General features: G+C 47.1%; 2 protein-coding genes and 1 long non-coding RNA gene across 4 annotated transcripts; 2 read left to right on the top strand and 1 right to left on the bottom strand.

Annotated features, from left to right (window-relative positions):
* The first annotated feature begins 14,659 nt into the window (after nucleotides 1–14,659).
* On the top strand, nucleotides 14,660–28,704 carry CIAO3 (cytosolic iron-sulfur assembly component 3). Its single transcript, XM_066640607.1, has 11 exons — nucleotides 14,660–14,749; nucleotides 16,997–17,092; nucleotides 17,559–17,702; nucleotides 18,674–18,806; nucleotides 20,686–20,820; nucleotides 21,891–22,009; nucleotides 23,058–23,187; nucleotides 25,766–25,838; nucleotides 26,851–26,988; nucleotides 27,406–27,563; nucleotides 28,329–28,704. Exons 1-11 carry the CDS (start codon nucleotides 14,675–14,677, stop codon nucleotides 28,565–28,567), a joined length of 1,440 nt encoding a protein of 479 aa, XP_066496704.1. The 5' UTR covers nucleotides 14,660–14,674; the 3' UTR covers nucleotides 28,568–28,704.
* Nucleotides 28,705–29,682: 978 nt separating this feature from the next.
* Nucleotides 29,683–31,063, bottom strand: LOC136633682 (uncharacterized). The gene is made up of 2 exons (XR_010793281.1): nucleotides 31,005–31,063; nucleotides 29,683–30,096 (listed from the first exon to the last, which is right to left on the bottom strand). It is a non-coding gene; the product is annotated as an uncharacterized lncRNA (long non-coding RNA).
* A 97-nt stretch (nucleotides 31,064–31,160) lies between these two features.
* On the top strand, nucleotides 31,161–47,683 carry LOC136663583 (zinc finger protein 850-like). Of its 2 annotated transcripts, XM_066640366.1 has the most exons (6): nucleotides 31,161–31,309; nucleotides 31,546–31,676; nucleotides 32,593–32,718; nucleotides 34,179–36,647; nucleotides 39,741–39,744; nucleotides 44,435–47,683. In XM_066640366.1, exons 2-6 carry the CDS (start codon nucleotides 31,643–31,645, stop codon nucleotides 45,453–45,455), a joined length of 3,654 nt encoding a protein of 1,217 aa, XP_066496463.1. In that variant the 5' UTR covers nucleotides 31,161–31,309; nucleotides 31,546–31,642; the 3' UTR covers nucleotides 45,456–47,683. The 2 variants fall into 2 exon arrangements, with proteins under 2 accessions (XP_066496463.1, XP_066496462.1); XM_066640365.1 differs by lacking the exons at nucleotides 39,741–39,744; nucleotides 44,435–47,683 and having other exon boundaries at nucleotides 34,182–37,382.
* Nucleotides 47,684–70,607: the final 22,924 nt, after the last annotated feature.

Consider the following 70,607-nt stretch of genomic DNA (forward strand, 5'->3'; position numbering starts at 1 on the left):
AACCTGGATGACCTCGCCTGTTGCAGACTTCAGAGGGGCAATTTTCTTCTGTGTTGGACCTAGGGCCTGCTTGATACCATCATACATCCCCTTGATGTTGCCCGTGTCAGCTGCTATCTGTATCTCGGAACAGAGCTGGAGCCAGTAGTCATTAGCACATCTCCTGGCAGCCTGCTGGACTTTGCTGCGAGCAGCTCGGAGGACCTGCAGGTTGCACTCACTGGGACAGGCCTTGTATGCTGCTTGAGCTCTCCTCTTTTCCTCAATGACTGGTGTCAACTCCTCAGAGTGGGCTTCATACCAGTCTGCCGTCTTGTTGGTCCTCTTGCCAAATATGGACAAGGCGGTGTTGTAAACGGTATTCTTGAAATGTTCCCATCTGTTGGATGCGTTTGCATCGGCCGGGCCTGGAAGAGATTCCTCAAGTGCTTGTGCAAATTCCTCCACTTTTCTCTGATCCCGGATCTTGCTGGTATCAATGCGAGGTCTTCCTTCCTTTTTCGTGTGGTACAGTTGCTTTGCTTGCAGTTTCACTCTGCTGCACACCAGGGAGTGGTCAGTGTTGCAGGCAGCACCGTGATAACTGCGTGTGATCTTGATGCTGGGAAGGCTGGAGCGTCTGGTGAGAATCAGGTCAAGCTGGTGCCAGTGCTTTGATCTTGGGTGTCTCCAAGAGACTCTATGTTAGGGCTTCGTATTGAAGAATGTGTTGCTGACACAGAGACCGTGATGACAGCAAAACTCTAGCAGGCGTTGGCCATTTTCGTTCATCTTCCCAGTGCCGAACTGACCTAAGCAAGTGGGCCACGAACTGTTATCAGCACCAACTCTAGCATTGAAATCGCCGAGGATGAACAATAGCTCTTTTACAGGGATCTTCTTGATAGTGGTGGCCAGGTCATCGTAGAATTTGTCTTTGGCTTCTGCTGGAGACGACAGAGTCTCCACACTCCATAAGCATAAGTGCATAAGCACTGATGAGTGTGACAGGTCCTGCTGATGACTGGAGCTGCAGGGACAAAATTCTTTCAGTTCCCACAGTAGGTGGGATGATGGATTCCAGCAGAGGATTTCTGACCGCAAAGCCAACACCATGTTCCCTGGTTTCGTTTGGTGGTTTTCCCTGCCAGAAAAATGAGAAATTTCTCTCCTTGACAGATCCAGAATCTGGCAGCCTTGTCTCTTGAAGGGTGACAATGCCCATCTGCAGTCTGCTCAGCTCCATGTCGATGACAGCTGTTTTGCGTGCATCGTCTATTTCTTGCAGGTCATCAGAGAAGCCAGTTGTCATTGTCCTTACGTTCCAGGTGCCCAGTTTTAGGGCAGGAGTTTTCTGTTGCATGGTGCAGAGTTGTCGATCCGCTTGTCGGTTTTCACCCTAAACCCCATGCACCCCATGAGGTTAACGGACCGTGGCGAGGCAACACCTTACTGGCTGGGGACTGCCCAGCTTAAGGCGGGCGGTAGCTGCCCAATGAGATGCAATGATCTCTCCCATTGTCGGAAGCAGCCCCTGGCGTCACGCTCTACGCCAGTCGAGCGAAGACTTATAACCGGTAAACTGCTGCTTCCCATGTTGTGCCGATGCCGTATGGCGAAGTTGGAGTGTCCTCTCCAGTGCGCGAAGCCTGGGTAAAGAAGGTATGGAGGATATGCTGTTACCCATGCAGCAAATCCCCCCTCCCCATGTCGCTGGAAAGGTCCAATGGAAAGGCAGAAGCCAATACGGTTGGTTCCAGCGGCGTCGCAGGAGTTGCCAGAACATGACTGTGTTCAGCCATGAACTGCCTCAGGGACTCTAGCTCCTGATTTTGCCTCGAGGTTGAATCCTGAAGCCTTTTCCATAATTGGATGCAATTGCAATCTTCCATCTGCATCCATCCAACTGCAATCCTCCATCAGCCCCACCCCTGCTCCCTCTCTCTGCAATCGTCCATTAGGCCCACCCCTGCTTCCTCTCTCTCTGCAATCCTCCATCAGCCCCACCTCTGCTTCCTCTCTCTCTGCAATCCTCCATCAGCCCCACCCCTGCTTCCTCTCTCTGCAATCCTCCATTAGGCCCTCCCCTGCTTCCTCTCTCTCTGCAATCCTCCATCAGCCCCACCTCTGCTTCCTCTCTCTCTGCAATCCTCCATTAGGCCCTCCCCTGCTTCCTCTCTCTCTGCAATCCTCCATTAGGCCCTCCCCTGCTTCCTCTCTCTCTGCAATCCTCCATTAGGCCCTCCCCTGCTTCCTCTCTCTCTGCAATCCTCCATCAGCCCCACCTCTGCTTCCTCTCTCTCTGCAATCCTCCATTAGGCCCTCCCCTGCTTCCTCTCTCTCTGCAATCCTCCATCAGCCCCACCCCTGCTTCCTCTCTCTGCAATCGTCCATTAGGCCCACCCCTGCTTCCTCTCTCTCTGCAATCCTCCATTAGGCCCTCCCCTGCTTCCTCTCTCTCTGCAATCCTCCATCAGCCCCACCCCTGCTTCCTCTCTCTGCAATCGTCCATTAGGCCCACCCCTGCTTCCTCTCTCTCTGCAATCCTCCATTAGGCCCTCCCCTGCTTCCTCTCTCTCTGCAATCCTCCATCAGCCCCACCCCTGCTTCCTCTCTCTCTGCAATCCTCCATTAGGCCCTCCCCTGCTTCCTCTCTCTCTGCAATCCTCCATCAGCCCCACCCCTGCTTCCTCTCTCTGCAATCGTCCATTAGGCCCACCCCTGCTTCCTCTCTCTCTGCAATCCTCCATTAGGCCCTCCCCTGCTTCCTCTCTCTCTGCAATCCTCCATCAGCCCCACCCCTGCTTCCTCTCTCTGCAATCGTCCATTAGGCCCACCCCTGCTTCCTCTCTCTCTGCAATCCTCCATTAGGCCCACCCCTGCTTCCTCTCTCTCTGCAATCCTCCATCAGCCCCACCCCTGCTTCCTCTCTCTCTGCAATCCTCCATCAGCCCCACCTCTGCTTCCTCTCTCTCTGCAATCCTCCATTAGGCCCTCCCCTGCTTCCTCTCTCTCTGCAATCCTCCATCAGCCCCACCCCTGCTTCCTCTCTCTGCAATCGTCCATTAGGCCCACCCCTGCTTCCTCTCTCTCTGCAATCCTCCATCAGCCCCACCCCTGCTTCTTCTCTCTCTGCAATCCTCCATCAGCCCCACCCCTGCTCCCTCTCTCTGCAATTGTCCATTAGGTCCACCCCTGCTTCCTCTCTCTCTGCAATCCTCCATCAGCCCCACCTCTGCTTCCTCTCTCTCTGCAATCCTCCATTAGCCCCACCTCTGAGGCCCAATCTTATACATACATCATATGCAATTCACAGACCCCCAGCAGTCAGCAAATGACACTGCACTTTCAATTTCACTCAAAAGTGACCTCACCTCATAACCATCGTATGACTTACTATTGGCCTTCGAAATGCAACATACTTGCTGCTGAAGAGAAAATGCTATCTTATGCATTTTCTCTGGGAACTTGACTACGTAAGATTCCAATAAATTTCTGCATCCCCACCTTTGGCTCCTCAGTCCCCTTTTCATCCTGGGCCAAATTACTGCCTGTATCCCCCTCTCATTGACCCAGGTGCAATATTCAAACTTTTGAATATTTTGTTGTAGGGTTTGCTTTTTTCCATATCTGCTGGGTGGGAATGCATCCCTCTGGATACAGGTGAGGGAGGAATGCCTGTATTTTTACTTACAGGATTATACATTTATTAACGCCTTTTAATCAGTACATATAAAGACAAGCAAGTGTTACACTACACAAAACCTGAACCTGAGCCCCACAGGTTGGCACCTGTTTCTGTTTCTTACCTCCATGCTGATGTCATCAAGAGCAGCCTTCAGGGTGTCTGTGCCAACCCTTGCAAAGAGGAGCAAGAAAGATTGGAATCTTACGTAGTTTTGTTTGTTTTATATAAAGGATTTTTATTTCTTTTAAAATCCTTTATATAAAACAAACTACGTAAGATTCCAATAAACTTCTGCATCCTCACCTTTGGCTCCTCATTCCCCTTTTCATCCTGGGCCAAATTACTGCCTGTATCCCCCTCTCATTGACGCAGGGAGCTGCAATATTCAAACTTTTGAATATTTTGTTGTAGGGTACAATAAAACAAATACATGATTTGTACATCATCAGAATAAAATATTAAAATAATACCATTAAAACTATAAAAATTTTTTTTTAATGGCAGATAAAAATGTATAGCAGCATAAAAGCGGTTCCTAGGTATTACCTCCCTCCCCAAAGGCCAGGTGTAACAGATAGGTTACCGCACCAGAAACCATAGACCAAAAAAGTTGCTCTCAGAAATTCTGGCAGCTGATTCCATAGATATTCCAGTTGCTGGTTGCTGATTCCAGGGCCACAACTGAGACGGCCCTAAACTTTGCTGCCATGCCATTGCTTCAGATGGTATTCTGAGGAGGGCCCTCTCTGATGACCACAAAGACTATTCAGGAAATTATGCAGGAGGAATGTCCTTGCAGTATCCTGGTCCTATGCTTTATAGGGCCATATAGATGCAAACTCACCTTGACTTGCTGCCCACATGGAATACTAAAATGGACGTTCTATGTCAGCTGCTGATGCAAGCTAGGCTGTAGAATCCATACATGATACTCTTTGGCACAGCATCACATCTGGGAGGAAATTGGCCTACTACAGTATCTTGTTGGTTAGTGAAGCTGCTAACTATGGAGGAGTGTATCTGGGTTCTAAAGCTTTTTCCAGCTTGTCACCCTCTCTCTGTTTTTCCTCATCCCTTCCCTAAAGGCAGCAAAGGGTCCCAAATAAACTTTGTACCACCCAATAACTTTTTACCTCTCTGTCATCCCCCCATCACACCAATTAATCTGCTAATGTTTGAAGTCTTCCTGGGTCTCATGGGCTCTTTGCTGGCTACAAAATGGAAGGAGGAAGCACTCACAGCAAGCAGGGCAGAAGCCTGAGAAGAATGCGATGGTAAGCTCTGAACTCTATGATATGCACCAAATTCTTTTTTGTCTTGCTTCCTGTCAGTGTCTGAGAGTGTTTTGTAGTCAGCAAAGCACCAGCGAGACCAAGGAAGGCTGTAAACACCGGCAGATGTGTTTGAATGAATTTGAATGATGGAAGGGCATTTTTGAACCATGGATACTTGAAACCACAGATCCATATTGGATCCACAGATATGGCAGGGGGTTAGTTAAAAGTAAAACAAAAAAATCATCAAACATCACTATTTCCTCAGTACAACAGATTTCCAACCAGGGCAGCAGAGAACATGGGCGCCAGCTAGTATTTAGCTAACCTGGGCTATGTGTTTCTGAAAAACTACAGAACTTTGGCGCTAGGAAAACATAGAAGAGTCAGCACCTGACAAATCTTTCCTGAAAAGAGCACTTTACAAAGAGTTATGTGGTTAGCAGCACCAGACTGCTAACCACATAACCTTCCCAGGGAAGAGCCTCCAATGACAATCTTACCTGCAAGATGAGGTACTCTATTAGCTAGCCCATGGCTTGGTGGTGCAATACCTGCTTTGTCTACAGAAGGTTCTAGGTTCAGTCCCTGGATCTTCTAGTTACACCTGGAAAAGGTCTTCCTCATGATTGGAAGTGTGTTTGACACAGGAACATGGGCACAATTGCTAATAATGGTTTACCTACTATATTTGCAAAAACCACATATCATATCACAATAACATACATATCACAAACATGCTGTTCATGAGAAATGAAGACAGAGGTCCATTCTGGGTATGTTCTTAGCCATGAATTGTGAATGGCCCCTTTAGCTGTGTCTTTTTTTTTTTTAAGATTCCCATAACCCAGTTCACACTGCTAGCCAGAGCTTTTCTTGCTGAACGCAGAATGTGAGGCTGAGGACAGTCTCGCAAGGACAGTCTCGCACAGGGTACCTTGCTTCCCAGGAGTCCCTGCATTCCTACCTGATGGCCATCAACACCAACATCCTGGACTGCGCAACCGAACTTCTCATCACTTGTGATGGTTTCATTACAACAATGTATGTGTACCCACTATTCAACAAGCTAGAATGCAAAAACGAGCAAGTTAGTTTTAGATCCCGTGCAGATGCAGAAGACCATGGTTTTAAATTACAACAGCTGTGAGCCTCATGCTCGCACACCACACTCCCTCCTTCATGCACAGTGGCATTGCTAGAGGGGGCAAGGGATGTGTGGGCCACACTGGCCGCACAGGGGGAAGACTCCACTTGTGGCCAAATTTTTTTAAAATTTTGGTATTTTTGAATAATATCATTATGTTTATGTGATACGATGCTTATTTTCATTCAGAATGCAATGAAAAAAACTGCGTTGAAATAACTCAATTCTATCAAATTTTATAGCCAAAAAAACCAGTGAGGGCTGCAGTCTGAAGCCTTTTTTTTTAAAGCTAATTGTAGTTTTTTTTAAAGTTCCTTGTGTAACAGGAAATGGATTTATCACATGTTAAAAGTGGAAGTTTTAAGATGTGAAGGCAAGGCTGAAATTCAGAGTGGAGGGTCTGAACCTCATGTTCTTGTAACATGCAAATGGTTTTTCCAATTATTTCTGAAGATGCTCACAATCTTTTATTTCACCCCTCCCTTAACAAATTTTCTGTGTTCTCTGATAATTTGGTTCATGGGGACAGAAAGTGATTTGAGATTGTTAATACAAAAATGGCTTTTTGCAGAATAGATAAGCTCAGGTGATTTATCTCTGTTTAAAATAGGTGAGGGCTCTAATACTTGGTTTTCATGGTGGTTGCATGTGAAGAGTATTTGGTACATCTGAGGAAATTAGAAAAGGGAAAGGTTGTAGGGAAGGATTTTAGGGGTCCATGGTCTGCCAAACCCCAGCTGCTAACTAAAGATGGGGAGATAAGGGGAGATAAGGGGGGGAAGAAGGGAAAGAGTTCCTGTAGAGCAGTTGGATGGGGGGGGAGAGTCCTGTGAAGAGGACCCTCTGACACAACACAGATGTGTTGGTCCTTGAAGAGAGCACCAGAAAGAGTGTGAGGGGAAGCTCTCACATAAAAGGGGTTTTCAGAGAGAGCTGAGCTGGATGGTAGCTTGCTTACCATCTTGGTAACACAGCAGGGTGTTTGGTGTGTGTAAAACATTGAAAGGATCAGGATGTCAGTTATCAGCAAAATTCAATGGGGTCTATGGCTGGCTTCCTAGCTGGGGGACCTTAAACAATGCTCAGCATTGTTGCTTAAACTCAGCAACACAAGAAGGCAGTTCAAGTTTGCATAAACAGTGATTGGGTTAGGAGACACTTTTGCATACAGTTCTTAAACAGTGATGGGGTTAAAACAATACAATGACTACAGTAATGTAGGAGACACAAACAATGATTTACGATGCCAGACTTCCTCCCATAATGTGTGACCATAGGGAGGTGATGGTTGTGTAACCATGAGCCTGCGATTTGACCAGAGTTTTGGAAATGTGGCCTGTGTGAGAAGTTTAGCCTGCATGATATTTTAGTCCATAGTAACATAACCAGATATAGAGAGAAAAATCACAACTAAAAGGAAAAAGGGGATTTTCATGTAACAGGGGCAGAAGTGCAGCATCCCAAGCTCTTAGGATTTATTCCAGATCTGGCCAATCAGGAAGCTTCACCCCATCCACCAACACTTGGGGCTGATGTTGCTTATCCCTTTTTCCTTCTGTCGGCATCTGAGAAAGCACAGGAGCAACTGTAGGTTATGGGGAATCTGATTTTGGTCCTTCATGTTTGGTTTTTGTAACAGCCAGAGGGATACAAATTAGGAACAACCCTTTACTTCTATTGTGGTCCCCATTGGATCGGGACCCCTCTCCCTATGGTAGCTATTTACATTTCAAAAACACATGAGAACGTAAGAACAGCCCCACTGGATCAGGCCATAGGCCCATCTAGCCCAGCTTCCTGTATCTCACAGTGGCCCACCAAATGCCCCAGGGAGCACACCAGATAACAAGAGACATCCTGGTGCCCTCCCTTTCATCTGGCATTCTGACATAAGCCCATTTCTAAAATCAGGAAGTTGTACCTGGACATCATGGCTTGTAACCCATAATGGGTTTTTCCTCCAGAAACTTGTCCAATCCCCTTTTAAAGGCGTCCAGACCAGACGCCATCACCACATCCTGCAGCAACCACAGACCAACCACACGCTGAGTAAAGAAATATTTTCTTTTGTCTGTTCTCCCAACACTCAATTTTAGTGGATGTCCCCTGGTTCTGGTGTTATGTGAGAGTGTCAAGAGCATCTCCCTATCCACTCTGTCCATCCCCTGCATAATTTTGTATGTCTCAATCATGTCCCCCCTCAGGCGTCTCTTTTCTAGGCTGAAGAGGCCCAAACGCCGTAGCCTTTCCTCATAAGGCTATGTCTTAATTAATTAATCGATTAATTAATTATTAATAATTAATTATTAATAATTCTTAATTAATTCTTAATTAATTAATTAACATTTTTATACCACCCTTCCTCTAAGCAGTTCAGGGTGGTGTACATGGTTCCTCCCCTTATTTTGTCCTCACAACAACCCTGTGAGGTAGGTGAGACAGAGATAGTAATAATCATGACATGGAATGAATAATAATAATGGCCAGAAAAATAAATGCAGTGAATATTTCCCCACAAGCAACAGATAACATGATTGTATTATTCCCAAAAGCCACAATTTCCAGAATTTTGGTCACTTCAGTGTCACCCCCCCATGTCTCATTGGCCTGTTTTGTGTTAAGGCAGTGGTTCTCAAACTTTTAACACTGGGACCCACTTTTTAGAATGATAATCTGTCCAGGAACCACTGTAAGTGATGTCATGGCTAGAAGTGACATCATCAAGCAAAATAAAATATTATAAATAATTAAACTGAAGAAAAACAGATAAATAAGGGGAAGCCAGCCCTGTTTCAGCAAGTGAATTTTCTCTGTAGCTTGCCTGCAATAACACCCCCCCCCCACACACACACAGATAAATCAGTGAGATTTTCAACCCTCCCCAGTGCACAGCTTAGCAGCTCAAGCCTCTGGTTTATTCTTGGGGGGGGGGGCTGTTTCTGGAGCATTTGCTGAGCTCCACTTTCATCAGATGGGGACCATGCAGCTAGCCTTGCATTCCCCTTTGCCTGACTTGACCAGGAGCCAAGGCACATTTGCTTACTTATGAGTAAATGTGACCATGTGGCTTACTTTTGCTTTCCATAGGGTTCAATACATTCGTTTGCTTGGAGGGAGGAACTTCCTTCTTTGGTGTTTTTTGGGGGCTGCTTTCATTGGATAGGAACCCATTTTGGTGTCATTGGACTCCTCTCAGCCTGCCCTTTCCGATGAACTATGGCAAGTTCAACTACTCACAAGTAAACGTGCGATATGGCTCAGTTTCATTTTCCATAGGGTTCCATGCATTTTTTGGTTTCCATTTTCTAGGCCATAACTTTTGATGGAAAGAGGATATTTCAATCTAGGTTTTTGCATTGCATTCTGCTGGAAATTCCACATCCAACGGTATATGGCATGATGGGGTTACTTGTAACCTCTGCGATGTCAGCGATGTTGGGGCATTTGTGGTGTCACCCCCCAAGGGTGACACCCGGGGTGGACCGTCCCCTCCCCCCACTAGCTACGCCACTGGAAGGACACAGTTCTCCAAGGGTAAGGAAATATGGGGTACGAAAGGAAAAGACGAAAGCTAGTGTTTAAGTAAGAAGAGGAGAGCCAAAGCAGACAGGGAGATGGGGAGGAGGAGAGACCAAAAGAAAAGGGAATGATTAACATTAGGCAAGTACAGTGAGCCTTCATCTGTGGGTTCAGCATCTGTGGATTTGAATGTCTGTGGATGCCAAGTGCGCACTGGAGAGCCGCAGAAGATCTCTCAGATGCAACCAGATGCACTTCTGGTTCAGGCTGGCAACTTCTAGCTGTGTCCAGAGGTGTCCCATGTGAGACTCCCATGGGAGACTGCATGTGACCTCCTTGCACCTCAGAAGGTGCCCTGAATACGACTGGAAGGCACTTCTGGAAGTGCCCTCTTGCAGTTGTCTACCTACCATAGACTTCCCTGGGGCAGATGCCCTAGGCACTGGCTGCTAGGACCCTGTGGAAGCCTCTCTGAGGCTCCCAGTGGGGGTGGAGGTTTCCCCGATGTTGGAGAAGGTCGCGCAAGGGTCTGTGAGCCTCTGGTGAGTAGGGGGGCGGCGGATTTCTGCACGGGGGGCAACACTAGCCTGTGGAGGGGTGCCATCGTGGAGCTTTGCTCTGGGCATGGGGCTGCAGAGGTCCGTAGCTGCCCTCCTGTCATGTCTGGGAGGCCTCCGAGGAGACTGGGAGGCCACATGCAATCTGCAGAGGGCCAGGCATAGCCCCCCAGGTAAGTAATTGCAGCACCATGAGGGGCCCTCATGGATCTAATTATTTGCAGAATTCAGTATCTGTGGGAGTATTTCTGCAGTGGGGAGAAGAAGCTGCTGTGGTTCCAGGTCGTGCCTCCCCAATCACTTGAAGCATCAAGCAGGCAGAGAAAGACAATTCGGAGGGCCAGTATTTGCATATGAGCAAGACGGGCCAGCCTCCCTGCTCCCCACTGCTTCTGTTTGCAGTGAAGGGGAGCATGGGGTGCTGAGGTCCCCATTCAAAGAGGTGGGACAGAGGCGGGAAACTTTCCATTATATTTGTCATAAGTTGTGTGCAGGCACATGAGAACATGCACAGAGGCTGTGGTCAAGGCGGGATTCAAGGGAGGTACTTGCTTGGGCAGAATATTCCTCTAATCATGGAAGAACTAATGAATTAATACTAGTCTGGTATGCACAAAGTGCAGGAAAACACCACTACAAAGAACAATCAAGGTCCAAATTCTCAACGTTAGGCATGTTTACTCAGAAATAAGTTCCATAATTTTCAGTTGGGCTTATTCCTCACTGTACATAGTTTGCAGTCTAAGCAGAGATATTTAACTAGGCCATTCTGCATTTTTTAAAGACAGCAAACATGGCCTGTACACTGTACACTGTACACTGTACACTGTTGGAGAACTATTCTTTTCCCTCTTTTAATTTTCAGTAGCATCTTACATCACAGGAAGTGCCAGAACTGATGATGCTGGAGGTAAAGCTGCCCACGTCCCTGGAGGTGCCACAACATAAGATACTGGAAGCACCACAGCAAATGGCTCTGGAGACACAGCTGCCCAAATCACTGGGGATGCCACAACTCACATCTCTGGAAGCGGCAAAATTACTGGCTCTGAAGACACAGTAAACCACAACCCTGGAGATGCCACAGCTCATGTGTCCAGAAGCACCAAAACTAGTGGCTCTGAAGGCACAGCCGCCCACATCCCTGGAGGTGCCACAACTTACGTTCCTAGAAACACTGAAACTAGTGGCCCAAGAGTCACATGTGGCAATATCTCCGCTGTTCCTGCAACTCACATTAGTGGAGACCCCACCAGTAATACCACAGAACGTCTGCTAGTTGTGTTCCTAGTCCTGTGTCTGGAGGCCCTGGATCTGTTTTCTCTGGAGGCACTAAGCCTGATATCACTGGTTGGGCTGCAACCAATGTTCCAGGAAGCTCTGTAACTTATGGCCCTAAAAGTTGTACTACTCAGGTCTCTGGAAGCAGTACCAGTGACATCCCTGGAAGCAATGCAAGTGATGCCCCTGGCAATGGCACAAGCTATAGTTCCATCATGGATGTGAAGGGCCACCTAGCCTTGCTTTTTGCTTGTGTTATTCTGCCTTGGGTTCTTGTAACGGTTTCATGGTAGGCTGCTTCCTTTTGACAGCCTAATATACAAATAGGCCAAAATAACATACCTTCTTGGGCATCAGACAACAGTGTATCCTAAACAGTGTATCCAGTGTTAAATCCTAAACAAGAGGGTTTTTCCCCCCAACATTTGTTATTGTGTAATCCTATATTTATATTTGATAACACATAAAGTTAATTGCCTTATGAACTGTTTGCTGGACAGATTACAAAGTATTCCATGATCCAGAAAACTTCAGATAAGCCTAAGGTTTGTATAAAATTCTATGCTGATTTTGGAAAGGAAGCGTGTACAACTTTCTGAAAATACACCTCCCCACCCAACAAGTGCCTTCAAGAGAGCAGACATCCTCACTTTGACAGGAACATGCACAGTTCAGGGAGAAATTGGAGGCATTGAGTCAGAACAGTTTTAATGGTAAAAATTCATATTTTTTTTTTACTGGTTGCATTTTGTTTTAAATAAAAGGAGCACTATCTGTTCAGTTCAGTTCAGTTCAGTCATGTCCGACTCTTTGTGACCCCATGGACCACAGCACGCTAGGCCCCCCCTGTTTTCCGCTAACTTCCAGAGTTTGTCTAAATTCATGTTCAGTGCAAAGGGACCCTATACCCTTACACATTTTTAAAATATTGATTTCCATAAGATGTGAAAAGCATTCTGCACATGGTCAGAAGCAATCTGCCTCAGGACTTGTGGAAAAGATAAAAGATGTTCTGTCCTGGCAAAGTCACATGCTGCAAAACATCCTGCGAAAAATCAACATGAGCTCTTTCAACCTGTGACTTCCTTAACGAAAAGCCCACCTGTTCTTTGCAGGGGCAACACATTTCCATTTACCTGCACAGCCGACTTTCTCCATTCTCAAGAATCTTATTTGGAGCAGAGATCCCTAGCAGGCTTGTTTTTGGAATCCATGTGTTCTAGAGCAGATGTGGGCCAGAGCAACCCAGGTAGCTGCTTGGTTTGTGAAGACAGACCTTGCCTTGAATCCCTTGTCCCTTCTTCTTTAACCTCTGTGATGAATGTATTTCTAAAATCAATTAAAAAATGTCTATTGCAAAATAACAGAAGAGGGATATGATGTCTTGTTCTTCTTCAGTCCTTACCTGGCATTTGGGGAGAGTTTGGCCTCTCAACCAATATGCTGCTGTAGTTGCTGCTGGGATCCATGTGTTATTCATAACACGCTTCCATTCTTGGCGATATTTCTAGTCTCACTGATGGTCAAATGTTGGTTTCTTAGAACTTCCTCAATGTGTTGGAGTCATGTTTTCTTCGGAGCTGCCTGTTGAACCCTCCAGTATGGAGGTTGCTGTTGCCAGAGGAGGTTTTGTGGCAGCTGACTAATGTTCGTTCTGCATCAGTGGCCAAACCATTGCAGTCTGCATTTTTTTTATTTGTTCTTTGTTTGAAGGTTGATGACCCACTTTATCTGAATTGTCTTGTTAAGGATGGCGATCATCGCATATGGAAGACATCAAGCTTGTTCATGTCTCATTTGAGCAGTTTTACTGTATAGAAGAGAAACTATCAATTAGATTGTGCACTGCACAAAGGCTCCACAACCAAGGGGGCACAATTTGGATAGGGAGGAGGAGGAATGAAGGCAGAACATTTCTGGCAGAGAGGGAGGGGTACCTTTTCCACTGCACACCAAAGCACCTTTTTTCTGCTGCACATAAAGATGCTTTATGAGACAAACTCAAACTCTCAATTTCCATTCTTGCGCCCAGTAGCTCATGTTAATTGCGCATAAGTCCCACTGCATTCAATGGAGCTTACTTGCAAGTATATTGTGCCCAGGCTTCATATACATCAGGCTGTGTGGGCCAAAGTCTCTGAGGTGCTTTGCACCAGCAAGAGTTCACAAAGGGTGATGTACTTCTTTGGTGAGGTGAGGCTCAAGGGTACACAAACAAGCAAGGGGGCCTAGAAGAATGCTTTCTTTTCTTCCTTCTTCCCCAGGACTACCCTGACCCTTCCCCTACCATGTGAGCTCTCCCTCCCTGCACTGCTTCAGGCTCTCTGTAGAGGGCTGGCATGATTGTTGGCAGCTGCCTTGCATCTAATGGGCAAAACAGGGAGGTGTGGTGCTTGGGGAGGCAGGTGAGGCAGAGCATCTCCAGAGGAGTCCTTCGAAAAGCACGTGGACTGAGTGTGCTTGAGCGCTTCACATGGTGGCAGCTATGCTTTCCGAAGGATTCCACTGGGAAGGCTCTGCCTCACCTGTCTCCTCACCCACCACAAGTCCCTGCAGGGATGCAAGAGGTTTAACAAATCCAAACCAAATGGAACCATCTTTTGCATGTTTGCAAAAGAAGTAAATCCCAGGGGGGTCAAGGGGACTTACTCCCAGCAAAGTGTGCATCCTCAAAGATTTCCCCTATGGCTGCTCTGGCCCCACACTCTCAGGTTGCAACCCTATGTGCGCACTTTCCTGGGAGTCAGCCCCATTGACCCCAATGAGATTTACTTCTGAGTAGGCATGCACAGGCTTGGTCTGACAAAGGATAGTTATTTTTTGAGTGCCTGAGCACATTTTTGCACACTTGTGCATTGCACTACTGCCCTGCAGAAAGTCCACTGTGTGCATGGACAAGAGCTCCCCCAGCAGCCCACTGCCCAGGCCAGCAAGAGGGGCTGCAGAGAGAGCACCTTCCCTTCCCCAGTGATGTTGAGACGCGCCCCCAAAATTCCAAGCAGTTCTTGCCATGCACAGCCAATTCCAAAGCCTTCCATTGGGAGCCCGAAGTGTCGGCTGCGCTTCGTTTCCCCACCTCCTTTGGGAGCAGCAGCCGGCCCCGCCTCCCTCCTGCTCTGTCGCTTTGCGGCAGAAGGACACATCCACCCACAGTATTTTTGCAGCAATGTGTCAAGGCGCTCTTGGTGCTTTCCGGCAGTGTGGCAGAAGGGGGAAAGACGCCACCAGGATGTCTGCAGCAGCTTCCCCTTTCAGTGGAGTCCTGCAGCTGACCGACCTGGATGACTTTATTGGACCTTCCCAGGTAAACAACAACAACAAATTACAATATAATAAATAAGAATAAGAATAACAACAGAGTAGCATATCGACATGGTGCTTTGGGGCTGTCCCCCTATCCTGACCTACCTTATAGGGCTGATCCTTACAACAACCCTACAAGGTAGACTAGTGCACCTATTTCCCCCCATTGCTAAGGCCTGGTTTGTCCAAGGGGGGGGCCTGTGAGCTCTTTTTCAAGCCCTCCAAGTTTATTTACACAGCTCCAGTCATGCATGTGTTGGAGCTTTTTGCAGAGCATGAGGTCTCTGCCCCGAGGAGCATGCAGTCAGGGAAAGAAGATTGCACAGCTTGCAATCTGGAAAAACACTAAAATAGCAGTTCTCAAACGTTTTAGCACTGGGACTCACTTTTTGGAATGGCAATCTGTCACTGGAAGTGACGACATGAGTGATGTCATGGCAGGCAGTGACATCATCGATTCAGGGCTTCAAACCCAATCATGGTCCCATTACACAGCACACTCGTGCTGTTTTCTTTCATAGCTCAGAATTCAATCTGTTGGGGCCCCACTGGCAGTGATGTCATGAACCTGGGAGTGATGTCATGTGATGAACCTGGGAGGGCAGTAGGTCTGGTCTAGAGGGTCTAGAGGCCTCCATTTGCCTGAAGATAACATCCACAAGGTCGCCAGTTCGAGGCCACCGGCACCGTGCGACCTTGAAGCAGCTGACAAGCTGAAGCTGAGCGATTCCATCTGCTCTGAGCGTGGGAGGATGGAGGCCAGAATGTGAAACCAGATCAGAGTGAAACACCTGGACTGTTGTGGTTCTTGAAAGATAGAACCTTCTTTCAACTGTAAAAATCCCTATGGGGATTTAATCAGCCTGCCTATGTAAACTGCCTTGAATAAAGTCTTGAATAAAGACCAAGAAAGGCGGTATATAAATACCTGTATTATGATGATGATGATGATGATGATGATGATGATGTCATGGCTGGCAGTGACATAATCAATTTAGGCTTCAAAGCTAAGCTGTGATTAGCCAATGGTCTCAATACACAGCATGCTGGTATTTTGGATAGCTTGGAATTACATTCCATTACAGTTTGGAAGTGAAAGCAGAGTGCTTTGGCTCTTTCTCCAACCATACAGCCCTTCCCCAGGCAGGAGGTCTGGTCTAGAGGGTAGAGCCTCCATTTGCCTGAAGATAACATCCGTAGGTCGCCAGTTCAAGGCCACCGGAACTGTGCAACCTTGAAGCAGCTGACAAGCTGAGCCGAGTTATTCCATCTGCTCTGAGCGTGGGAGGATGGAGGCCAGAATGTTGCGACCAGATCAGAAAGAAACATCTGAATGTTGTGGTTCCTTGAAAGATAGAACCTTCTTTCAAATTGTAAAAATCCCTACGGGGATTTAATTAGCCTGCCTATGTAAACCGCCTTGAATAAAGTCCGAGGAGAAATCTGAGGACCAAGAAAGGCGGTATAGAAATACCTGTAATAATAATATTATTATTATTATTATTATTATTATTATTATTATTATTATTATTATTATTATTATTATTATTATTATTCCCCCTTTCCAGTGTCCCATCTTCTCACCTATTCAGGGCAAAGTACCCTGCCTCTCTCCCACCAAGAGCCCACCCTGTAATTTCAGCTCTGTATTTTCCATGGCAGCCGAGCTAGGTGCTATGCAACCCACCTGAAATTGGCTTGTGACCCACCGTTTGAGAAATGTTGCACTAAAACAGTTTATTTATTCATTTAGCATATGGCATATAATACATGGACATATATCAGTTAGACTAGATCAAATGTCAATGTCCAGTTCATACAGCGATTCAAGGACAGAGTTATCTTCATAGAAAAAGTTGGACCATGGGCCAGTATACGCCCTCAGTTTCCAGCCAGACACAATGTGGTACATGGTTTGGTGGGAGAACCCACAATCACACTGAGTGGTAGACACTAGCCCCATTTAAACACTGAGTTATGACAAACTCCATGTAGGGTATGGATCCTGTTCAGAGTTTTCAAGTGCTGATAAGATAAGTCGAAACCTGGCACCTTAAGTGTAGGATCATCTATATATCTACCTGTTTCTGGGTGTTCAGCTGTTTTACTAAAACAGTAAAAGGCACAGTTCTATGCCTCTTTTAATGCAGTTCAGCATTTTTTTTTTCTTTTCAGCTGTATTATGCTGCTGGCTTGTGTTTGACTCATGGTTCATGCAAATACTTGGATACCTCTGTGTCTCTTCTAGGAATGCATAAAACCCCTAAAGGTTGAGAAGAAACCTGGGAAAGCAGCTGCGAAGATCTGCATTGAAGATGATGGAACTTATTTTCAAGTTGACCAGGTAAAAGGTTTCTTCCTCTGATCACAACCTGAAAGATACAGAACAGGGTCTTTGTTCAGCAACTGTAAATCCTGAGAAACCAGCGGTTCTCGACTTTGAGCTCTGACAGATCTTTAAAGATGTGGAGTGTGAAGCAGCCTCTAGAAATCCCTTTTCAGTGGTACTGAAGAGATGGTTGTCTCTGCAGGTTCCTTTTGTCACAAAAATCAGATGTGGCTCTTTTCTCTTTTACTATAGTTTTCTTCTACTATGTTTGGTCCTGCAGTTGAGGACTGAATACTAGGACCTTTCTAAGCAGATAGTCTTGAGCCCACAGTCTAGCAGTCAGCCCTCTGTGGACAGTATCCTATGACAACTTTAAAAATGCCCCCAGTATCTTTGAGGGGGGAACCCATGGATTATGGCTCATAAAAATGAACGTAATTTTTCTGGAAGTTCTCCTGCTCATCTCAAGCTTCTTTTTTAGGACGGAGGAAAGCAAAAACTTGAAAAAGCTAAAATTACGCTGAATGACTGTTTGGCTTGCAGTGGCTGCATCACGTCTGCCGAGAGCGTCTTAATAATGCAACAGAGCCACGAGGAACTGTACAAAGTACTAAATGCCAACAAGGTACGTTGGTGGTGGGTGCCAACTTGTGAGCAATACATGCAACACATGCAATCTTGATAGGCTGATGTGGCTCTTTCCCAATTCCAGCTGAAGAATATAATTATCCTGGGTTGCTTTCCTGCCTTGCTGGAGACCTGAGAAGACAGGCTTCTTCCCCTGCCAGGGTGGATGATAGCAGGCTGTTTGCATTCTGAACTGTCTGCATACATGTTTGGTTTCTGTGTGCACAAGAATTGCCTGCCAGTTCTCATTGTGGCACAGAAGTGTTTCCAGAATAATAATAAAATGTTTAAAGATCAGGATTAAAAATAATAAAAAAGGCTTAAAAATGACTAAAATTTAAACACTATGGTCTTTATAAATGAATCAACATATAAAAGCAACCAAAAAATAACTCTCTTTGATAACTGAACTGTGAGAGAAAACAGAGAGCAATAAGGATATTGTTAACAAACCCTTCATAATAAAACCAGGCAAAGTGGCTTAGAACACAATTATGTGTCTACTTGGAAGTAAGTTCCATTGTGTTCAGTGACTTATTCCCATGAAAGTTCATATAGGATTGTAGCCTTAAAGTGTAAAGATTGAAATGCAAATTGCCAGGGAGTTTCAGGCCAACTTGTTGACTTTATTGGTGTATGAATGTATAAACACTAGTTTTACTGTATTTCAATAAACTTGTGTATGACCTATAAACATTTTAGTCATTTGAAACCCTGATTTTTATTTGTCATTCACCTTCTGGGGTTAGGGATAATTTTTTTCTGTCTCTTGTTTTTGGCACAGCTTAGATTCTCAGAATAAATTTTTAAAATGATTTGTGCTATGAAAACATGCTCACGGTAGATCAGGATTAGTACAATACAGACTTTGTGAGGGCCAAAACTGTTCTTCTGTACTTGATCAAGGAGCTTTTTACCTTCCTGCCCAGCACCTCTTTACACAGTCTCCTTTTTCTTTTTTTTTTAAAGGTCTCAAGTTCTACTCCACATAAGATGGTGGTCATGTCAGTATCCCCGCAGTCCAGAGCTTCACTAGCTGCCAGATTTAAACTGACTCTATTGGACACAGCTAAGAGACTGACAGCCTTCTTCAAAAAATTAGGTGAGAGCTGCTGTGTCTGAAATGGATAATGTGTCACTCGGTGCGGGGTGCCAGCGTGCCCCATACAGTGGGCGGGGCAACACCCCAGGTGGTGGGTGTGGTGATGTACCATCACTCCACCCCACACTGGTTTTTGGGCTGTACCTTTTGATCAAAAAAAGATAGAACACATTCTGCATGAAATTACGCATTGATTGATCTATAACATGATGGTATTATTCCTCCAAACTGTGATTTTAGTGATTTTGGTCCCTGTTATGTCATACACACCCCAAGGCTGTCAACTTACTAACACCTTACTTCAGCAGTTCTCAAACTTTGAGCGCTGGGATCCACTTTTTAGAATGACAAACTGTCCAAGACGCACCAGAAGTGATGGCATGGTAGAAGTGTCACCATCAGGCAAATTAAAATAAATAAGTATAAATAATTAAAGTAAAACAAATAATTAAACAAGCAGAAGCCAGTCCTGCTCCACCAAGTAAATTTCCTCTGTAGCCTGCCTACAATAACACCCTTCCTCCAAAACCAGTAAGGTTTTCTGCCCTACCCAGTGCCCAGTTCAATTTAAGAACTTCTGTTTAAACCAAATCACTGTCAGGCTTTGCAAGTCTCAGAAAGGTTCACCTTATCAGCTGAAGCCTGTTTTGATCCTTTTTCGTGGTGGTGGGGGAAGCTGCCTTCTGGAGCACTTGCTGAGCTCCAGTTCCATCAGATCAGGACCATTCTGGTAGCCTTGCACTCTCCTTCACCTAATCTTACACACCAGCCAAGGCACGTTTGCTTACTCACGAGTAAACGCAACCGTGAGGCTTAGTTTTGCTTTCCTTAGGGCTCAATACATTCATCTGCTTAGAGGCAGGGACTTCCTTCTCAGGTGTTTTTGGGGGCTGCATTCATTGGATCCGGACCATTCTAGTGTCATTGGATTCCTCTCAGCCTGCCCTTTCCGATGGAGTAAGGCAAGTTTGCCTACTCACGCATAAACGTGTGATACGGCTCACTTTCACTTTCAATAGGGATCCATGCATTTTTTGTTCTCTAGTTTTTTGGCCATAACTTTTGATAGAAAGGAGATATTTCACTATCGTTTTTTGCATTGCATTCCGCTCGAAATTCTGCATCCAAAAGTATATAATATGATGGGGTTACTCCTAACCACCGTGATTTTAGCGTGTCACCCCCCAGTGCGCCTCACCTACCCTGTGCGCTTCACCCGGTGCGGCCTGCACCCCCTAGCGACGCCACCGAACGGGGGAGTTAACGAATTACTTATTTTGCCACTGTGGTTGCTTTCCTAAGCATGCTGATGAGGAAACAACCCCTGATTTGGCTGCTTGGCTCACTCCCAGATAACCTGGATTGGGAGGGGGCACTGATATTTGAATATTCGAGGATACAAAGTCTCAGAAGACCTCCCAGATGTGACTTTTCTGGCAAATCAGAAGTGCCTTCCAGTCACATCAGGAGGTGTTCTGAGCTGCAGTGACAGCTTAGCAGGTGGCCTGTCGGAAGGCATGTCAGACATTGGCTCTTTAATTTTGAATATCAGAGTGCAGAGTTTTTGGTTTTTGTCTTCTGTCAAACATCAGCCTTGCAGCTCAGCATTTCACCTACATCTTCAGCTAGAAAAAAAATGGGAAGAATATTCCAAAATGATTGTACACTATTCTTTATGGAAATTCTGCCTGGTTTTTTTTTATGGTTCTGAAACATACTTTAGGCAATGTGACTCAGGCCAGTGGAGCCAGCTGCTTGCTTAGTCCCTGTAACCTCTGTCAGACCACTCCAGGGTCTGCCCCAACAACACCCCCTATGATCCCACCCCCTTCCCCAGTACCTCGCTGCCTCAAAACTCTCCTCCTCATGTACTCCTCAGGAGTCCACTTTGTCTTTGACACAACCTTCTCCAGGAACTTCTGCCTGTTGGAGAGCCAGCGAGAGTTTGTCCGGCGTTTCCAGAGGCAATCAGAAGATAGAAAGGCTCTGCCTATGTTGGCAGCTGCCTGCCCAGGTAAGGTGTGCGTGCTGCCTGGAAGGGAGCAATGGCGTGGCCCTGTGGGACCAGTGCTGGTCAGAGAGGTGCTGCCTGTCACCTGGGGCACCTTGATTTGTCTTGAAGATGCATCACCCCTAAACAGGGCAGGAGGTCTGGTCTGGGCAGGAGGTCTGGTCTAGAGGGTAGAGCCTCCATTTGCTTGAAGATTAACATCCACAAGGTCGCCAGTTCGAGGCCACCGGCACCGTGCGACCTTGAAGCAGCTGGCAAGCTGCAGCTGAGCTGTTCCATCTGCTCGGAGCGTGGGAGGATGGAGGCCAGAATGTTAAACCAGATCGGAGTGTAACAGCTTGAATGTTGAAAGAAGCTTGAATGTTGAATGCTTGAATGTTGAAAGAAGCTTGAACCTTCTTTCAATTTGTAAAAATCCCTGCGTGGATTTAATAAGCCTGCCTGTGTAAACCGCCTTGAATAAAGTCTTGAATAAAGACCAAGAAAGGCGGTATATAAATACTGTATATTATTATTATATTATTATTAAACAGCTCCCTTGTTAGGAGTTGCCCTCCCTTGCCTTGTTTTGCTCCTTTTCCAGCTCCTCAATATTGTGTCTATGATGGAACAGAACTGTGTACATAGTTTTTCAAATGTAGCCACACCATCGCTCCATATGTGAGTGATTTAATTTTAGCAGCCTTTTACTAATGACCCCAGGTATGGAATTTGCCTGCTTCATAGCAGCCACACATGGGGTGTCATTGCATTGACCCCAGGCAACAGCACAGACCCTATCAGTGCAACAACAGGCAACCACAGAGACCCTATCAATTTATATGCAAATTTGGGATTTTTTGCCCCATTGCTGCTCATCATTTGCCTACACTGAACTTCATTTGCCATTTGATTGCCCATTCACTCAGTTTGGAGAGGTCTCTTGGAGCCCTTTCAAGACGCACTTTGTCACCTGCAAGCTCAATTTCAAGAACACAAGCTCCAGATTAAAGTCCTCCACAGTAGCCCAAGGAAACCTGAGAAAAGCTGCTTCATTTCCACCATTCTTGTTTATTTTGTTGTTGCTCCTTCAGGCTGGATCTGCTATGCAGAAAAAACCCACGGAAATTTCCTCATTAATCATATCAGCACAACCAAGTCGCCCCAGCAAATCATGGGTTCCCTTGTCAAGGGCCACTTTGCCAAACAACAGGTAAGTCTCTCTTTGTTGCTTGGTTTTTCCAGCAGAACTGATTCAGAGAAGCAAACAGGGTCCAGAAATGTGGTGTGGCTGCACCCACCTTTCCTGTTTTGAAACAATCCAGTTAATTCTTGAGGAACACCTCCCTGATTTGGTAGCAGATGTTCTATTCTGTGGGGACTGAGCTCCCTCATCCCAGCAGGCATCAAGTTAGTGGAGCTGGCTTGAGCTCAGAGTCAGCATTCCAGGTCACCTGTCCAGGATTGAGGTGGAACAGTGCCATCACTCAACAAAGGACACACTAGGTGAAGTGGAAGGATGTTCTAGAGTCTGACCAGTGTGTTGCCCAGATCCAGCCCATCTGTGTGTGTGTGGGGGGGGGGGGGGAATAGGTGCAATTGTGTGGATAATGCAAGATCAGGACCTAAGTTTAAGAAGTGACGTCAGATTTATCTTTCTTTCCCCCTTGTCTCTTACCTCCCTGCCATTGCAGTGAGACCTTTGCCTAGGCCTGCCATCTCCTAAGTCTTTGTGCAGGAGCCTGCTTGGAACACTGTTGCCCCTTTTTATTAATAATAATAATAATTTTTAATAACAGTATTTATATACTGCTTTTCAACAAAAGAGTTAAACAAAATGGTTTACAGACAGAATCAAATAATTAACTAATAATAACCAAATGGTTCCCTGTGCTGAAAGTGCTCACAATCTAAAAATCTGCAAAAAACCCAGCAAATAGCCACTAGAAAATTCCTTGTGCTGGGGTGAAAAAGGACAGTTACTCTCCCTCTGCTAAGAAGAGGAACATCACTTGAAGACTGTCTCTTGCCCAGTTAGCAGGGCTTTAACTGCTGCCCATTTCAACACACTTTCCTCTTATTTTGCTTTTTAACCTGCCTGGCCTGGCTGGCTCAGTGAAGCATGTACTGCCTTATCCCTTTTCCCTTACATGCCCATTTGTGAATTTCCAAAGGCATCTGCCTATTATGGAGCAAGATAAATGGTGACTTTGAGCTGATTCAGTATGTAGACTCTTAGGTTCCACCATTCTTGTTTGTAGTGCCTGACCCCGGACCTGATCTACCATGTGACGGTGATGCCCTGTTACGACAAAAAACTAGAAGCTTCCAGGCCTGACTTCTTCAACCAAAATCACCAAACCCGGGAGGTTGACTGTGTGATTACAACAGGTAAGGCAGAGAGAACCATCAAAATCTGTCTTGCTCTGGCTTTGGTTCCCTCTATAGGGACGTACAGCTGATTAGTGCAGGGCTTCCCATAGTGTGTGTCAGTGGCGTAGCTAAGGGGGTGCAGGGGGTAGCAGTTGCACTGGGCATCAAGCTTAAGGGGGGCAACAAGCTGACCAAAATTGTCACTAGTGACCAAAATTATGAAAATCTTGGTATGTATGAATAATACCATCATGGAAAGGAATAATGATAATAATGGTAATAATACCATTATGGTAATATCAATATCAAAATTAGCATCATGGTAATTAATATTTCCATCATGGTAATAATATTACTATGGTAATAATACTATCATGGAAAGGAGTAATACCTATCATTGGAAAGGTAATTTAATGCTGAATGCAGTGAAGCAAACTGCATTGGAATATCTGTATTCTATCAAACGTTATGGCCTATTAACTAGAAAATGAAAACACAACTGCCTTATGGAACAAAATGTGGATTTTCTTAACTCAAAACAGACCTATGAGACTGATTGTTCTGAGAGCCAGTGACATATTATGTTATTGACATGTTGCAATGACATGTTATCATGATACAGCATGAAACCAATAAGGTGATAATATGAGTCGGCTCACATTTCCATATATCATATATATTTATCCCTGCTAACTGGGTAAAAAGGCACTTTTTCAAGTGTTGCCCCTCTTATATTTAGCAGGGGGAGAATAACCATTCCTCTTCACCACAGCACAGTGTCTCAAACCAATCAGGGACACACTTTTTATTTATTTATTTAATTAAATTTGATTTTGTCTGGCGGGGGCTACAAATCTTTTTTGGCACCAGGTCGCAGATAGATGTCTTAATTATGACACTGACTGGGGGGAGGCAGCAGAGCAAGTGGGTGGCAAGCTGCTGGGGGAGGAGGCAGATTTTCCCCCAATTTTCATTTTTAAAGAAGCACAGGCATGACATCACTTCTGGTTGTGACATTGCTTCCGGGCAACATTTTGAGCTACACAGTCTACACAATCATTAGCTACGCCACTGGTGTGTGTTACAACCACTTAGGGTAGTGGTTCCTAAACCACTAAGCCATGGTCCTAAGCCATGGTCCTAAGCCTAAGTGAGGCAGCACTAAGTGAGTGAAGCCTAAGCGTCTGGAGAGAGACTGATTGCCTCTGTGTGCATTTCAAAAAGTTAGCAAGGCTGTTTTTGCAATCACCAGAGCAAAGGGACTTTGTTCTTTAAATTGATTTGCTTTAGTGCGTTTTTTGCCATCCTTGTGAGTTCTCAGAAAGGAACCCTTGCGAATAATGAGACTCAACCTGTATTCTGAAAAACTGCAACAGTTGAGGCATCTCAGCTTGAGGGGAAAAACAAACAATGGGGGGAATGTGATGGAGACTTACAAAATTATGCAAGGTGTGGAGAGCATGTAGTATTTCTTTCTCTTTCATATCAGTAGAATCTGGCTATCCAGTGAATTTGTTGACTGCAGATGAAACTAATAAAAGGGGAAGCACTTCTTTGCACACCAATGCATAATTGGTCTGTGGAATTCATTGCCATGAAATATGGTGAGAGTATTGAAACACTGGCCTGGCTAAGATTCTAGAGATTTTGGCTAAGGGTCGGCTTTGAGGCAAATTAGAACATCATGCTTACTAGTATTCTTGCTGATGTTTCTTTTTCCCCTGGTCTAACTTTATTTCACAAAAGACTCCAGTTGCTAGGTTTATCACCTGATCTGATAGGAGGATTATCCATGTCTGCTGCTTACAATCTTATTTGAACCTGACTATTTGATACAGAAAAACAGGATTTACAAGTTGCAGCCCATAAGTCTTGTTCCCCTCTATACTTTGGTCTTTCGTGGACCTCTGATTTGGGTGCAAGCTATCTATTGTTAATGTGTTTGCCTCAGATTCGTAGAGCCTTTACGCTGGGTAGATTAAATATCTTGCCTACGAATGTGCTGAGAGCAAGATTTAATAGGTCATTGGACCCCAGTCATGTTCTTGTGATCTGACCTCAAATGAATCCTTGATCCATATTATTGCATTGTCCCCACTATATTGATTTACGCCATCGATTTCTGTTCCCATTTCTGGAAAACTTTCATGGTTTGGATACGTACCTGCTGGATGGGAGAAATGAGTGTCGCTCATTATATGCTGCAAAATATTTATTTGCAGTGCTGTCTAGGTGTAAATTCTTATGTATTTCTATTCCCCCCCATAATGCTCCTGAGCAATGACTGGTTGCAACCTTGTTTTATTTTTGTTTACTTGATGGATATTGTTTATGCCAATAAAGGTTAAATGAAACAAAATAAATATGGTGAGAGCCATGTGTTGGATGGCTTGAAAGGGCATTAGATGAGTTCATGGAGGATGACTGTTTGCTGCCTCCAGGTTCAGTGCAGCCTCCTTCTGAATGCCAGTTCCAGGAGTGCAGTGGCGGGAAGGAACACTGCCTTTTTCTCCTGCTTGTGGGCCTCTGTGGGAAACAGAACGTTGGACCCTTCGGCCAGATTTAGCAGGGCTTCCCATGTGTTCTTATGTTTCAGGTGAAGTCTTGAAGTTGCTGGAACATGAGGGCGTTGTTCTTTCAGAAGTGGACCCTGCCCCTCTAGATAGCATGTGAGATTGGAAGTGGTTTGCCTTGTACCTCAGTTGGTAATCATGCTTCTGTTTGTATCTGTCCACTCCTAACTTTTCATTTAGTGATGTGGATTCTGCTGTTCTAAAGAGTAACCATCCCAAAGTCACCTGGCAATATGGAACCTGCAGGATTGAAGGTCGTTTCTGGGTCAATATCAGCAGAACGACTGTTGCCTTCCTGTCCTGCTTGCAAGCTTCTTGGATGCCCCCATTGGCCAAGTGTGGAGAACTGGCTACTGGACTCGGCGGACCTGTTTTGGGCTTCTGGTGTTCTTATCCCCTCTTGCTAAGTGAACCCACACTGTCTGAGGGTAAAGTTTGCTACTGTGATGGAGGAAAGGTGCCCTACTCTTAATGGTCCCTGCCAAGTAGATTGCTACAGATGAATCTAGCAATTGTGCCAAGCCATAGACCACATGCAGGGAGAGGTGAAAGATGCCTGGTGGTGGGGTGCAGAATTCCTTCCTGCTTCCAGATATGGTGGGGCTGTTGCACACTACTGAATGTGTAAGGTAATAGCAAATACTTTGTCCTCCCTGTGAGTCTTAGCAGAAAAGTCATCTCAGGAAAGTGGTGCAAGCCTAGCGTGTAGGCAATTTCTTTTGCCAAGTAGTGCACAGGGGACTGTGTATATTTCCTTCTGTTCACGCACTATGCAAGCATGAGATCTGAGATGGTTGAATTCAGCAGCCTGAGGAATCTCACCTGGCTTTGCTTTCTTTGTTCTTCAAACAGCAAGGTTCTAGTCCTCATGGCACCAGCAATAAGCTTCAGATGATACTTATTGAGAATCCAGAAGGGGGTTGACAAAGGTGCTTTGTGCATGGGGCTTCTGTGCTCTGCTGGCATTCAGAAGGAGCTGAATTGGTATAAGCAGGGCCAGGCTTATTTCCAAGACCTTTCTTGACGCAGAACAGGGAGTACTCCCAGCTCTGTTTCCACTTTCCAGACTGCCTTTGTCAAGTAGCATTCTTCTCTCCCTTTCCCTTAGGTTTAGCATCCTTTCTGAGGAGCACCTCCTTGGGCATTCCGGAGGTGGATCTGGGGGCTACCTGGAGCACATCTACAAATATGCAGCGAAGGAGCTCTTTGGGATTCGAGTGGAAGACGTACAGTACAAGCCACTGAAGTAAGGCCCAGCTCAAAACAAACACATGCCCACTGCAAACCCCAGCACTGGGGGCTCTCCCAGCAAGAAAGCACTTGAGTACACATACTGCTCAGCTGGGCTAACCTGCTGCCCCCCCCCTTGGTGGTTGCTGATCACATACACCAGCTGCTCACAGAGGCTGAGCTATGTGCAAAGGGCCTCATCTGGAATTATGGTGACTGCAACTGGGGCATCATTAGCCACTGCAAGTCACCAAGTAAGGTCTGTGGGCATGCTGGCAAAAAAGTGCTTTTTGCCTCCCCCAAAAGACTGGCTTTTTCCCTGGGAAAACAGTACTGCATGTTCTCCTGCCTGCACCTCCTTGAGTGGTTTGATTTTCATGTAGGCATACATACCAGCAGTATGCATGCATGAGAAATTTTTCTTTCCCACTAGGAACAAGGATTTCCAGGAAGTGACACTGGAGAAAGATGGCGAGATTTTGCTACATTTTGCCCTGGCATATGGATTTCGAAACATTCAGAACTTGGTGCAGAAACTGAAGCGGGGAAAGTTGCCATATCACTATGTTGAGGTCATGGCTTGCCCCTCAGGTCAGGACACTTAAACCTTTGACATGCTGACCTGCTTTTTGGGGGGGGGGGGTCGGGGACTGTAACAATGCTTCAGGGGATTCTTGGATGATACTCTGTGGTTTGAACTGAACGACAGCATAGCCAGAGGGGGACCAACAGAGTAGGTACAGCAGGCACTGCAATGCACCATGTAAGTGACTCCTCCCACTTGCCATCAGAGCCATTCTGGGCAGCAGTGGCATTACACAGGTGCTCGCCGGTTGGCAAGCACCTATGTGTTGCCATTGCTGCCTCAAATGGTTCCAACGGTGAGTCGGAGGGCCTGCTGACATGGCACATCACGGTGCCTGCTGTACCTACTGCGGCTGGCATGCTACTGGAGCAGAAATCCTTCTCCCTCCAGCTTTGCCAGCCCATTTGCATGTGATTGAATTTTGAGGGGGAAGTCCAATTTTGGGGGATTTTCAGCTGGGAGAAGAAGCCAGGTGACCTCCATGGCTCTCCTTCATGGCAGGCATTTTTTGAGTTTGTGAGGGTTAAGAGAAGTGGCTGCTGGGAGGTGCACTGTCATGAAAACAGCAAGGGAAAAAGACAAACCAAAGAGCAAGTTGCAAGTTTGTGGGACTTCCCCCCCTCCCATGGCTGCCCTCACTCCCTTTTGGGCAGGGGCTTGAACAGCTGCAGGGACTGCCTTGCCTAGACTGCCTCTGGCGTTTGAACTTGAGGCCTGTGTTGTTCTCGCCCCATCAACTGGGACCCTCTTTTTTTCCCCCTCCCTGCCAGGGTGCTTGAACGGAGGGGGCCAGGTGAAAGCAGAAGGCGAGTCCAGTAAGGATCTGCTGCAGCAGGTGGAGAGACTGTATGAGTCAGTCCAGACCCAAGACCCTGCTACCAACCAGGAGGTCCAGGAGCTCTATGACCAGTGGCTGGGGGGCCCTGATGCAGAAGAGGCTCGGAAAGCACTGCACACCCAGTACCATGCAGTGGAGAAGACCAGCGTTGGGTTCAATATCAAGTGGTGAAGATGGACAAAGCTGTGGAAACGTACCACATGAAATCACTACCTTAACTGAAATCATGTTCCTTGTCAGTAAGGCTGGGGATCTCTCACGATCAGCAAATGCCCATTTTAGATCTGAATAAAAATGATGATTGTGGACACCTGTGTTTCGAGACAGCAGCATCACTTGTGCCTTTGGAGCAGCATATTACCATCCATTTTAAAAGCATCTCTTCCCCCCCCCCATCCTCACACTCACCCCAAGCGAGTTCCTGAACCACAGTTTGCTTTCTTGGTCCAGTCCTTCAGGCTGGGGCTCTGCCATTCTGGCCCTGCCTGGCTGTTGCCAGCCTCTCCCTCTCAAAGGATGGGGTGGAAGGGGAACAAGTAGGCTTGGGCGCCAGCTTGTTCTGGCAGCAGCTACAGGGCTGTCTGATGACATCCTTCTAGCCTGCATCTTCCTCCAGGAACAGGTACTGCATTTTGTGCACATGAAATGAGATATTTTGTGTCTCATTTCATGACCCCTCTTTCCACATAGGCACTCCACATCCCAGACTCCAGATCCGGCCCTTGCAGACTGGCCTCACTCCAGCCAGCTCCTCTGCCCTTCTGCCTCAAGACCCCGCCACCTGCTTCTCCAGCTTCACCGTTCCCAGACTTTCCTCCTCTCTTAGGGCCTGTTCAGATAACAGCTGCAGCCCTGAACTGGCCTCATGATGTGAAAGAGTCCCAGGCTCACCAAGTGTGCAAATCCTGCCTCCCCAACCCTTCTGAGGGAGCTTCTTCAGGGGGATGTGTGGGAAAAATTAACCTGGATGTGTGACACTTGTGGAAAAGAGAACGTTCACCCACTCTGCGTGCCAGCTGAAGACAGCCAGCCAGCACCTGCTGCCTGTGCGTCTGAGAGGCTGGCCGCTGCTTCAGAGAGCCACTGGGAGGCTAAGTCGATGAGGGCTGCACAGCTTGATTGGTGACCCTTGGCAGCTTGATAAGTGCAAGGGGGCCACCCCCACAATCTCCACAGAGATGCTGGGTCTCAAGCCCCCCCCCCCCAGCAAAGCAGGCTTTGTGGAGTAAAATGCTTTGATGTGCATGCAGAGGGCCATTTGACAAAAGTCTAAAACCAGATACAGAGACGTTTTTCTGTAAGAATTTCTACTTTCCTGGAAGTTGCCTTGGAAGAAGGTCTTTGCCAGACAGACAGAAGGTGCCCTTGCCTGTTCAGGCTATTTCGCTGGAGCTCCCCTTCAGGACAAAGATGCTCGGACAGGGACGGCACTCCAGCCTCTGGGTCTAGGCCTTCCCTCCTGCAAGTCTCTCATGGTCAGTTGGGGGGGTTGTTGTACACAGGAAGGGGAGACCCTTGGACTATCTCAGTCTGGAGGAGCTTCCGAATACTTAGTTGGTGTGCTGGGGCTTGAAGCAGAGATCCTTTCCAGAGATTCCTCTTCTTAATGCTGGAACCAGGAATAAATGAAGCTCTCCAGATAGGTGCTCCGGATCACTCAGTAAGGCAGTGGGGGCCCTCCTGTGGCTGTCTTCCTCTCACTGCCAGTGGGGGACAAAAGGAGAACAATTCGGGGTGTCTCTTGGAGCTCTGCATCCCAAGAATGCAGTATGAAACCCCGCTCTTGCAAGGGCACCCACCTTCTGCACAACCCCCTCCCCCCGCACAGTCCATGAGGACAACAAGACTGTTTCAGAAAGGGAGGTACTGGAGGCGTGTCGGCTGTTTCTCATTCCCTCCTGGGCAGCCCTACAGGGACTCTGCAACTCAGGCGGGTCTGGATGCAGGGGTGGATCCAAGGGGGGAGGCATAGGTGTGTGGTCCCCCCAAACTGACGCTAGAGGGGAAGGGCGCCTAGGGACAGGAAACAGCTCAAGCATGGCCAGGAGCCCAGGTCTACCCTCCGAGAAGAGGCAGAATGGTAGCCCAGGTCTACCAGGCAGGAAGAGCTGGGGTTCCAGTTCCAGGCGGGAGCCCAGATCGACCCGCCCAGACGACCTTGGCCATGGAGGCCAGAAGTTCAACCGGGAGCCCAGGTCTACCCATCTGGGAGGTCTGGGCTCCAAGAGGAGGTGGGAGCCCAGGTCTACTAATCCAGCGAACCTCATCCATAAAGTTCAACCCAGAGCCCAGGTCTACCCGCCTGGTTGCTCTGGGCCCTGGAGCTGGAAGCCCTGGAGCATCTCCGTCTGGATGACACCCCTGCGGGTGGTGCTCAGCAGCATCCGTGGCTGGAGCGTCCCCGCTTCCTCCCCTGCATGTGCGCTCTCTGCGCTGCGGGAGGCCCGGGAAGGCGCACGAAGGGGGTGCAGAGGGGGCAGCCCACCCGGGGGGGCAGCGGGACCCAGATCGCCTCCCCGCTGCTGCTGCGGAGCCACAAGGCGGGGAGGAGGAGGAAGGTCTGTGGCCAGGAAGGAGGGATGCAGGGTGGGAGCCCCGAGATGCTCACCTGCAGCACTGGGACTGCAGGGCTGAGGACTCCATTTCCCAGCAGGCCTTGCAGTGTCCCAGGATTGTGACCTAGAGTGGGAGGGGTCCTTGCTGGGAGGGGCAGGGGCAGAAGGACTAAGACCGCAGAGAAGGGGGCAGGCTGGTTGTTGGTGTATTTGGGCTGAGGAGATCCAGTGAGGAGGAGGAGAGGAAGAGGAAGAACCTGCATTGCAGAGCAGAAGGAGAAGGGAGCACAGGTTGCGCTGGGGAAACCCCAGGAAGGAAGGGCTGGGGGCCCCCTCGTGCCCCCAGCTGGCCCAGCAGGTGAGGGGGGAGAGCAGGGAGCAGCTCAGGTCTCTCCTCCTGTGCCAGAGGAGCTTCACATCTTGGGGTGCCTGCTGGGGCTTATCACAGACCCTCAACATCCCCCCCCCTTTCCCAGGAGGAGACTCCTGGGCTGGCATCTTGCAGGAGACACACAGACCCCGCCCCCCAGCCTGCTTGGACTGCCTTTCCAGCCTTGGCTGATCTCCCAGTAAAGTCTCCCCTTTTTCTTTCAGAGCCCACTTAATTTGCAGAGGGCGCAGCATATCTTGGCATTGCAGGGGGTGTCTGTGCTCCATCAACGTCAAAGGCATCTATCTGTTCAAGGTAGTCATGATGGTCAAGCCTGAGAGAGGCACCGTTGCAGGTAAGGAGGGTCCTCTGGCCCTTCAGAGATGGGTGCCCCAGGTGGGAACTTCTGCTCCATTGGCTGTTACCCTGGGGAGTTGGTGGGCGGGCTGCATGTTCTGGACATGGGTGGTACTATGCCTGATCCCCCCCCCCAGATCCTCCCTTTCTGGCCCAGCACAGATCTGGCCTCTCTTGATGAGGACATCAAGGACTGCACTGTGCCCCAGGGAGGCGTTTCCCCCCCCACTCTATGTCTTGGAATGGCACCCTGGGGGACCCTGTTCTTATATCCCACCCTTTGAAAAGTGCAGATCCCCCCACTTGGCCTCCTCTATGAAATCACCCCTTCTTGTTAGGCAGGTGTTGCTCAGACCCAGCAGGTAGTGCAGAGAGACAAAGGTCCTCTCACACTGCCCTTCCCAGCCATGGCTGCCTCAGCCTGGACGATGGTATTTGCCATCCAAACTGATGGCCGTAGCTACGTTCCCCCATGAAGCTCTCCAGTCTCCTCAACATACATCACCACAATGAGTGGAAAGGTGAAATCAGGGTGTCTGATCTGAAGTGTGTGTACAGGATGACATCCTTGGCAGTTCTCCTTCCTTCCGCTGACAGGTGAGGGTAATGGATCCAGTGCAAAGCTGCTCAGCCCACCCCTGAGGAGGAGCAGAAATGGCTGCTGCTCATCCAGGCCAGGGAAGCGGGACGAAGGGGGGCAGCCTGGGTCTCTCCTCCTGTCTCCAAGGGGCTTCTCCTCTGAGGAGAGGCCTGACAGTTCACTTCCAAAGAGACTGTCACCATTCCCCACCTTTCGCCACATGGCTCTGTAAGTGCCAAGAGTGACTCTCTTTACTGGCTGGAATATCTCCTTTTGTATTCCTCACGCAGGGCAGGTTTGTCTGTTCATAAAGACCCTCTTCCTTTTCTTACAGAGCCCATTTCCTTTGCGGAGGTCGCTGTGTATTTCAGCAGTGCAGAGTGGACTCTGCTGGATCAGGGCCAACGGTATCTGTATGAGGCTGTCATGATGGATAATTATGAGAGTGTCACCTTTGTAGGTAAGGCGGGGCCTCTGGCCCTTAATAGATGAATGCTGCAGATGGGAATTTCTGCTCCGATAGATATTGCTGGGGAAGGGGTGCTGGTGGTGGGGCTGCATAAACTGGGTGGTACTATGCCTAATTGGCACCACATCCTCCCTTTCTCATTCACCACATATTTGGGATCTCTTGACGAGGACACTCACCTCTGCCAGGGGATACTGTGCTGGAAGGTTGCTGGAAGGTTTTAGAGACAAAACCTTTAGTTTCCTTTAGTTTCCTACCTTGCTGGAAGGTTTTAGAGACACCTACTACTTGCTTTTGGAGGAGGCAGACTGCTCTTGGAGGGCATTTGCCCCTTTTGTGGCTTTCCTTCTCTGTGCCAGAGAGACACACTAGAAATACTCCTGAATGCATTGTGGAGCTCAGAGGAGAGAAGAGCAGAGAAAGACAGAGGGTTTCTGGGGACATTGGGCACATTGTGACTTACAGGGTGCATTGATGAAGTTTATTTATTTGATTTGTATTCTGCCTTTCTCCCCGAAGGGCACCCAAGGCAGCTAACCACCTGTCCTTGAGGGTTGGAGCCCATGGCACAGCAAGAGGCAAAGTCTAGGTATATCTTTACCACAGACTTATCTCATGGTACCACCCTGAAGGCTGTCCTTATAGGATCTTGGGAAATGTAGTTTGTGGAGGCCTCTGAGAAGTCTCTGGCCAAGGTGTTAGTATATATATGCTAGTATATGCTGTAGGCCAGATCCCAGAGAGAGGCTAGCTGAAGGGGCAAGCTGGCATCCTGCCTTTGCCAGAATATTTTCCCTTCAGAACCTCCTGCACCAGAATGGGTCTCATGTCACTGATATCCTGTGAGCCCCTCCTTTACCAGATTCAGTGTCTTGTTTTGTTCTAGGAAACCTCGGGTCCTTAAGTTTCTTCTGTGGGAGTATATGCACTTGTCTTTCTGTCGCTTTATGTGAAATGCCTTCTGAAAGTCCAGGTGTATAACATAAACGAGGTGGTCTCATCCATATGCCTGTGGACCTTTTCAAAGAACTCGAAAAGATTTGAGATAAATGGATAATGGCTTCCCAATGGTGTCACTAGATTTCCATCACCTCGGGTTGCATGGGTGCGTCTCCTCCGTAATGGACAATGCTCCCATGTAGCAGGCGAGGCAACACCCCGGTGGTGGTCATGGTTATGCCCCCTTTCCCCACTGCTTTATTTTTTTTGCTATAACTTTCGATACAGCAGAAATATTTCAGCAAGGTTTGTTTCTTTGCATTCTACATGAAATTAAGCATTAAATGATGACATTCATCGAAAATACCAAGATTTTAAAATTTTTGGCCAATATTGGTGTTGCCCACCCCTGTATGTCACCCATTGCAGCCTGCACTGCCCTAGTGACGCCATTGTGACTTCCCCAGGTGGCTTGAGATTCTTGGTCTCTTACAGTTCTCTTCTTATTTCAGCAGCATCAGCTTGGAAGCAAGTTGGAAGAAAGAAGCAACAGATGCATTCTTCACAACAAAGCACACACACAGGGGAGAGGCTCTCTGTGTGCTTGGAGAATGGAAAGAGCGTCAGTTGGAGGAGAAGCCTTGAAATGCATCACAAAACCCACACAGGAGAAAAACCTTATACGTGTCAGGACTGTGGAAAGAGCTTCAGCTATAAATCCACCCTTAGGATCCATCAGAGAACCCACACAGGGGAAAAACCCTATGCTTGTCTGGATTGTGGAAAGACTTTTGCTTCAAGACGCATCCTTATAGTCCATCAGAGAACACACACAGGGGAGAAACCTTATAAATGCCAGGAATGTGGAAAGAGCTTTCGTCAAAGCAGCAACCTTACAGTCCATCAGAGAACCCACACAGGGGAGAAACCTTATGCATGTCTGGAGTGTGGAAAGAGCTTTGTTTCAAGAGGCATGCTTACAGACCATCAGAGAACACACACAGGGGAGAAACCTTATATATGCCAGGAATGTGGAAAGAGCTTTGGTCAAAGTAGCAACCTTCTAGTGCATCGGCGAATCCACACAAAGGTGAAACCCTATGCTTGTCTGGACTGTGGAGAAAGCTTTGTTTCCAGAAGTAATCTTAATGTCCATAAGAGAACCCACACAGGGGAGAAACCTTATACATGCCAAAAGTATGGAAAGGGATTCATTTGGAACAAAACCCACAGTATCCATCACAAAACCCACAAGCTGGGGAAACGTTATACATGTCAGGAGTGTGGAAAGAGCTTCAGCTATAAATGCCATCTTATGACCCATCAGAGAACCCACACAGGGGAGAAACCTTATACGTGCCAAGAATGTGGGAAGAGTTTCATTTGTAGTGGTAAACTGAGAATCCATCGGAGAACTCACACAGGGGAGAAACCATATATATGCCAGAAATGTGGAAAAAGCTTTGTTTCAGGAGCCAACCTTACAGTCCATCAAAGAACACACACAGGGGAGAAACCTTATACATGCAAGGAATGTGGAAAAAGTTTTGTTCAAAGCAGCCAGCTTATAGTACATCAGAGAACCCACTCAGGAGAGAAACCTTATATGTGTGAGAAGTGTGGAAATAGCTTCAGAACTAGCTGCAAGCTTACATCCCATCAGAGAACCCACACAGAGAAGAAACCTTATACATGCCAGGAGTGTGGAAACAGTTTCAGAAGGAGCAGCCAGTTTACATCACATCAGAGAACCCACATAGAGGGGAAAACATATGTTTGTCTGGAGTGTGGAATGAATTTTGTTTCAAGGCGTAACCTTAGAGTCCATCAGAGAACCCACCCAGGGGAGAAACCTTATACATGTCAGGAATGTGGGAAGAGTTTCATTTTCAGAGGTGAACTGAGAACCCATCAGAGGTCTCACACAGGGGAGAAACCTTATATATGCCCAGACTGTGGGAAGAGCTTCATTTATAGCTGCTACCTGAGGACCCATCAGAGAACCCACACAGGGGAGAAACCTTATACTTGCCAGGAGTGTGGAAAGGGCTTCAGAAGGAATGGCCAGCTTACATACCATCAGAAATCCCACAGATGGGAGAAACCTTATACATGCCAAACCTGTGGAAAGAGCTTCATTTTGAAATGCCACTTTGTATCCCATCAGAGAACCCACACAGGGGAGAAACCATACACTTGCCAGCAGTGTGGAAAGAGCTTCAGTCGGAGTAGTGATCTAGCAATCCATCAGAGAATCCACACAGGGGAAAAACCTTATATATGCCAGGAGTGTGGAAGAAGCTTCACTCGTAGCAGCAGCCTGACAGTCCATCAGAGAAACCACACGGGGGAGAAACCTTATATGTGCCAAGACTGTGGCAAAAGCTTCTTTAGCAGCAACTCCCTGAGAACCCATCAGAAATCCCATACAGGGGAGAAACCTTATATATGCCCAGATTGTGGGAAGAGTTTCATTTCTAGAAGCAAACTAAGAACCCATCAGACAATCCACACTGGGGAGAAACCATATATGTGCCAGGATTGTGGAAAGAGCTTTGCTTGCAGTAGCAGGCTTATAACCCATCAAGCAACACATGTAGGGGCAAAGCCTTATACCTGCCAAGACTGTGGGAAGAGCTTCAGTTGCAGTGGCTCCCTGAAAACCCATCAGAGAACCCACACAGGGGAGAAACCATATACGTGCCAGGAGTGTGGAAAGAGCTTCAGTCAGCGTAATGGCCTTTTATACCACCAGAGAACCCACACAGGGGAAAAACCTTATACATGCCAGGAGTGTGGAAGAAGTTTTGCTTGCAGCAGCACTCTTAGGGTTCATCAGAGAACCCACACAGGGGAGAAACCTTACAGGTGCCAAGATTGTGGAAAGGGCTTCAGTTGCAATGGCTACCTGAAAACCCATCAGAGAACCCACACAGGAGAGGAACGATATACGTGCCAGGAGTGTGGAAAGAGCTTCACTTGCAGCATCCATCTAAAATACCATCAAAGAATCCACACCTGGGAGAAACCCTCTGTGAAGAACGAGTGAGATCCTGGGCTTGGGTCTGACTCCATTTGGAGAGGCTGCAGCCGTTTCAACACAGCTGTGGGAAAGAAGCTTATCAGGAGCCTGAGAGGACCAGCTCTTTATCCCACTTCTGGCTAATACTGAGCCAGGACCCAGGGTTGCTCCAGTTGAAAGTTAACAATAGCTGTGATTCTCCAGTTGGGAGAGGTTAGAGGAGTGACCAATAGGAGCTTCAGGGGTAACGTCATCTTTTCCAAAAGATTCAGCAGCCCTAAAACTTTGCTGCCTAAAAAAACCCTAGAAAGGGATGGGGTAAGTTTTTACCAGAGAGCCTTTGTGTTATTCCATCATGGGTTCCTGGATGTATCAGACGTGATACAACACGTAGCCTACAAGTTGATTAACCTTTAACCGGACATCTGAAATCGGAACTATTCTGAAATGCAGACATTTTTGTCCAGTGCTTGTCTTCTGTACACTAGAAGTTCTTGTGCTCATTCCCATGTACAGTGTGGGCACAGGCTGTAAGCTCTGCTCTGTGGTGTGTATCTGTCCAGACATGGTTGCAAAATGTGAAAGAGACCAGTAGTCACCCATATACGTAAAAGTACTTGTCAGGCCGGGGACACGGGGGACCCCCTTTGGTTGCAGGAGGCAGCGGTGGGGCACCTCGGGGTCCGGCCTCAGAGATGTTAGCCTCCCTGTGAGGGTTATAATGCTGGCCACCTGAGCTTTCCCTCCCTCTTCTTACTTGTACCTCTCCTTCCTGCTCTGCCTGCCAGCCAGGCTGCAGGGACTGCTGCCCACTGCAGTGAGCTGGACTTGTGGGCAGTGTTGCCCTCGCTGACGGGTAGGCAAGGGGGCAATGGCGAGCCCTGAAACTTCCTGCCATCTTCTAGAGGCCTGTCCAGTTGGTCAGGGACTGGCTTGGTCCCCCATGGCCCTAGCACTAGGCTCAGGAACAGGCCAGGTTTGCCACTGCTGTGTAAGCCCCAGGTTCTTGGTGCCTGGGTCCCTGAGTTGATCATAGTCTGCAAGAGCTGGGAATAGCCCTCAAATCTTCAGCTTCAAATCTGGAGCTGAAGGATTGCATGGTAATCAGGCAGTATATGAATGTAACTGGGGAGTGAAATTGCCTCAGGGAAACCTGGTTTGCCACATGTGTCCCTGGGGGTGGGGGTGGAGGAGCATGGACAGTCCTGACATTGCAGCAAAGCTGCAGGATTGATCTGCTCTCAGAAGCAGGATGAGACTTGGGGAAAGGTTTTATAGGCTGAAATTGCCTGTAGACAGAAAGTACGCAAGGCAGGGAGAAGAATATCAAGGAAAGTGAGAACCCTCCTCTCTATATGCAGGGAGTCTGGGTATTGAGGAAGCAACGCAGCCTGGTCACAGAGGCTCCACTGGTCATCTGACATAGTCCAGCCCAGGCATCAGGTCTTTGGTGTAGAGTGGCCAAGATCTGCAGGGAAGATTACCAGGGGCAATCAGTGGTGGCTGGTGTCTGGGGTCACCAGTCTTTCTTCTGGGAAGGAGTGCAACTTGACTGCAACAATTGATCAAAGGTCTGTGGGGTGAGAGAAACTCTACAGTAGTGATTCCCAACCTTTCAGAACCCATGGACCACTGAGACAAAAATTGGAATTGGCATGGACCACTTGCAACTGGGGCCAGAGGAATTTTATCATGGGGTACAAACTTTCTTTGTGGCCCTTTCCCAAAGGGAGAGCGGAAAGGGTGAAACAGAGTGGGGGAAGGTAGCAACATGGGTGGGCAGAACAGGGATGGGGTGGGGCAAAACAGAGCAAGGCAAGGTTGGCAACAGCAGAAAGATTCTTTGGATCCCAGGTCTATCATGCTTCTCATTGGAGCCCAGGTCCACTTACCTGCTCAGCATTGGCAGCTAGATACAGTAATATAGAAACCAAACTAGTGGCGTAGCAAAAGGGGTGCAGGGGGTAGCAATGAAAATGAAAACACAACTGCCTTAAGGAATAAAAAGTGCATTTTTAAACTCAAAATTGACCCAAAATTGATTGTTATGAGAGCCTGTAAGATGTTATGATACAGCATGGAAGCAATAAGGTGTTAGTTAGCTCTCATTTCCATGTATCATAATACAGTTATTCCTGCTAACTGGTAAAGAGGCACTTTTTCAAATGGTGCTCCTCTTATATTTAGCAGGGGAAGAATAACTGTCCCTCTTCACCCCAGCACAATGTCTCTAACCAATAAGGGGCACACATTTTATTTATTTACTTAATTAAATTTGATTTTGTCATGGGGGAGGCTACAAAAACTTTTTGATCCCAGATAGTAGATAGCTGCCTTAGCTATACCACTGGTTGGGGAAGGTGGTAGATCAAGTGAGTGGTGAGCTGGGGGGAGGAGGCAGGTTTTTCCCCAATTTGTACTTTCAAAAAGCCCGGTCATGATGTCACTTCTGGTTGTGACATTACTTCTGGGGCATCATTTTGAGCTCCGCACCAGGCTACATGTTCATTAGCTACCCCACTGAACCAAACACAATCCTCTCTAAAATCTTTTAAATATAGAAAATCACTGCAGAAAATTAGCATTGCGCTTGGGCTCACACTAGAAGAGAACGTGTCCTTGTACATATCAAAACTTGCTTCTGCAGCAGATGTAGCCCTGCAGCTGTGTCCCTGATCCCCTATACACCTTCATGATTAGCCAGATCCACAAGCCAAAGAGCTTGTGTAGCAGGTCATTTTCCTCCCATATTTGACACTGTGTTCAGGAGTGTCATGTATGCATTCAGCACATATGGCCCAGCACATATGGTTTGCAGCAGCCGCTGTGGGCCCAGCATTCCAGGCAGGCAGTGAGTCCTGGTGAGATAGGAAAATATAACATCCCAGGAAATTTCTGTGCTCCCTCCTTTGGCTCCTGGGCCCCATTTTTTAAACAGTATTTATTATAATAAAAGAAAAAGAAAAAAGAAAACATAGTAAAATGAAAAACATTAAAAAATACATTTAAAGTATTTTAAATAACAAAAAGGCCTCTAATAATGTAGCATGAGCAAAGTCAAATTTTCTTATTACTTGCAGCTTTATATCTTAATGATCTAAATTTCCACCCACTGTTCCTACCCTCTTTTTGACCCTGGGCCCAGGTACAAATTATCCCCTGTATTCCCTCTCATGGGCCCTGCATGCATCCCCCATCCCTTCATGGAAAAAAATACAATTAAATTTGTAATAATTAGTGACTTTATTCTTATTTAGAGAGAAGATTTGTGGGTTGCTGCCTGCAGCTGCAGGAGGTCTGTCCTCCAGTCTCTGTGGTCCGAGGGGGGAGCATGCTGGAAGAGATCAAAGGCCATTTTTTTTCTTTGCTGGCCACTTCTCAGGGTCTTGTGGGCCACAGGTTGGGAATGAGTGCTCTACAGCTTGGAAGGAGATACTGTTTACAGTTAGCAGCTTCTTTGCCTGGATCAGTGTTTTTCAAACTGTGGGTTGGGACCCACTAGGAGGGTTGCAAGCCAATTTCAGGTGGGTCCCCATTCATTCCAATGTGCATTTAGTTTTTAATCTGTTCGACTTTATGTGATTGCATTTGGGGGAAGAAAAATGTGACAGATCTGTTTTTTAACAGGCTATTATGTATACACTTTTAACAATGATAGTCAATAGGGCTTACTCCTGGCTAAGTGTGGATAGAATTGCAGCCTTTTAGATGTTTGGGGAATTTTTTTTTAAAAGATCAGCAACTGTTTGGGAGGGTTGGGGGGGTTCTTTGTAATTTAAATAAATTTTTTAACTTAGTGTAAACTTTTAATTTACTAACTTACATAATTAATCAATTAATTTTGATTTTGTTGTATGGAGGGTATTAAAAATTTTGCTGCTTGACCTAGCCATGACATCACTTCTGGTGGGTCCCAACAAACTGTCATTCTAAAAAGTGGGACTCAGTGCTAAAAAGTTTGAGAACCCCTGGCCTAGAGCACTTCCTTTGCACAGCACTAGATGGGATGTGTGCCCCCTCCACTACCACGCCTCCCTCTTGTGCTCCCCCCACTCCTGATATTTGGCCATAAAGTACTTCTGCTGTTTCTCCCCCATCGTCCCAGCCACCCTCAGGGTCTGTGGAAGTGGCCAGCAGGGGTGAGAGGGGATTGGCCTGGTTTTCCAGGAAGGCTGGTTTTTCTTCCCTTCCTAGCCTTATGCTGCCAAAGGCGGGCCTGGCATGTTCTGCCTTCAGCGCCTGGTTGTCCACTCAAAGAGTTCTGGGCCCCGATCATGGTCACTGACAGAAACTGAGTTGGGTTGTTGCAGGTGCTGGTGCTGGTGCTGATGGGGAGACAGATGCAGAACGGGCTGGAGGAGTTCCTAAGGAGAGATGCCACTGACTGCACACCTGGTCCCCCCCCCGCATCCCCGTCGAGGTTCCGGGAAGGGGGGGCGCCTGGGGGTCTCTCGGTCCTGACTCTGCCCTGGCGGGGCTCCCTGCCACCCCCCAGCCGGGCTCTGCTGGCATCTTTTCCCGGCCGCCCAGATCTCTGCCCCCCCCCCCCGCCCTGAGGAAGCGGGTCCCGGGAGGCTAGAGCAGGGGCTGCCCGGCAGGAAGAGGAGGAGGCTCCGGAGGCTCTCGTGCCTTTGCGCTCCGGCGGGGCTCCTCCACCGCCGCCCCGCAGGCGCCCAGTCCAGGTGCTGACGGTGCCCCCCCCCGGCCCCGGCGCGGCACGCACTCCTCCCTCCCGCGAACCGCGCTGCGCCCGGAGTGCGGCTGCGGGGGGGAGCCCGGGAAGGCGTCAGGGGGCGGAGGGCTGCAGCAGGAGCCGGGGAGGTAGCAGGACCCCGATCGCCTCCCCGCTGCTGCTGCGCAGCCCCAGCATGGCGGGGAGGGGAGGAGGAGGGAGGGCTGCGGCCAGGGATGCAGGGCGAAGATGCTCACCTGGGGGATGATGCTCACCTGCAGCACTGGGACTGCAGAGCTGAGGACTCCATTTCCCAGCAGGCCCTGCGGTGTCCCAGGATTGTGACCTGAGGGGGGAGGGGCAGCAGGGCTGACGCCCCCAGAGAGGAAGGGGGTGACTCAGCGGAAGCGGAAGGACCTGCATTGCAGAGCGGGGGGGGGGCCCTCTGGGCTGCGCTGGGAAACCCAGGAAGGAAGGGGGCTGCTGCTCTGTGCAGTGCAAGGGCTCCAGCTGGCCAGGCAGGGAAGGGGCAGCTCTGGCCCCTCCTCCACTTGGGGTGCCTGCTGGGGGCATCACAGAGGAGACCCTCAGCATCCCCCCTTGCCCAGGAGGAGACTTCCGGGCTGGCGTCTTGCCAGCGCCCCCCCTTTTCTTTCAGAGACTGTTTAATTTGCAGAGGGTGCTGCATATCTCAGCGGTGTAGGGGGGGCTCTGCGGGATCAAGGCTGACCTTGAGCCGCCTGCAGGAGGATTCATGATGGACAAGCCTGAGAGCGTCGCTGTTGCAGGTAAGGAGGGTCCTCTGGCTCTTCCGAGGTGGGTGCCCCAGGTGGGAACCTCTGCTTGGCTGTTGCCAGGGAAGGTGTTCGTGGTGAGGCTTTGTGGTCTGGATCTGGATGGTGCTATGCCTGATTTCTGGTGTAGAAATCAAAAGTTTCTGATCTAGAAAGCAGAAAGTTATGAAATCCTCCCTTTCTGGTTCAGCAAGACCCGTAGGGTCTTTTGACCAGAAGAGTAGGTTCAGCCAGGGGATGTTGTACCAATATCTGGCTGAAAAGTTTTAGTCACCTGCCCCATGGCTTTCTAGGAGGTGGGCCTGTCTTGGAGGGCATCTACCCCTTTGTTTGGCTTTCCTTCTCTGCACCAGAGAATGCCTGAGAGAGACACACTAAAAATATTCCTGAATGTGTTCAGGAGCATCAAGCTGTCCACCAGCATGCAAAAGTTCTGATCCTTCAGAGACAGCTCAGGACCCATCAGCTCAAGATCCATATGAAATGTTTATGTTTTGTCCCAATGTGCATCTCTACATTTATTTACATGCCATTTTGCTTCCCATTTAGAGTGATCTTTTTTGAGCAAGATCCCTTCTGAATTTCACCACCCTGAAAAGTTTAATGGCATCCACCAACCTGGTCACCTTCCTACATATTTCAAATTCCAGGTCATTTATTTGGGGGGAAAAAAATAAAATAGATGGAAAGCATGTTTCCCAAGACATATTTTTTTAAAAAGTCTAAAAGGTTTATGAGAAGTTTTGCTAATTCTCTTTACTTTTACTTTCCCCTTACAGAAGCCATGCTAGTTCTCCCTCAGAAAAGCTTGTTCTTCTGTCACCCAAATTCTACCCAACTTTCCAGCACTGACATAGCTATGCCAGTGGGGCATGTGCTGCATCCTGCAGTTGGCTGGCAGTCATGGAGGCCTCCTCAAGATAAGGGAACGTTTGTTCCCTTATCTTGGAGCTGCATTGTTCTGCTGGAAAGGTTAGGATTGTACCCTATATGTATTAAGATTTTAGCCTTGTTTAGGCTTTCCACCATATTACCTGGAACAGATATTATGCTGACTGGCCTTTAATTTCCCAAATCCCCTCTCCCTCCTTTTTGAAAGATTGACATGTCATTAGCTATCCTCCTGTCACAGTGGCCATTTCAAGGGATGTACATATTTTAGTCAGAAAATCAGCACCTTTGTTCTTGAGATAATTAAGAACTTTTGAGAACTATTGTTCTTGAGATAATTAAGAACACCATCTGGGCTGGGTATTTGTTAATCTTTAATTTCTTAAAAGGTTCTGAAGTGTAGTCTTTCTTAACTTCAGTTTGACTTAGGGCACAATCCTAACCAACTTTACAGCACTGACATAGCCATGCCAATGTGGCATGCACTGCATCTTGCGGTGAGGAGGTAATCAAGGTGGCCTCCTAAAGGTAAGGGCATGTTTGTTACCTTATCTTGGGGTTACATTGTGGCTAGGCCAGTGCTGGAAAGTTGGTTAGGATTGTGCCCTTAATTCAGTGATGATTAAACTGTGAGTCTGTGGGCCACCAGTGGGTCACAACATAATTTTTGGTGGTTCGCTAAACTGACAGGGTAGATTAGATGAAGTGCATCAAGAGTTAAACAACCTGCTACTTGGAAGGGGTAATTGCTGTTGTCCAATCACAGAGGCTTGAGAGGCTGGTAAAGTGAAACTTCTTTTCAGGTCCTGATGCTAAAAAGTTTGGGAACCTTTGACTTAATTCTTTTGGCAGGAGAGGCTGTTCAGGCAGCTCTGTCTGCTAGATTGTTTTACATTCCCAGGTTGTTATGGCTTTTCTGAGCCTAAACATGGTCAAAGAAAAAAAGTAGCTAATAACCACCAACTGGCTTGAGATTCTTCCCTAGGTCTCTTACAACATTTCTCTCCTTATTTAAGCAGCATCAGCTTGGAACGAAGTTGGAAGGAAGAGGCAACTGATGCATTCTTCACAGCAAAAAATGCGCCTAGGGGAAAGGCCTTATACGTGCTTGGAGTGCGGAAAGAGCTTTAGTTCCAGGAGAAGCCTTAAAATCCATCAGCGAACCCACACAGAGGAGAAACTATATATGTGTGAGGAGAGTGGAAAGAGCTTTAGTCACAGCAGCAGCCTTATGACCCATCAGAGAACCCACACAGGGGAGAAACCTTATATAAATCAGGAATATGGAAAGAGTTTCAGAAGTAGTAGCCATCTTACGACCCATCAAGGAACCAAAACAGAGGAAAAACCCTATGCTTGTCTGGATTGTGGAAAGACCTTTGTTTCAAGACAGACCCTTACAGTCCATCAGAAAACCCACACAGGCGATCAACCTTATACGTGTCAGGAGTGTGGAAAGAACTTTAGCTATAAATCCATCCTTATAATCCATCAGAGAACCCACACAGGGGAAAAACCATATGCTTGTCTGGAGTGCGGAAAGAACTTTGTTTCAAGAAGCACCCTTACAGTTCATCAGAGAACACACACAGGAGAGAAACCTTATATATGCCAGGAATGTGGAAAAACCTTTGTTCGAAGCTGCAACCTTACAGTCCATCAGAGAACCCACATAGTGGAGAAACCTTATACATGTCATGAGTGTGGAAAGAGCTTCAGCAATGACTCCCAGCTTATGATCCATCAGAGAACTCACACAATGGAGAAACCTTATATGTGCCAAGACTGTGGGAAGGGCTTCTTTTACAGCTGCCAACTGAGAACCCACCAGAGAACCCATACGGGGGAGAAGCCTTATACGTGCCAAGACTGTGGAAAGAGCTACTTTTGCAGCAGCTCTCTCAAAATCCATCAGAGAACCCACACAGGGGAGAAACCTTATGCTTGCCAACGATGTGGAAAGAGCTTTGTTCAGAAGTGCCACTTCGTATCCCATCAGAGAACCCACACAGGGGAGAAACCATATACGTGCCAGGAATGTGGAAAAAGCTTCGGTCGGAGTAATGATCTTTCAACCCATCAGAGAATCCACACAGGGGAGAGACCTTATACATGCCAGGAGTGTGGAAGAAGCTTCACTCGTAGCAGCAGCTTTACAGTCCATCAGAGAAGCCACACCGGGGAGAAACCTTATACTTGCCAAGACTGTGGGAAGAGTTTCATTTCCAGTGGCAAACTGAGAACCCATCAGATATCCCACACAGGAGAGAAACCATATATGTGCCTGGAGTGTGGAAAAAGCTTCTCTCGAAGCAGCAGGCTTATGACCCATCAAGAAACCCATGCGGGGTTAAACGTTATACATGTCAGGAGTGTGGAAAGAGCTTCAGCTATAAATCCAACCTTATGATCCATTAGAGAAACCCACATGGGAGAAACCATATATGGGCCTGTAGTGTAGAAAGAGCTTCATTCAGAATGCACATCTGAATTCCATCAGAGAACCCACACAGACTAAAGCCCTATACTATAGTTGTCAGGAGTGTGGCAAAGGCTCCAAGTGCAGTATCCTTCTAATGCACAGTCAAAAAACTCAGACATAGAAGAAATCCTATGTGTGCCAGATGTGTGGAAAAAAAATTCAGTTACTACAGCTGTCTTCCTGCCCATCAAGGAATGTACGCTCTAGAACCTTCATATATGCAAGAAAAGTGGAGGTTTTTTTTTTTTACTCAGGCAAGTCTTGTATGCAGAAAAAAAGTCATAAATGCAGGCCTTCCTTCCACTTTCTGGTTCTCTACTATGGGCGATTTCCCTACAGAGGCTCAGTTAAGTTTCAGCTCTGCTGGGTGCTGGCCCTACCAGGACTCTCAACTCTTCTGCACTGCTTGCCCCCCACTACTTCCTTGCATATCTGTGGAGTATTGTCTTTCTCTCCTTTATTCTCCTTCTGATCTCTCTGTATGCCTTTCCTGACTATCTATCCCCATCTTCCTTCTCAGTGTCTCTTCCTTCACTCAAGACTATCCCCTCCTGTCTGCTTTCCCCCATTATCTCTCCTTGGTCCTTGTAAATCTCCCCTGTGCTTTACCCAGTCAACAAGACTGCAGTCAGCTGATGCCATCTCACCAATCTCTGATGATGTCATCCGATGTCTCACTTGGAAGATAGGAGTGCTCTGGACACTGAATGAGTAAACTTCCAAGCTTCCAGTCCTCAGATTTTCTTCCTAGGAAGGTAATTTGAGGTGTAAACCTGAATGGAAGCAGAATAGGTTTTGGCAATTGGGCACAGATGTCAGTAACCCATGTGCTGGTGAGGGCACTTTGAGTTTGCCACACAATTGCCATTTGACAGAAAGCAAGCAAGGCAGGGATAGGAACATCAAGGTGAGAACCCAACTCTCTATACACAGGGAATTTGGGCATTGGGGAAGCAATGCAACCTGTGTCCAAACCAGAATTGAAGGGACCATTACGAAATGAAATGGATGCAGAAAGTAGTGGGATGGGTCAGAGGCACTTGAGAACAATATTATAGACCAGCTACTGGTCTACATGTCTTTATTAAAACCCTTTCCCAGTCTAAACCAAGAGCAACCAAAATGACAGAGTATATTGTGCAAATTGGGAATGAAAGAACAAGTCACAGAACCTCCCCATGTCCCATGTTCTTGTACCCTTTTTAGGACATAGTGATCTAGCAAAAAAACAAAGAAACAAACAAAAAACATGTCCAGAACATCACAGGTTCCATGCGTTCCAAATGGTGAAGAGGTAAGAGAGTTCTGAGGGGTAATAGAGCTGGGTCTGAGTCAGGGAAGCCGCTGAAGGATGGAGGTTGCGCAGCCCATGACTCAAATGGCTTAGATTTGCTGTGTTCGCTCTTCTCTGCTTGTGATACAGAGCCAGCCATGTACAACGCAGATGGCTCCTCCCACCATGCTCATCAACCGGCAAGTCCCGCGACCCTCCCATCATCCCCAGCCACTGCATGTGGACAGACCAAAAAGAAGGATTATGAATCTTTGCAGAAGCAGATCTTGGAAAGGTGGAGGTTGTTGTCAAAACTGTTGCAGCCCCTGAAGGGGATGGAATGTGAGGAGCCGGAAGAGAAAATAAACTGAACAGGAGGGTGAGAAAACCAAGAAACAGCTTTTTGAGAAAGGGACGGGATGGAACACGTTGGCCAAAGTAACAAACTGGAGTGCCAGTGAAGTTAACAAGCAGGACAGGGAGACCAAACTGTTAGAAAAACCCTGCTGGATTGGGGCTGGGGCCCATCTAATCCAGTACCTTGTTTCCTCACAGTGGCCCATCAGGCACCTCTGGGAAACCCATAGGCAGGAGTGAGAGATTCCCCCCCCCCATCTAATGCCTCTGATGTTCACTGACATATTGCTGCAGAGATAAGGCTGTGAGGTTTTTTTTAGAAACGTGGTATAAAGATATTGCAGGTAAATACAGAAAAAACCAGTCCCTGGGGATTGTGTTGCTGCCTCCTCCCTGCTCCCGCAAGTACTTAGAGCGGCTCAAACTCTCCCTGAGAACTGTTGCCCTCAGGCAAGGAGCTAGAATGCCTCCCAACTGGTTCTTGTAGTGGAATTCCCTCACTTTGAAATTTTAATCTGGAGACCTTTCAGTGACGATCTTTTTATTTAGAATGGTGTTTGATAGCTGACACGATGGGCTGATGTTTTAAATTGAATGTAATTTTAACTGTTTTATGTGATCCACTGGGATTTGGTTTGTATTGTTAACTGTTTTACAGCCCAATCCTATGCATGTCTACTCAGAAGTAAGTCCTATTAGAGTCAGTGGGGCTTACTCCCCGGAAAGTGTGGACAGGATTGGGCTGACAATGTGTTATTGTAATCTGCCTTGATTGCTTTCTTTTGGGAGAAAGGAGGTGTGTGTCCCCCCTTAAAAAGAACCTCCTTGAATTAGAAAGCAGGACATTTTGTAAATTTATACAATGTTGCTGTTAATGTGCCAATTATGTAGTTCCTTCTTTCCCTTCTTTAAGAGCTCAAGTATGGCCACAATCTTCTTAACAAGCCTCCCAAAACATGCCGCATGAACCAGCTGGGCCAACATCCTTGATGCAGGGTTTTCCTTTAGCCAGTTGGCCACACCTGGCAGGTGAAGAATGCCGTTAGTAAGAAACTAGTTTATGCCATTTGCAGGTTGATTTCTTCTTCTGTAATTATCTATAAAAGTCAAATATTTGCTTTGTCAGGTAATTGAATTTCACAAGCACCTTTGGGATTCAAATTAACAGTAATATCTTCATTGAGGGCTAAGATTAATTATATTTACAATGAACTGGGCAGCCCAATGGGCTAGCCCCATGCACTCTAGACTTGCCGCCTTCTCTGGGTGTTGCAGAACATGCCGTAAGGCACTCCAGTGCTGGTGGTAAGGACACTGGGCCAGGACTAAGGCCTGCACCATTCAGAGTTGGGCTTCAGCTCTGGAACGATGTGTTGCTGGAGTGCTGGTAAACTTCCCACCGGTGGCTGGCAAGGAAGCACTACTATCAGGGCAGGAGGAAGGTGGAGAGAAGATGAGGAGGGGACAGAAGGGCAGACCACAGGGTGGACCAGGCCTGAGAGGAGGTTGGAGACAGTGGGAGACTCTGCCGCCAAATCCAGTGCTCCCTCCCAAACCAAAAAACCCAAAAAATAATGGGTGCAGATCCAAGGAGACCCATTGGGGCCATTGGTTCTCTTACCTAAAGGAGAACTCTGGCTGCTTCCCTGGCCCCCAAGGATACAGCAGTAGCTATTTGGAGCTACTGTAGCCCTGGGCACTAGGGAAGCATAGGATTGGGCCTTAAGTTAACTTATCAGACTTTTAATGTTGCAGGGATAAGTGAAGCCAGGATGGGGGAGTGGTTTGGGAGTTGGATTTAGCCCTGGATGATCCAGATCCAAATTCCTGCTCAGCCACAAAGTTTCCTGAGTGATCTCGGGTCAGTCACTCCCTCTTAGCCTAACCTACCTCATGGGGTTGAAGTGAGGACAAAAGAAGGGAAGCAACTATGTACACCACCTTGAGCTCCTTGGAGGAAGGGCAGCATAAAAATGTGAAAAGTAAATAAAATATTTAAATTAAGCATTTGAAAGGGTGATCTGGTTCCCATTAGCTGGGAACCAGATTACATTGTGTGTGTGTGTGTGTGTGTGTGTGTGTGTGTGTGTGTGTGTAAATCTCATACATATATATGAGATTGTATATTGACACTATATTGTATGTACAATACATTGTATATTAGCATTAGTTATTATGCTGCAGGCATTTAAGGGTGCATAAAAATGGCATTTGCAAACAGTATATAAATCCAGAATGATCAAATACAGGCAGTGCTTAAAACTGGACTGTCCCACATACCTAAACTTGTCACCTTTATCATTACATAAGGAACACCAGCTGGATATCCACAGCATTATACAAGTGTAGATACAAGATTTAGGGAGCAATCCTATCCAGTAGGCTTGCACTGTATCCGCCGTGAGATAGGGCACCACAGTGGCTCAGCCAAAGTTAACTCTTCCTCTTACCCCCAGGTAAACCACTGCAGCCCCTATGGGTCTCCTTGGACAGTAGCTGCTTTGTGCTACTCAGGGAACGGTGTTCGAATCTGACATAACAACCAGGTCCCAGCCTCACCTCCTGCTCCTTACCCATCCACCCGCCCCCAGGGCTGCACACCACTTGTCCTCTCCTCACCCTGGAACACTTCCCTTCTGCCTCCTCCCTGCCCCCTCCCAACCTACCCAAGAGTTTTGTGTTGGCCAAGCTTGGCTAACATAAGAACAGCCCCACTGGATCAGGCCATAGGTCCATCTAGTCCAGCTTCTTGTATCTCACAGCGGCCCACCAAATGCCCCAGGGAGCACACCAGATAACAAGAGACCTCATTCTGGTGCCTCACCCTTGCATCTGGCATTCTGACATAACCCATTTCTAAAATCAGGAGGTTGCACATGCACATCATGGCTTGTAACCCATAATGGATTTTTCCTCCAGAAACTTGTCTAATCCCCTTTTAAAGGCATCCAGGCCAGACGCCATCACCACATCCTGCGGCAAGGAGTTCCACAGACCAACCACGCGCTGAGTAAAGAAATACTTTTGTCTGTTCTAACTCCCAACCCTCAATTTGAGTGGATGTCCCCTGGTTCTGGTGTTATGTGAGAGTGTAAAGAGCATCTCTCTATCCACTCTGTCCATCCCCTGCATAATTTTGTATGTCTCAATCAAGTCCCCCCTGAGGCGCCTCTTTTCTAAGCTGAAGAGGCCCAAACACCGTAGCCTTTCCTCATAAGGAATGTGCCCCAGCATCATCTTAGTCGCTCTCTTTTGCACCTTTTCCATTTCCACTATGTCTTTTTTGAGATGCGGCAACCAGAACTGAACACAATACTCCAGGTGTGGCCTTACCATTGATTTGTACAACGGCATTATAATACTAGCCATTTTGTTCTCAATACCTTTCCTAATGATCCCAAGCATAGAATTGGCCTTCTTCACTGCCGCCGCACATTGGGTCGACACTTTCATCGACCTGTCCACCACCACCCCAAGATCTCTCTCCTGATCTGTCACAGACAGCTCAGAACCCATCAGCCTATATGTGAAGTTTTGATTTTTTGCCTGTCAACACAGAGGCTGGATTCAGCCCCCATGCCACGGCACGCCTCCACACGCCAGCCTCACCTACTCACAAGGAGGCACAAACATACCTTATGGCACAAAGGACTTGCACCAGCCCAAGGATGCCTCAGGATTGCACCTTTAAGCACTGACAAACCATCAGCACCATGGACAGCACTACTCAAGTTGTATTTTTTAAAATTTTTATGTGAAAATTTTACTGCTGAAACCTTTATTGGCATTAAAAAAACAGTCAACGACACAAACAGTAACAAGCCAGCGAATGACTGTAAAGATAAAACAAAACAAAACAGGCAGAGAATAAAAGACCATATAAATCAGGAGGGGAATTTTAACTTAGAAACAGCGGAAAGATAATCTGCTACAACATTAGTGATAGCCGCAGAACTATCACTTAATAAGACAGATAGAGGATCAGCAGAAGAGCCAGAAAAAGAAGATAAGGTAGGGATCAGGAGTGAGTCTCGGAGGGAATGGTGAGCAGGACAGCGAAATAGGATGTGAGCCACTGTGTCCGGCTCAAGAGAGCAAAAAGGGCATAGTCTGCAATCATATGGAATCTTGGAAAATCTACCGGAGTGAACGGCTGAAGGAAAAATGTTAAATCTTGCTAACAAACGCTCTTCTCTTAATGGGATCAGTCAACATACAGAAATAATTAAGAAAATGACCACGTGAAGGGAGAAGACCAAAAAACTGAGAACAGGCAGGGTTGAGATTAGAAAAAAAGCTGAGTAGATTCAAGTTCCCAAAGTTTGGCTTTAATAATTGAATGGGCCCTATGGAGATTGATATCGGCGAGGTGTTCAGCGGACAAACCCAGTGATGAAAGTTTGAGGTCGATAAGATGGAACCACTTAGAAAGGTAAAAATCCTTTAGTAAGTCTACCAGAAGGGACTCAAGAGTGGATGTTTAAGTGTAATCGAAGCCAAAATTTAAAAGTAAGGGACCACGCAATAGTGAAAGGGAGGTGGATCCCTAGCTCAAGCACAAGGGTGGATAGTCTGATTAAAGTGGGGACTCCCAGAATTCGCCTAAGGAAAGAGGCAGCAACTTTGTCGAGATCCTGATTCACAGCTTCTATCCAAATAGGGACACCATACAATAATTGGGAAAGAATTTTGGTTTTATATATATGGAGAGCAGCAGGAACATACTGATTGCCACTGGAGTAATGAAAGCGAGCAATCGCGTTTAAGTGCAATGATGATAAGGAAATAATAGATTTCCTATGAGAGTGCCAGGTGCGACAAAAGTGGAAAATGATCCCTAAATATTTAAAGGTTTGAACTTGCTGAAAGGAAAGGGAGCCTATCTTCCAGGGGGATGGGGCCCAGGATTTGGCAAAAACTAAAATTTTAGTTTTCTCCAAATTAATTGTCAAATTGTTGGATAAACAATAATCGTGAAAGGAAGACAGCAGGTGGCGGAGGCCCGATCTTGTAACAGATAATAGGACTGCGTCATCTGCATAAAGGAGAATAGGGATGAGAACACCATTGAGACAGGGAGCAGAATTCTGACCACTGGAGAGGCTGCCAAAAAAAGATTAAAGGGGAGAGGGGCAAGTATGCAGCCTTGGCGTACTCCTTTGTTGATGGAAATTTTGTCTGAAGTAGTACCCCGACCATCCAGCCGAACCCTACAGAAATTAAATGAATGGAGCCGGCGGATTAGAAAATGTAGGCGGGGATCTATTTCAAAGCTGGCCAGTTTAGTCCACAACATGGCTCTGTTGATGGAATCAAAGGCTCCACGAAGATCTATAAAGGCCGCGAAGAGTTTAGCGCCATGATGGACAGAGTACTTCTTGGCAAGATAAGAGAGCAGAAATGCATGATCAACGGTGGAAGCACCAGTACGGAACCCAATTTATTCTCTGCCCGGAAGATCTTTAGTAAGAGCCCAAGATGATAACTTGGTAAGTAAATATTTGGCGTAAAGCTTCCCAATAAAGGAAAGGAGGCTAATTGGGTGATAATTCCCTCGATGGGCAGGGTCACCCTTCTTAAAGATAGGGACGGGGGTTGAAGAAAGCCAAGAAGCGGGAAAAAGACCAGAAGATTAATTAGGGTAAAAAAGTTAGAGGTTCCAACCACCAAAGAGCGTTACTAATTAAGATTTCACTTGGAATGTCATCAGGACCGGGAGCTTTCCCGGGTTTCAAGGTGTTAATCAGCCCAGCTACCTCATCTGGAGTAACGGGAGGCCATTCCAGGAGAGTTGGTGGAATGAGGGTTAAAGATCAGTAGCAGAGAAGATTTCCGAAAAATGGGCTACCCAGATGGGCGGGGAAATAAGGGAAGGTACGTTCCCAGAATGGAGCGAGTTAGAGTGGGTGACAAGGGACCAAAAAGATTTGTGATCATTGGATAAAATTGCCTCGTGAAGCCGGAGCCATTTATGCTGGCCAAAAACGTGTTTTTTTCCTCCAAAAGAATCTGGCAGCATTTCCTGGAATGAAAATAAGATCTTTGAGCATCAGGGGAAGGGTTATTGCACACTAAGAGGAAAGACTGCCTGACTCGAGCTTTAGCCAACCAACACTCCGAATCAAACCAGGAAGGGACACGATTATTGGGGTGAAGGGGAAGGGAAGCTCTAAGATGTTGGGTTAAGGAATTGGTGAGAGAATCATAAGTTAGGATGGCAGTAGAAGGCGAGTCAGTCTCTGCCAGCAAACGGTTTAGATTATTAGGCTCATCCAATTTGGTCCAGTGACGATAAGCCTCCTCCGTCCTAGCAGACCATTTAATACGGGGTGGAGGCTGTGAGACAGGTTCCTCAGGCAAAGACATGGAAAGGGGTAGGGCTAGGGATAATTCGATGGGCAAGTGGTCACTGTCCGAACAGGAACTAACAAGGAAGTCAGGGAAAGACAGGAGGAGGGCCGGGGAGGCAAGAACATAATCGATGACGCTGGACCCCCTAGGAGCAAAATGAGTAAATTGGCCCGGGATGTCTCTTTCAATAGAGCCATTGAGGATGACTAAATTGAGCTCTGAGCAAAAATCTACAAGGAAGGGGGCATAACTGTTAATGACAAGATCTTTAGAGGACCTAGGGCCATGGAACCAAGGAGGAATTTGATCATCCAGGTCCCAGTTCATAGAATGGGCCAATGCAGAGTTGTTTGGTCCTAATCTGGTGTTAAGGTCACCCACAATCATGGGGAGAGCAGAGGGCATAGAGGCCAAACATTTCCCAACAAGGATCTTAGCCTCACTCCAATAAGCATGAGGGGAAGGAACAGAGGGTGGGATATACATATTGACCATTATAATCTTAAGCTTGTTACATTAGAACAGAAAGGCTTGCAAGAGGCAAGATTGAGAAGGAAGGTGGGATAAGGAAAACCAGGCAGAGGGGCTTAACAAGCAACAGCGACCTGCACGAGGGCGACCCAAGTGCTAGCATTTAAAAGCTGGGAGGTGGTAGAAAATAAACCCAGGGAGGAATGGCAGGAACAAAGACCAAGTCTCTTGCAAGAAAATAATGTCAAAACGGGCCAAGAAGCTGGTAAAGTCATGGTCAGATTTCTTTTTCTCCCATCCTGCAATGTTCCAGGACACCAGCTTGAGGGCAGAGGTCAGGACCGGAGCAGTCTGGGGGGCATCCAATAGTCAGCGAATAGAGTTGGCCGAAATTGGGCCCTTAGTGGGGCCAGATAGGATGCTTCCCGTTGTGGAGGAGGGTATTCTTATAGAGGATCCAGTTGACAATAAGGGAGAACAGTTGACAGAGGTAGATGGGTTAGTATGAACTGGGAGCGATGGAGAGGGCTCCATATGAATGGGCAATCTTCCCTCAATGGAGTTAGGACCTGAGAATTCATAATTCAGGGGGGGTTTAAGTTGAGTTGAGGCATCAATGAGGAAAAGAGGACCACCTTGGGAGCGCCTGTCCACAATACAGGTAGGAGATAAGGGAATACTCGGTCAGGAAACAGAGGGGAGGGAAGGAGAAGCGCTCTTGCTGGAAGCAGGTGGAGCAGTTGGGATGCCACAATCAGGTGAAGTCCTCAAAGGGCAACTGGAGGCTGCAATATAGGAGCAAGGCTTCACAGTGGGGGAGCCAAAGTTGAGAAGTAAGCTAGCCAAGCAGTCTGGAGGATCCAGTTGAAGATCGAACAAAGCAATAGGGTTAGTGGAGACAGCCAACGGGGCGGAGGCAAGGTCAAGCAGAAGGGAGTGCTCTGGGGAGGAATCTTGCAGGGTGGATTTAGATGGGAGAAGGCTCACAATGGCAGTGTTCCTAAAATATCTATGGGAGAAAATACCTGCCCCTTCCAGACTTCTGGCACGTGAAAACAGCAGCCCTGGGATGTAACTAGAATTGAAATATAACAGAAGGCGACCTGAATACAAGGAAGATGTCAGTCTCTTGGTCCTTAGGAGGTTGATAGAAGATGAAGGTACCTTCAGTAAGGTGGCCAGGTGGCTCTTGGTCAACTTAGTCTGGGACCAATCAGGAATCCTTCCTTGATAGGAGAATACTGTAATCACAGCGCAGTTAGGTTCGTAAATGAGCTGGGAGGTAACTTTGGAAGAAGCAGGAATGTGAGGAGCCTCTGCAGAGAAATTAGAGGGGCTGGGAGCACCAGACTTGGGGTCAACAAGACTGTTGGAGTGGATGGAGTACATTGTGGAAACAGTTTGGTAAGGTCCCTTTAAGAGATCAATAGCATGAACTAGCTGGAGAAATATTTGGCGTACAGTCTTGGCCGTCAAAAGCTAGTGCTTCAACATCAAGTCTGGCATTCCATGTTTCAGGAGGGCACCATCATCAAAAGTTCCATCACCAGGCAAAGGAATGTATTGTTGACTCTCCTGGCGCGTGCTGGAGGAGGCACTGGACTCCAAACAAGCAACTCCAGGAGAGGTGGGGGATGGGCTCAGTGAGCGAGCTGCAGGGAGTGAGATTGAGAGGGAAGGAAATAGGCCTCCAGCCTCGATTGTTTAGAATTGGGTATAAGCACACCAGCGTCAGGATTCCCTGGAGAGAGTATCCTTTTCTTCCCCATTGAGCAAAAAGAGATACTAAATATTATCCAGGAGGCACCCACTCACAGTTCAATATGGCGTCAGATAAGAACTTTCCAGCTAGCAAGAAGAGACGAAAAATGTGCCTTAAATCCTTGTAAACAGGCAAAATTGGACGCAATGAGTTCAAAAGAGTTCAGAAGACATTCCAACGACCTGATAAGGTAGTAGAAGGAAAAACAGCATGCCAGGAACTTGAAAACAAAATAAAAAGCTAAAAAAACAACAGAGCTCCCACTCCCTGCGTGTGCATGGCTGGGAATCTCCGACATTTTATGTTAAAATACCAAAAATTAACAAATACAAACTCAAAAAGTTCAACATGAAGAATGCGAATAAAAATGAAAATAAAAACAAATATTGCAAGTTGTGTGGCAAGTGCCATACTCTGTGGCAGTCACAACCACAAGGACTGTTAACAAAAGGATACTTCCAAGACCATCAAATTGCGCTTTTAATGTGTCCCATGGACAGACCACAAAGTCATTACTGTGCTCACCAGGCTTGCTGGCTCAGTAAGGCCAGCCATCTGAATCCTTCCATTAGCTCCCTTTCTCACCCCTCCTTTACATTGCCTCTTATGCTCCCATTTGTGACCTATCAGGGTTTGCTGAAGACAAATGCCAGAAAGCACCACAAACACAAAAGCAGCATTTGATGAGTGAAATCTTTCAGAACTGAGTAGCAGGGAAAACTGTTCTAGAGATCTGGTTTGTTGTGGGGAGGAGAGAGATCGCTGACCACCAGTAATCTGCTTTTCACATGATCATCAGCAGACACCCAAAGTCACCCATCTGGCTGCAATTAATATCCAAAATAGGTCTGAGTATTTCCACAGGGTTGGAAATGAAGTAGGCAGGCTCTGCCACAATTAGAGGTTGCACCTGCAGGAATTGTGGCAGGTCTTGTCCTCGGACAATTCAGAGTTTACTCAAGGAATCGCTCCCTTGTTACTCGTTGCCATTAGACTGGAAACAGAGACAAAGCAGGACCCAGCTCCCACCAGGGAACATGGCAGTGGGGAAGATAGCAGAAGGTCAGAAATACCCCAATGTGCATCCCAGAGAAAGCAACTTGCTCAAGGCCAGAAATGGAATTGGTGTCAGAGAAAGGGGTGTCAAAACATTCAAGGCAGCTTCAGTTTCCTCCCCCTGGGCAAGAGTCCTGCTATAGCAGATGCCCCACATGCTTTGAAAAATATGCACACATGCCAGCTACACTTCTGCCCATAGTGCCCAAGAACTGAGCACTGGAGAGACAAAGGTGAAGGGGGACTCTCATCTGTGTAGAGTGGTTGTGTAGAGCAGTCAAAATAGCACTGGGAGGATTCCCAGTGCTATTTTACAATTCCCAGGTGCCCTGATCCTCAAATGCCGCATCAGGCTGGCAGTGGAACATCTGGGATTCATAAATGGTTCCAAGGGAAGATAAAGGATAGTCCACCACTGCTCACTTGGTCATCAATCCCAGGCATCCTGACTGTGGGGCATTGGCAGAGAACACTATTCCACTTCACTATTCCAGGGATTAGCTATACATTTCTCACCTATGTAGCCAGCCCTCAAAGCAGGAAGCCACAGATTTTTCTGAGATGTGCTTAGAACAACATACATGTTAAAAACACCATTATCCAGGGATGGCCTAGTTATTCCTCAAGGTTTTTTGTATTCTTCATATGGTGCAACACTGGAAATCCTTGGAAGGTTTGTTACAGATTCCACAATTATTTTCAGGAGTGACCTGGAGATAAATTCCAATTCTTGGGAGACCCAAGTGAACCCTGGAGGGTCAGCAGCCCTATGCCACAGGGATTGACAGAACATGACACAGCACCTCCCATGGGCCTGTGGACCCCTGGCATGGGGTCTGCACAGCAATCCCTGAAGACATCAGACCCCCTTTTTCATTTGCCAATGCAACAAAAAAGGCAAAGGCATTTCAGAGAAAGCAAAGAAGTGTGTATGTGTTCTCGCCCAGACTCCTCCCAGCACCAGTTCCCAGGAAAGCAAGTTGAATTTACCCACCAGCAATGGTCCTTCCAAAAACAGCCAGGATGTTGGTGGCCAGGAGATCCGAGATGACTGCAGCCAGCTTTCAAAGCTGGCAGCTCAGAAAGAGACATATGCCTTCATTTATTTTATTTCATGAGCAGGCCCCTGGGGACCAACAGAAAATGCCCAGGACCCTAAGACTAGAAATCTGACCGGTTTGACACCATGGCAAAACATTAGCATTTCTTAAACTGTGGCTCAGGACCCACTTGGGTCATGACCTTATTTCTGTTGGGTCCCCCACAGCCTCTATCACATAGATCAGGGATGTCTAAAGTTTTTGGCAGGAGGGCCACATCATCTCTCTGACACTGTGTCGGGGGCTGGGGAAAAAAGTTAATTTACATTTAAAATTTGAATATGTTTACATAAATGAATATTTTGGAGATGGAACTTATATGAATGAATGAAGGTCTTGCAATAGCTCAAGGCCTATAAAAGGCCTTGCACAAAGCAAGGCTTGCCTTTCCTTTGCTGCCGCTACTGCATCACAAATGTGAAACAGCAAGCCGTGGAAGGAGCCCTCATCCCACAGCTCATGGGAGAGGTCAAACAGTTGTCCTCATGCTGAAAGCAGTTGTGTCAGGCCAGTGCAGGCTCCAACAAATCTCTGGAGGGCCAGAGGCTCATTGGAGACTGGGGGCTCCCTGAGGGCCGCATTGAGAGACCTCGAGGGCCACATGCGGCCCCAGGGCTAGGGTTTGGGCATCCCTGACATAGATGATGGAAAGATGAAATAACTCATTGCCTCAAGCCCTGGGGCTATTCAAAAAATCAGATTGCTGCCAACTTCTGCAGTAGGTTCCCTTCCAATTTTAGGATTCTATGAAAGCTCTTGGTACTGGCAAACACTGCCAGAAGTGAAATCCAGCCACAAAATCCTGGCCTCTGGATTCATTTCTATTCTTCCCACTGAAGGTCACTGCAACATTGCTGTTTTTATGCACCCCTCCCCCATGGTGCAAGCATTTTAAACAAGTGCTGCAGCTAAACACACTTTGGCTGACAGCACTGTTATGAAAACAAATTGTTGGTTCTATCTGGAACTGCTTGAGTTGGTACAAAGGCTAGAAATACTTAAGCGGAACTCAGCAATGGGACTCCTTGCATATCAGGAGCTCAAAAGGCATCTCACTCATCTCTTCCCCTCAGCTCCAGGACACAACACAACAAGATACCTACATCCTGGTGACACTTCCTTGCACCTGGCATTTCAAAAACCAGGAAGTTGCACAGACCCATCATTGCTTGTAACTTGTAATCTGTCCAATCCTCTTAAAGACATCTAGACCAGATGCCATCACCATATCCTGTGGCAAGAAGTTCCACAGACTAATCACATGCTGGATAAATATTTTATTTTGTCTGTTCTAACCTCACCAATGCTCAATTTTAGTGGATGGCCCCTGGTTCAGATGTTATGTGAGAGGGAAAAGAACATCCCTGCATATTTTTGTATGTCTCAATCATGTCCCCTTTCAGGTCCCTTTTTTTTCTAGACTGAAAGTTTAGCATCATCCGCAGAGTTGGCCACTTCACTGCTTATCCCTGTCTTCTATGATAGGGATACCTGTGAACAGGTTGATACTTATGAACAGGGAGATCTATGAACCTATGAACAGGTTGAAAAGCACAGGTCCCAGGACAGTTCCTGGGTCTCCACCGGGGCACACCTCTTTTCACCTCCCTCGATTGTGAAAATTGCACATTGACACCAATTCTCTGTGGAGTTTTCTTAGGAGCTTTTGGTGAGGAACTGTGTCAAATACATTCTGAAAATCTAGATATATAATGGGTTTCTCTGCATTCACATGCCAGTTGACCTTTTCAAATAAAACAAAAGGGTGCAAATTCCAGTAATGCCCAGAAGATGGAGCTGCGATGCTAGTTCTTGGTTCTGGAGATTCTTTTTAGGGCAAGCTGTTGGGAGGCATGCAATATTTGAAGGGAAAAAAGTAAGAGAGCTTACAGGGTCGTACTTGGCAGTCCCTAGCCTAAGTTAATTCACTTTTCAAGGAATCTCCAGCTGTGGCATACCTGGGGGGGCAAGGGGGACAAAAACCCCAGGTGCCAGGCTTGGGGGGACCACACCACCATCCATCTCCCTGTGGTGCCCCTCATCAGCACTCAGTTGTTCAGTGCACTGATCTGAGGGCCACCCCTTGAGGACCTCCTCTCCAGTGTTCTGAGGGCTGGAGAAGCCATGCATGGCCTTCTGGACCTTCCAAAGGCCTTGTAAAGCCAAAGGAGATTTTTAAAGGAGGAAACCAGAAGTGATGTTTTTTGGCCCACCAAGGGCTTTGTATTGTCTTTGGAAGGTTGGAGAGGCACTTCCCTGGGGCTTCCAGGGGATGGGACCAGTGGAGAGGGACGGCGGCTTGAGGCCATGGTCCCAGGTGGCACTGGGGCCAAGATAGCCACTGATCTCTGGCCCTTTTCACCCTCATTCTGAGTGTGAGAAGGAAAAGGAGGAAAGGAGACAGGAAGGAAGGAAACTGGAGGGAAGGAGACAGACCCCCCCCCCATGTGCTTGGAAGTGTTAACCTTTGGCTGTAACAAGGTCCTAACACTACCTGAGTAGAAGCTACCTGGCTATTCTGTCCCACCCCTTGGATCAAAGACAGCCAGGAATATTGCCCAAATTGGCCAGGTCACATTACTGCCTCAGATGGGGGGAAGCTCAGTGGCATCACTAGGGGGTATGGGGTGTGTGGACGAATGAGCTTGGTCGTTCTGAGATCCAGTGAGATGTTATTATGACCCAGTAGGGAACCAGTAAGGTGTTGCTTTCATCAGCTTTCATTTCCATGGATCAGAGCTCATACTCTTATTCAGAGCTCTTATTCAGCTGTGTGAGTGTCATCAAGTTGTCCACTGGTTTTTTTGTTGGTTACTGATTTGTTGGGTGACCTGGATTGTTATATAGTAAAATAAACAAATAAAATTAATGGGGGTGAATGATACCTAGTGGTACCACTGCATTTAGGTACCATTGCATTTACATTTGATGCTGTAATTATTCTGTATGGTTTCATACAGGAAGAGGTCCATCATGGGGGTGATGCAAAGAGCTCTTGCACCAGGTGCCACAAACCCTGGTGACACTTCTGCCAAGTATGTTGGCTGAAGCCACAGTGTCAGCCTAGATCTCTCCAATGCTGACCTGATTGCTTGTAAAGCCAAGACCACTCTGAGAGGGCCCACTTTCTGCACTCCAAAAACTCCTGCCAGGTGCCAAATTAAATCGTGTCCATTTTGCGCTCAACCCCTCTGGCAGGGGCTGAGGGTCCAGCAGGTTAGTCGGAGCTGCTAGACATCCTTCCTAATAGCCTCCCCACTGAATTCTAAATTTCAGTCACAGCCTCTAAATTTTCATTAAGACTAGTCGCCTGCAGAAAATGATGGATTAGATTTTATTGTTGGAAAAGCTCCAGATAAAATTCTCACTCTTCATCCTCCCTTTTCCCTTAAAAAAAGGAAAAGAACAACCCCTTTCCCCCTGTGGTGCCCTGTACACAAGGTATCAAGTAATGTTTGTGCTTTTAACTTTTCTGTTTGCCTGGTCCTAACAGGCTTTTCGGCCTCTTGAAAGATGCCATGGTCTAGACATGGGTACTCTGCAGAAAAAATTAGCACTGGAGCACTGACAAAAAGTTTTCTTGTCCACTAAACAGAAGGGGCACTTGGCTGTTCTTTTTCTTTCCTTAAGCACCTTTCTGGTGGTGCTTCCATTGGAAACAGAACTTACTCAAGACGTTTTGGTCTCTGTTGTCAAATACCCAAATGGTTTCACCCCTTCTGGTCAATGGTGTAGCTTAAGGGGGTGCAGGGGCTACCCCGGTGCATCAAGCTTTAGGGGGGCAACAAGCTGAACTTAACACTAGTGACCAAAATTGTGAAAATCTTGGTATGTATGAATAATACCATCATGTTATATATTTTGGAAAGGTAATATAATGCAGAATGTAATGAAACAAACTGCACTGAAATATCTGTTTTCTATCAAAAATTATGGCCAATTAATCAGAAAATGAAAACAACTGCCTTGTGAAACAAAAAGTGGATTTGCTTAACTTCAAGCTGACCTATGAGACTGTTTGTTCTGAGTGCCAATGAGATGTTATGATACAGCATGGAACCAATGACTTTTTATTTATTTACTTAATTAAATTTAATTTTGTCATGTGGGGGGGGGCAACAAAATGTTCTTTGACCCCATGTTGTAGATAGATGCCTTAGCTATGCCACTGACTAGGGGGAGGCAGCAGAGCAAGAGGGTGGTGAGCTGCTGGGGGGAGGAGGTGGGTTCCTCCCAATTTTCACTTTTTAAAAACCCTGGGTGTGACGTCACTAGCGGGCAACATTTTGAGCTTGGCACTGGGCTACACTTTCATTAGCTACGCCACTGCTTCTGGCTAATAAATGTGGGGCAGGATCCACCCAGATTTTCTCTTGTGCAAACACTGAAATAATTGTGAGTCCTTCCTTCCTTCCATGCAGTGGTGTCACTAGGGTTTTGTCACCTGGTGTGGGAGGCCAGCATGTCACCCTATAATGGACCTCCTTCCATGCAGTGGGCAGGGCAATGCCCCAGGAGATGGGTGTGGTGATGCTCAATCACCCTGCCCCCACTGGCTTTTTGGCTATAACTTTTGAAAGAATAGAGATACTTCAACATGGGTTGTTTCACTGCATTTAGAATGAAATTACACATTGAATTATACATAACCTGATGGTATTATTCAAAAATACCAAGTTTTTAAAATTTTTGGCCAGTAGTGGTATCACCCTTCTGTGTGCGACTCCCAAGTGATGCCACTGCTCTAATGTGCTCTCTTTGTTTCTCCATCCTCTTTTCCCCCCTTTCTCTCCTTTGTCTCTTTTGTCAGTTTGGCACAGTGATTAGTAGGTTAGAGCAGACAAAGGAAGAGAGAGAGAGAGAGAGAGAGAGAGAGAGAGAGAGAGAGAGAGAGAGCTGGACCAGATGGGCCCTTGGACTGATTCAGCAGAGCAGGGCTGCTGGGTGAAGTGCCATGGTGAAACAGGCTGTGGCGCGACAGGTGGAAAAGGCAAATCTTTTCCCTTTCTCCCTTTGTTTCCCCAAAACCAATGCTACAAGTTCTAATGACAGACTGTCTGGCTCAACCTTAGCTGTAGGAATAACACTGGGGGGTGGAATCAAAGCCAGAGATCCCTAGAAGAGGACGGATGGTGTAGAAATGTCATCAGTCCAGTGCAGTGTCTCCTCTTGCACTTCCCCTTGCTTCCATTCTGCCACCCACTCTCTGGCATTTCGTCGTCCTTTCCTGTTTGCGTCTCCATTCTTTCTATCTGCCTCCCCCAGGCCTGGCCTCTTTGAACATGTTTAATCTCTCCAGATTGTAGACAGATGAGACAATGTGCTCAATGGATATTCTTCATTGCAGTGTGATGGAGGCCAAGGCGTCTTTCCCTTCCAAACAAGCCACTGTTTCAGATGGCCAATTTTTTTTCCTGATAAGTTCTCTGCCATCATGGCAATTGGCCAGCCAATTTCTCTAACAGATGTTGCTCCTTATTACGCGGAGGAAAGTGGCTGAGGAGTAGATTACATATGGCTCAGCGCAGGGCTTAGTGCAAGAAGCTCTTAGAGTGTCACCGTGACTCTCAGAAGGTGCCACCAATGGAGGAGGCCAGGGTAGCACTGGCATGATTTGCACTCATTTAAATTAAATTCCAAAGGAACTTATCCAGCGACAGCTCTCTGAGTGGACCGTCTGTCTCCCCTCAAATCACTGGGTCTTAAATTAATGTGGTGCTGTGAGGCTGCATTTCACACAAAGGCCTGCACTGTCAAATCCCTGCTCCCATTTGTGTCTTTCCTTCATGCCTTGACATGAGCAGTGTTTCTATGCACGAGGAGCTAAGAACTGAACCAGAGCAAGATGGAGGCTATTTGTCAGTTGATCCCACCAGAAGAATGTAAGAAGAGCCTTGCTGGATCAGGCCAAGGACCCTCTAGGCCAGCTGCCTGCATCTCATATGGCCCACCAGATGTCTCTGGGAGCACACCACACAGCAAGAGACCTGCATCCCACTGGTTTCCAAACTGTGTGCTGTGGAGCCCGAGGGTGCTGTGGCAAACTCACAGGGGCAATGCAAAGATGTCTCCAGTGGCCTTGTCATACTGGCTCTCCCAGGTATTTCCATCTTGAAATGTGCAATTCAAGAAGAGCTGCCTGGAAGAGCTGGGTGATGCCGCCACTGAGACAAGGTCCCCAGTAAGTTTGAGAACTGCTGCTAGATCCTGTTGCCACTCCCTTGCATCTGGCATTCAGAAATAGGCCCCTTTTGAAACCCAGAGTTGCACACAGTCACCAAGAGTTGTATCTCATGAAGGATTTTTCCTCCATCAATCTATCCAATCCCCTTTTCAATGCATCGAGGCCAGGTGCCATCACCAGCTTCTGTGGCAAGGAGTTCTATACATGCTGGGTAAAGAAATTCCCTTCCATGGAGTATCCAGAGGCTGTAGGTGGCACGTTAATCATTTGGAGAAGTTAGTGGTCTGTCCAAGTTCTTCCCGATGGTCAGTCTGCTTTTTCAAGGCTTGGTTATAGGTTTGTTTCTTTAAGCTGAATGGCCAAGTTCATACTCCCTGCTTTTTGGCACTGGCTCGTGGACACAGCTGATAAAGATGATGCATCCCTCGCTGCATATATTGGGATTCTCTGGGCACCAGGGAGAGAGAGGCTCATGTGGGATAGGAAACCATTTTGCATGTGACAGTGGGCATGTAGTCTCAAGTTATTTAAACCCACTCTGGCATTTATCAAGTGGATATCTCAATGTACTGCAGGAGAGGTTTTGCACACCCGACTGGCCATTTAAGTTGCCAGAGGCTCTGGGAAGTGCCTACAGGGTGTTCACATGATAAGATAGTTCATTGTTCATCCTGATTGTACTGTGTTGATAGCTTGAAGTTCATGTCTTGCTTTAATAAAAACAGAAGTTCTTTACCCACTGGTATAAGAACATGAGAAGTGCCCCACTGGATCAGGCCAAAGACCCACCTAATCCAGCTTCTTGCATCTCACAGTGGCCCACCAGGTGCCTCAGGGAGTGTACAAGACAACAAGAGACCTGCATGCTGGCGCCCTCCCATTCTGGTGCCCATGGCGCCCATCTGGCATTCTGAGGTAGCATACTTCTAAAAGCAGGAAGTTGCACATACCCATCATGACTTATAACCTGTCATGGACCTTCATTCCAAAAAGCTGTCCAACCCCCTGTTAAAGGTATCCAGGTCAGATGCCATCACCACATTCTGTGGCAAAGAATTCCATAGACTAATGACATGCTGGGTAAAGAAATATTTTATCTGTTTGAACTCTCCCAACACTCAATTTTAGTGTTCCTTGCCTTCAATCTCAAAAGAATTCTTGTCATCAGGGCAAAGAGGCCCTTTTAAAGTGGTGTCTTCTTCACCACTTTAAGAAGGGGGAGAGCAACGGTCCCTCTTCACCCTAGCATGGCACCTTTTCATTCATTCATTCATTCATTCATTCATTCATTCATTCCACCTTTATTGGCATAATCAATCAAGAAAACAAAATTAAAACATACAGAGGAATTTATGCCTTGTTTGTTGGCAACCTTCAGTCTCAAAAGACTATGGTATCGCGCTCTGAAAGGTGGTTCTGCAACAGCGTCTAGTGTGGCTGAAAAGGCCAATTCGGGAGTGACAATCCCTTCCACACCGGGAGCAAGTGCAGTCTGTCCCTGGTCTGTCTCCCTGGCTATGGGCCTTCCTTCTTTGCCTCTTTGCCTCAGACTGTTCTCTTCAAACTGGGAAAGGCCATGCTGCACAGCCTGCCTTCAAGCAGGCTGCTCAGAGGCCAGCGTTTCCGACTTGTTGAGGTCCACTCTTAAGGCCTTCAGATCCCTCTTGCAGATGTCCTTGTATCGCAGCTGTGGTCTACCTGTAGGGCGCTTTCCTTGCATGAGTTCTGCATAGAGGAGATCCTTTGGGATCCGGCCATCATCCATTCTCACGACATGACCGTGGTTCGGTCATGTCATGAGAATGGATGATGGCCGGATCCCAAAGGATCTCCTCTATGCAGACAGCGCATTGACAGTACCTTACACCTTGACAGCACATTGACAGTACCTTATGCCTTGACAGTACCTTAAATAAATATTTTGCAACATTGGATGAGTGGCGCTCATTTCTCTCATCCAGCAAGTACCGGACCAAGTCTGTATCTGAACCATGAAAATTTTCCAGAAATGGGAAGAGAAATTGATGGCGTAAATCAATATAGTGGGTACAAGACAATAATACATGGGGCAAGGACTCTTTTGAGGTCAGATCGCAAGAGCATGACTGGGGACTCTCCAATGGTCTATTAAATCTTGCTCTTAGCATGTTAAGATATTAAACCTACCCAGTGTAAAGGCTCTACGAATCTGAGGTGAACACATGAATGATAGGTAGCTTGAACCCAAATCAGAGGGCCATGACAGACCAAAATATAGAGGCAAACAAGACTTACGGATTGCAGCTTGCAAATCCTGTTTCTCAATATCAAATAGTTGGGTCCGAATAGGCACCTTTTCCAGTGGCTGTTGCTGGTGTCTCTTCTTCATCTTTTTAAAACTGTGAGTCCTTTGGGGACAGGGAGCCATTTGTTGACTTATTTTGCTATGTGAACCACTTTGTGTACTACTCCTGCTGAAAAGTGGTATAAAAGCGCTTCATCTTCCCCTTCATCATCAGCATCTTCGCCCCTGTGACTGAGGAAGAGGTTGTCCTTCAGGTACACAAATTTTTGCACCTCATGCTGTGCTTCAGTAAATTGGTCTAGATGGGCCTCACCTGTTGCTTTCTCCCAGCAGCAACCAGCTCTTGAAGGATTCTTGTTCCTCCCATGGGGAGAACACCTGCTCCCTTATTACATTTATAGCCCATTTTCCTCCTGTCGCAGAACTTACAAGGTAGCTTTCCATGTATCAAGATTCTCCCAGACCTACACCTGTCCAGGACTGCTGCTTCTGGGCAAACATGGGGGTTCGTTCACGGCCTTTGCAGATTCCCCAAATAGGACTAGGAAATTCATACAGGAGAAGCCGATCAATGGCTGTTAACATGGAGCTACCATGTTCAGAGGCCATCTACCCTGCTTATCAGATCCTGGGGAAAAGAAAAAGATGCTTTGAGCAAATAGAAAAGAGAAAAAAAAAGAGCAGAGTAGTAAAAAAAAAGCAGTGAATAGGAGAGAGAGAGAGAGAGAGAGAGAGAGAAAAGAAGAGGAAAGATCTGGCTTAACTCTCAGACTCTTGCACTCCATTTCTTTTGTCTCCCCACTGGGAACAGCTCAGTGCAGAGTTTCCAAGCCTTTAATGAAGACCAGGCCTGGCTGTACCTTTCACAGCCCTGATTCATGGGGATCATTCATAAATATTGCCTTTAAAACATTTCTGAGGTGCTCCCCAGGGCCCCTGGTACTGTAGCCAGTGTCAGGAAATGTCAGCTGTCTCCCCTCCTTCTTAAGAAGCCGGGGAAGCACAGATGCTTGAAGCCCAGCAAGAGATTTATGAGGCCCCCAGCACCCGGGAGCCATAAAATGACAATTTGTCCAATTTCAGAAGCAGACCCCTTGCCCATCAGAAGGCCTTTCACCGCAGTTTATAAATTCAGGCTTTAAACGACTCTATGGGCCTTGATGATGAAATGGAGGGCTGGTTCGTTTTTCAAATGGTTGTGGAACTTTAGTTATGGAGATGGGAGTGGAGGTGGGCATGTGGGTGGGTGGATGGGCCTGTTTCCACCTCTCCTGGTCCCGCTTCAGCAGAAAGCCACTTCTAGGGTTTATTTCTCATGCCCATCCAACCTCGTTCCTGTGGCATGTGCCACTTGTCACATCCCAGAACTGCAGAAGGAAGAGAAGTTGTATTATTATTAATTATTATTAACAGTATTTATATACCGCTTTTCAACTAAAAGTTCACAAAGCGGTTTACAGAGAAAAATCAAATAACCAAATGGCTCCCTGTCCCAAAAGGGCTCACAATCTAAAAAGATGCAAATGAATACCAGCAGACAGCCACTAGAACAGACAGTGCTGGGGTGAGGTGGGCCAGTTACTCTCCCCCTGCTAAAAAAAAGGAGCACCCACTTGAAAAAGTGCCTCTTACCCAATTAGCAGGTTGTACCTGCTGAAATTCTCTTGTCAGCCAAATGGTGCTTTGGGCACAGGCAGCAACCTGTGTCTCCTCCCCCCTTTCCCACCACAGGTCTTTCTTTATGGCCTGCACTACGAGACCCAGATGGATCAAAGTTCTGAAAATTGGACCTTGGTCTTTCTCTGCTGAAATGAGGGACCTGTTTCGTCCATGGGAACGGGACGGTATGATCTAGAACAGTGATTGTCATCCTTTTCCATCTCACGGCACACTGACAAGCCACTAAAATGGTCAAGGCACACCACCAGGTTTTTGACAATTGACAAGGCACACCATGCTGCCATTGGAGGGCTCACATCCAATGACTTTCCCCCAAATTCCTGTGGCACACCTGTGGATCACTTGTGGCACACCAGTGTGCCATGGCACAGTGGTTGAAAATGACTGATCTAGAATGTTACCTGAGACGTGGTCTGCCATCCTTTCCCCAAACCTCCTCAGACTTGGGGGGGGGTTAGGGGGGCGGCTGGCATCTCAGGGTTGATAGCTGGTGCCATCCCCTTGTGCTGGCTTCCCCTGGTCTGCCCTTGTTTCCCCTCCCCTGGTGTCAGATGGCTGTTGCACCCATCTCTCCTGTGGGCAAGGGCATCTCACATTTTGGGCATCTTGGCGAGGTGCCAGCTCAGAGGGTGGGGGGTGGGAATATAAGCTTAGGTGCTCAGCTGTTGTCTTCACACTTTGGCACATGCCTGGGGTAAGTAGGGTCTCACATTCATTTCATTGCCCCTCTCCCTTTCCCCTGCCCCCTCCCCCATGAATCCCATGTGCAGCCTCACTGTGGCATGGAGGAGGTAATCTTAGCTCTGTGCTAGCATGTGCTGGAGCATGGCATGGTATGCCAGGGTGCCAATGCTGTGTGTGCCAATGCCTGGGTCACCAGTGAGCCAACTACAGCATGCAGGTGATGTACACAGTGGGTGGTGGTGTGCATGGGCACTGATTCTGGTGCCTGCCTATGGGCATGGCAGCCATGGGCCTTGGTGGCACCACATCTCCCCTGGTCACCTTGGCCACAAGGCCTGCTGTCTCTTTGTTCTTATGTGGGTCTCCTCAGAGCCAGGCTCCATTGTGTCCTGGGGACTTGCTCCTGGATAGGTATGCTTGGGATCATGGCCCATGGGGTGTGGCTTGGCTGGCTTTTTTGGGCCTTGCCTGTATGCTTGCTGCTGATGGCCACTGGGGCAGTAGCATTATAGAATGCTCCAGTTTAAATCTTTTATTTACAAAGTTTTTTCCTCAAGAGAAACTCCCCTTTTTCTTCCTCTGGCTGGGAAGGCTTTCAGCTGTCAGTTGTTAAGTACCAGAGGTGTTAATTAGTTTATTTACCTTATCTTTTCCAACGAAGGATCAAGGAGGACTCCCAGCGTCTCTGGTGATAGGTAAAAGGAGAAGATCAAGACACTCTTCTGAACCTGGTAATTTTCTGGTAAAAACAACTTTGTCTGGGAGACTGCCCTGCCTGGGCAGGGATGGGGGGGAGATGATTAACTCTGAACTTTCGGGCAGAACTTCCCCCCTCCACATTCTACCCGACTCAGCAGAGCTGAAACAATTTCTCCCCACCTTGGTCTACCTCCCTGGAAGATGTGTGCTCTTCCTCTACATCTGTTGCTGATAGACCAGCAGAGAAAACTGGAAATGAACATTCACTGTCTACTTTAGCTATGTTTTGTATAGCTGTCGGTGATACTATTCTCTATGTTTGTAGACAACTGAATTTTATTCTTAAGCATTTAGATAGGAGTTCTCAAGGCCCCCACAGAAGCCCCCCCACAGAAGCTCAGATGAGCTCAGAGCTCAGATCCTGGCTACCATCAATGCAACAGGAATGCCTCCCTAATTCAGAATCTTCGAAAAACTCTTACTGTCTGGTGCCTAACCAGATGGCTTTAGAAATTGGCTACTTCCCTATTAATAGGGGTAGGTGGTCCAAAAAATTCAAGATACGTGAATCCCTTTCTAAGCTGCTAGGCCTTGAATAATCGGCAATTGATTTAAAAACAGCTGTGTATCTTCCTTTCTTTCCTTCTGCAACCAGAGTATTGCTAAAGTTTTGTTCCAGCTGTATTCCTAAACTGCTAATTGAATGGAGGCAATTATTGCGGTCCATAATCTCAATGAGAAGGGTCTTCCAGGAAACAACTATAAGACCTTTGTTTGTAAGGAGCTCCAATGGACCTAAGAAAGTAGCTTTGGCTCTCCCCTCTTCCCCTCCTTTTGAAGAGAAACTAGGCCATTATCTCCATGACTCTTACAAGGGGGAAATGACCACCTCACGCCCCCTTCCTAGACCTTCTGAGGAGCAGGATGTGTTGACCTCCCTGGAAAATTGCCTTTTGGAATTGAAGTCCACTTTCTCCACAGTGACAGCTTCATCTGCCTATAAAGGATGCAAACTCCCTGCAGAATTCACGACCACTGTAGCTTCCAGGGATGTATCTTCATCTGCTCAACTCAATCCCACTTTTACCAACTCTTGTGGCCCTTTGAGCCCCCCTGAAGACCTGTTAACAACTTTGGATTCTGAGTTGAAGGAAATTATGGATTGTACAGAGTCTGCTA

This window comes from Tiliqua scincoides, chromosome 13 (assembly GCF_035046505.1).
Source record: "Tiliqua scincoides isolate rTilSci1 chromosome 13, rTilSci1.hap2, whole genome shotgun sequence".
Taxonomy (NCBI): domain Eukaryota; kingdom Metazoa; phylum Chordata; class Lepidosauria; order Squamata; family Scincidae; genus Tiliqua; species Tiliqua scincoides.

Bases quoted from the DNA above. Each gene is read 5' to 3' on its own strand.
- LOC136663583 (XM_066640366.1), top strand. From the start codon at position 31,643: ATGATGGTCAAGCCTGAGAGAGGCACCGTTGCAG. The intron at 31,677-32,592 runs GTAAGGAGGGTC...CTTTTCTTACAG, and splicing joins TGAGAGAGGCACCGTTGCAG to AGCCCATTTCCTTTGCGGAG. The intron at 32,719-34,178 runs GTAAGGCGGGGC...TTCTTATTTCAG, and splicing joins TGAGAGTGTCACCTTTGTAG to CAGCATCAGCTTGGAAGCAA.
- CIAO3 (XM_066640607.1), top strand. From the start codon at position 14,675: ATGTCTGCAGCAGCTTCCCCTTTCAGTGGAGTCCTGCAGCTGACCGAC. The intron at 18,807-20,685 runs GTGAGAGCTGCT...TGTACTCCTCAG, and splicing joins AGCCTTCTTCAAAAAATTAG to GAGTCCACTTTGTCTTTGAC. The intron at 23,188-25,765 runs GTAAGGCAGAGA...CTTATGTTTCAG, and splicing joins TGACTGTGTGATTACAACAG to GTGAAGTCTTGAAGTTGCTG.